The following is a 60948-nucleotide window of genomic DNA, read 5'->3' on the forward strand; positions in this document are numbered from 1 at the left end:
TCTTACAATAGCACGCAAAACGCATACAAATTAAAGATATCAACCAACGGTGCAGGAAAAACACTGGGAAACTGAAGGGGGCATTAAACTACTCCAAACACATTATTCTGACATGAATTACAAGAAATGAAAATATAAAGGTGACAATACTGGATACAACGCATCTCAATTTTGAATAATGTGATATTTGAGTGAGCAGTTAAACATTTTTTCAGCCTGCACTGTGCTAGATTCTAGTTTAACTGCTCCTTACTGCAGCAGACACCACTGGATAAAACTGAAGTGGAGCTCATCTGAAACCAATTTCTCCTGAAACCTTTGTTCTGGGCTTTGGTGAAACTTCTGAGGGAAAAGAACACAGTATGTATAACATGGGGGATTCAGTGATTTAAAAGAACAATGAACTAAACTGACAAAAGGCTCTATAATTTGATTTAAAGGGATGACGCTCCTGGGGGCATTCAGAAATGGAATCAACTGGCACAAAGAGCTTGCGTATGGATGAATGGTAGGATATTAAAGCCTACTGTCCCTCATTGCAGCAGTGAGATTCGTCCGTAGACATCTCTATGTCAGCTCTGCGACAAAGCTTAACATGGACCACATCCAAAAAGTCCAGGCATCCTAGGACTAGAGAAAGAGTAACACTGCAGCACCAGCAATACCACGTGAGAGCAGTGGTCTGGAAACTAGGTTTTGAAACAGAGAGTTTGCAGGTTCAATCTTGAGAAGGATGTAGTGTCAAGAACTATTATTTTCTCAGTAAACACCAAAATGTATAAAAGTATTTAGCTGTGAGCAATATAGGTTTGGTCATAACTAAAGCTGGGTATCTGTCATGAAAAATATTGGTCACAGTCACAGAGCAGTCAAGGTTATTTACATTAATTTATGAAATTAATAGAGAGCCCATGTCCAAGAGTGAGAAATCATTGAAATAACATCCGCAACTATAGTAACAGTGACAGAAAATATCCTTTAAGATAAAAATTATTATAATAATCTGCATGCAGCTGCTGCTAGGAAAAATACAGGCAAAATGCATGGATAAGTGGGTGCATTTAATCCCTGCAGTCTCAAATAAAGAGAATGCATTTTGCCTTTAACAACATTGTCAGAAACACAACATGCTCATATTTTATTACTAAAACAATAAAACAGGCTTACCATGGGTCAGTTTTTATTTCTTTAAAGTTTGTTTTGCCACAACATTGTGAGGTTTGAGTCTATGATGCAGCGACTGTTGTCATTAACAACTTTACTGTAACGGGGGAAGGAGCACTCAACATCAACTCTGCTGACAGGGGCCGTCAAACATGACTGCAACAAGCGACACAGATGGGAATGTTGACCCCAATGCATTCCATTATCTGTATACTGTAGGCTACATGATTGCACTTTGTTTCTCTAAGAATTTGGCATGGTGATTAAAATGCTTAGCCTTACACAAAGCAGGTAGGCTAGGTTACGGTTGACAGCTACCATCCAAAACTGCTGGAAAAAAAAAAAAAATCACAGAAAGCACTAAAAACGAGGAAAGTCATGAAACTGTCGAAAAATGGGAAATGTCCGTGACAAAACACTCAGCCATAGTTATAACCATCTGCTAATCGGCCAACCAATGTGATTTAATAAACTCAGAATCAGGTGATTTTGGATAAATACATTCTACAGCAGCATCTGGTACGTGATTGGGGAAGTGCAATGAAATGTTAAATTAAGATGAATATACGCATCATTAAGTATATGGAAGAATTTTAAAAATCGAATTTCATGAGTACTACGAAACAGTTTTTCCAACATGACTTTGTGCTCCAAATTAAATACAAACAATAGAAACCATATGCTATCATGAGAAATTCACCTGCAAAACTTTCCCCCACGTTTCATCCTCATATGGACGCTGTATTATGAATCTGTTTCTAGTCAAATCCTCTCTGAGATATTGCGTAGATAATCCAGCCATGCTTCAAGCTTCACATCCTGTTTTGATCTTGTGCATCTCTGTTTTAATCTGTTATGAGATTCATCTGCTTGTCCATGTTTATCATCATGCAGGGTGTGCTAAGCCCACAGCCACCCTAAGCTCCATCCATAGCAGGGGCCGCTTAGCCAGAGGGAGGGGGTGGCGGTCCAGTTGATTAAGGATTGTTCAGGATGGAGAGCACTCCATGACGTCCCCCCTCCCTCTGTGCAGGCCGGGGCACATGAAGATCTACCCCCTTGGGACAAGCAGATAATGAAAGCATAGCAAATCCAGCGCTGTAGAGCAGACAGTGGCAGCCATACAGGAAATTACACTGCCACGCTTTCCACGGAGAGCAGGGTCACTCCCAATTCAAAGAGTCAGGAAGGGGGCTGTGGAACTGACGACTGGATCTACAGTTATTCCCAGCCGAGAGAATGATCTATACAATATAGTACAAGCCGGACATGGCAGCAACAAAGGAGCGGGAGGGTGGGGCCTGCTGTGATGACAGTGATCGCGTGGGGTCATGACCCCATGACATCAGATTAGATCATGCTGCTGTTCAAAGGGGGAGGGGGCAACCCTTATTGAGATGGGAAATGATGCAATATACATTGTAAATATGTGGCCTTTTTAAAAAAAAAAATTGTATTTAAAAAATAATAATAATAAACCCGTGAGAGAAATTGCAATAACAATGCAACATTTTCAATGCACTCTTCAACAATTACTGAGCAGCCCTTAAGGCCAATGCAATGGAATTGTGTACACCTGCCTGTCAATCATGCTTTAAGTTCCATTCATTCAGTTCCCCTATAAAGGCATTAGGTCACCCAACTGAAAGCATGTATAACACTGATACACATTCCATTCCAACTACACTTGCAGAACTACCTGAAAAATTGAAGCCCTTCAGATATATCCACTGTCACAGTGAATGGGCAAACTCCCATCTCCAGTGAGCTACCTACAAAAAGCTGCTCTGCATATACTGAAGCCATAATTTACTGTAAGTTATGGTTCAAAGTTATATCCACTGTTACAGCAAATGGGCAAACTCACACCTCTAGTGAGCTACCAATGAAAAGATGCTGTGTATATACTGAAGCCACAATTTACTGTAAGTTATGATTCGAGGTTTACTGCAGAGGCGTGGGAGAATTATTCAGCAAAGAAGAAAAACAAAACAAAAACTAGACGGAAATGAAAGTGGTACTGCTGTCATCGTTTATCACACTGTTTTTCTCAAGCTGGGCTCCTCAAGGAACTTAAATGCAAATCCTGTGGAGGAATGGTTTGCGGTGTGGGCAGGCCTGTGCGTTTTAATGAAGCAAGTCATGGCAGGTTATCATAATTTGTATAATTAACTTGCAGCTCAGTGTCCATACTGTAGTCAAAAACTACAGAAATTCACCTATACAACAGAACTACAGATTAAGGCCTGCTCACGCCATTAAAAATTAAATAACATCATGATTTCCCTTTCTGAATTCAATTTTCTAATCAAAAATGATGGGATAATTACTATCAGACGAACAGGGATCACTGAACTGCTAATGTACAAACTATGATGCCTGTAACCTGAGGTCCTATAGATACATAAATGGAAATTTGTGAGGCACTACTTTTAAATGTATCCAAGTGCATACTACATTCAAGAACATTTAAAGATATTCAGCAGATCATGTACAAAATTTCTTACAGCAAACACTGTAGGAAAACAGAAGCAAGTCACTGGATGGTTGGCCAACCCACCATAGCAACCAGGTTACAAACGTGCTTGCGTACAAAGCAGTGCAAGACGTGGAAAGGCACCAGGTCTCTTGTGCCGTGCCTGCATCGAGGTTCAGCTTTCAATTTCCCTGTGCTCCACAAGCCCGGCAGACACAACACGTGCAGCACACTCGGGTTTTAAACCGAGACTTACTGTAAGAGCAGATCTTTTAAGAACAGCCCCGTGTTGACAGCCCAAACAGCCCCAACCAAACAGGTTTTTCTGCGGGTATAAAAATCTCACAAACCTAAACCCGCCATGTCAGCTGTTTCCTCCTCTCCATCATCGCCTCTCTCTTCTCCCACTTCCTGCTTTATTGGGTAATGTCCTCGGGGGGGAAATCGGAGAATTGCTGCAGCGCTGTCTTGTTGCGACGCCTTCCTTACACTGGTTATTCCTGTACCATGGAGTTGGCCTCATTTGTAATTTAAATGTGCATTAAAAACTAAATGTGTTTAATCAGCAAACTACAGACTTATTTTGCCACCATTTTCTCAAAGCAAGGAGAAGGCACAGTGCCTTTAGGCTGTCACTGTACCAGTCAAGCACAGTAATGAAAAAGGTCATTGTGAGCTAATGTGCAAACAAAGCCATCTAATGTTATGAACATAAATTCAGATCTTCTAAAAACGGCTGTTCCCTGGTGCTCGGGCACCACACCACACCCACAGACAGTTTAAAGGCCTGTGGGCCTGATAAACACTCCTAAGACCCACAGGCCAGCCTCTCAGTGCCAACCGATTAACAAAAGTCAGTGTGGCTCCCAGATATCGCTTTTCATCCGGGCTTCAATTGAAGAGCGGCACAGCCTTCTCTGTATCTGTGGAGCCCGAGCCCCCCGCCCCCACAGGAGAGTCTGCAGCCTGCCCACACAGATAATCTTCCTGAGCGCCCTGAAAACTCAAAAGTGACACAATTAGCACACATCTGGCACGAAGCGGCAGTCACCGACGCCTTCCGACAGAGCAGAGCGTGTGGGGAAGCGGCGGCAATTGGTCAGATCTGGGTCTGGCAGAGGGGCCAGCGCAGGTGGCACACAGACTGAGGGGGGCGGGGGGGGACAGCGATGACGTGGTGTCTGCAGACTATGTGCCCTCTCTAACACGACGCACCTGGCAACCCAGACGAGGCCGAAAGCCTCTCCGTCATGAACCAGAAACATGAACCCCAAAACATTCATTATAGCAGGAGTTGGAGTTAAATGTTTATATGAGTTAAATTTTATATATCCGTGTGTATTTTTACAAACAAAACTAATCAGTAGTATCCATACATTCTAATTAGTGACTAACACTGTAGTTTAGATAGGAGGGGCCTGGACAGGTAAGGGAGTTCTACCAAAGCTCTCTCTCAGATGCAATAAATCGAACCTCATTAACCTTATCTGGGAGACCAGTGACACATAATCATACCAAAACTGAAAGTAATCTCGTGAACGTGACATGAATGTTAGAAATGCTCAGGCGGAGTGCCCTTCTGCAGAACTTTGAACACACAGCTTGTTGTGTAAACGGTCTCCCCTTCTGCAGAATAAAGAACCCTGATTATTTACAGTTCCTGCCTCGTTCCTTTCTCTACCAACTCTCGGAGTCTTACACAAGCGAGGGGAGCACATCTTTAGGGATCGACGCTTGACAGCTCGCCGACTGATGTTTCTATTTATTTTCACAAATTTGAACCAGTGTTTTCCAGGCGCGGAGACTTGCAGAATGACCCTAAACAAATTTCCAGTTAGGGGAAGAAAAACGCCTCAACTCAAATGACAGTGAAATGAAGCCTTTTTGGAGGCGTGTGGCACGACTGTAAGACTTAACGACAGCAAACGAGAAAATGCAAATATGCAAAGCAGATCACTTTCCTCTGCTGACTCCAGCGCAAAGTAGCCATGGTTGAACAAAAACTTCTAGGAGCTTCTAATCTGCATTCAAATATTTTTGTACAAGAGGAGCACCAAATTTGGCCATCTGGGCTCACCATCAGCCACTGATGAAACTGCTAGAGATTGCAGCACTCCGGGCATCTGAGTCATTTATGTCACAGAGTCATTTATGACATTGAACACTCACAAGCACACAAGTTCAATGAGACAACTGTAAGAATATAATAGAGAACTGTGTTTCGAACTTTCATTACGTCATGTTCACAGCATGCACATATCCGTGTTGTCCAGATTCTATGTGGTAGAATCTGGACAACTTAATCTTAATAATAAAATAATGAATTTATATTTTCTTGAAGTTATCGTTATTAAAACACAATAGTAGTTCATTTATATTCTTATACATAAAAGACTAATGACAGATAGAGATTCATGACACTTTTATTACCTGGTTTTCAGTCTCAACAACAGTTGTCTCGCAAACTCATAAATACAACCACATAAGTAAAATTTACGGCTTGGCTTGTACATGGCACACATGCTTCTTATTTTGTAGAAAAAAAGGGGGCATCCCTAATGTTCACCACACCTGCTCTACAAAGAAAAACACATTCGAAGTTCACTGTACTGAAACAGAGATACGGAGGCTGCCTCAGTGAGACACTGGGATCACTTCACATTTGCACCTGCGGGACTCAATGAAGCAGAGTTCCCTTTGCCCACTGCCCCAGAACACCACACACGCAGCACCTCTGAGCCATGTGAACTGCTATCAGCTGGCCTGTGTGAGCCAGAGAGGTAGATCACAGGGGTGTGGACATGGCTTTTAAGCCTCTGATGCCTGGACCAGCAAAGAAGAGCATCATCTAAACCCTTCCCTTCTCCACAGACGAAGAGAGACCGATGTCACACAGATGCTGTCTTTCCCTTTCAGTCTCCTTTTCTCTCTCTCTCTCTCTCTCTCTTTCCCCTTCAATCTCCTTTTTCTCTCCCTATCTCTCTTTCCCCTCACGTGAAAGCAGAAAGCACTTACTTGGTCTCCATGGCTACCCTGGTCCGCTCTCGCGGTGAACGACAGACGGGGGAGGGAGGTAAGTTGTTCGCGGGCGCCCTGTCAGAGCGTCGTTTAGCCGCCGCGCGTGCGAGGCTCCAGTGTCGGGTTACAGAAACACAAACAGACTCGGCAGCGCTAGTCCTGGGAGAGGGGGAGGGGCCCTATCGTCAGGGGAGCGGCGGCGGCCAATCGGACGGCTGCTCCAAGCTTGTGGGCAGTTCCGTGTGTCCCTTTGCCGCCGTCCAGGGCTGGAGGCTAGCAGCACAGCACAGCACAGAAGCAGCAGCGACTCTAGATAAGGGTGGGGGTTGGCGGGGGGGTTGTGTCTGTGACGAAGGTCTGGCTGAGGACAGGCTCTGTGCACACAGATGCACCTTCATACACACTTATGCACACTCATGCACACTTATCCACAATTACGCACACTTATGCACACACTGACCCTCACTATACACATTCACCCTGCGCAAAACTGGATGGCAATGCTTAGAACCAGACAAACCTGCGTCACAGGAACTTCTGGGCCTCTTTTAAACCTAAATCCAACCTATGATCTCATCAGTTACCGATGCATTCAAAATTTTAAGCAACCACAAAGAAATATTTTGCAATTAAAAAAAGCAAAAATGAATGTGCGTTCCTGCACTTCTGCATCACGCCCCTGGTTGATGTATCAATACACAGCAGTACGGCAGCGAGAGAAAACAAATCTACAGAAAAATTACTATAAAAATATATGGAAATTTTATTTTAATAGGACCATCTGGCAGCTGACTGCAGCAATCTCATGGGTCATTAGTCATTATTATACATTAAGTTTTTAAAGCCTATTTGGCCCAGGAAAGCTTAATTTCTCTGAATTATGACCATTATTCCAAGAAAAAGGCAGTAACAGTGTAATACAGTATCACTCCCCTAGTAAAAATGTGGGTTCATGGGTAGGCCTAACAGCTGGAGAAGAAACGACTCAACGGCTAGCATCATTATAAAAATGACGTACAAAAAAATATGAAATAATGCACCCATACAGTACGTATTAAACCACAAACTGAAAAACTGCTTCAACCTCAGAGAAAACCAGGGCGAAGTACAGGTCTGTCACGTAAGTAGCAGCAGATGCTTGGCTGAAGAGTTGAGTCCCATAAGAGTTTATCACAAGTTCCTCTCAGCAAGCGGTTGGGTGCCGGTGGGATTCTCGCAGCCAGACGCCCTGCAGGGCTGTCACACAGACAGCAGCTGACTCCTCTGCGCTCACTGGCCCTCTCTTCGTCACACGGGTCTTAGCTATCGAGCGAGCGCAGCTATCGTCCAGGAAACAGACCGTAACCAGTTATCAACCAGGAAACAGGTCACAACCAGCGTTCAACCAGGAAACGGACCATGACCACTGAGGCTCAGCACAAACACGGTTGGTTATTCAGCACAGTTGGTTATTCAGTCTACTTTGTCCTTGGCTTGCGACGTATGAATTTGCACTTGTTACTTTTGTCACTAACACAATGTTTTGCTTGTGACCACCAACCTCATCATGTGAGGAAAAAGTAACACTTGCAGTTAACACAGTAACACTGTTTGATAAACTGCAGTCAAAAGATTAAATACCCATGACCACCAATACCCCTCCCCTTCATGCAAGTTCATATTTAGACTCAATTGTCAGTTCAGCAATTTGGGAAAGGCCTAGAGGGAACTGATTAAGATCTGTACACTTCAAACTTAGTCACCAACTGGGAATCCTTTCATTATCTGTCCTAGATTTGAAGGTTTGCCAGAGAAATACTTGAATATTTCACTAAGCTCATCAAAGCTCCCACAGATATAACTGAAGACATGCTGCAATCAGTACACAAGCCTAAAAGCTTGGTCCTTTTACGAATTAAGGGGGCACTCGCAAATAAAGCAGTTTCTTGTTTTGTGGTAAGGAGCCCCAAGGAGAATACTGTAAACACTGCTATGTTGCCATGTGACCTTGGGAATAATGAACAGGAAATGGTAAGATGCCAGGGGACAATTTTTTACAGTCCAGATATTGCTCCCACAAATCATCTGTGGCCTTAAAGAGATGTGACCTCTGTGTCTCTCTGTCTGAACTTCCTGTAGTGTGGTCTCCCTCACAGAGTAATGAGATGGTGCTAATAATCACTGAAGTCTAGCAGAGCTTTAACCTGGGCAAAGGGAAAACAGATTGGCTATTTTTCAGAGATTAAGCAAGATTGATAACATGCGCTTTACTGCAAAAGCTTAGCTGCAATAGGTAACTAGCTATGTTAAAAATTAAGTACATTGAGTGCACATGTCTGAAACTCTTTTGATATGTTGCTTTAAAATGCATGTTGTTTGCTGGGTATATCAAAAACACAATCAGGAATTATACAGGGGGAAAAAAACAAAAACTAACCTAATAATAAGGGGAAGAACATCAGCTAAAAGCTGACTGCATCTAGGGTTGCCACCTTCAATGAAGAAAAATAAGAAATATCTCCACCCCCAGGTCAGCAATCTGGAGGGATAGGTTTGAAAGGTTACTGTATAAGGGCAGACAACAGCTGACAACAATTGCGTCTCTGTCACATACAGACAAACCGGGGCGTAGCTAGGAATTCTGGGCCCCCTGAAAGAATATTGCTCTGGGCCACCCTTTTTTAATAAAACAAACTGAATGTTTTTAGCTGCAGACCCCTGGAATCGCCACCACCTTTCAGCCCACTAGCGATGGCTCCACTGACAAACACAAATACACACAGCAGAGCAGTGCTTGTAGCACTGCCTGCTACCACTCTGATTCTGCATCTCTTAATTTCATGTGAAACCGGTTTGATTGTATTCATGATTATGTCACTCTCGCTGTTGTGAAAGACATTATTTGTGAATGGAATTCTGAGTAGGTCAGGAAAATATGGAACAAACTGCATCCTGTATTGATTTTATCCTTCAATACAGGATGATTCCGTATCATAACAGATGGGCAGCAACTCTAACTGCATCACTTGTGACAAACTCAGGTTTGCAGATACAATGCAGATACATTTAAGTAAATACATTTACCACAACCATGACGGACAATGTAATAAGGCAGCCACCAAGAATCAAGACTATTGGACCAATGAGAAGCTTCGCCCTGTTTGGACCTGTGGTTCAGGATGGCCCATTTCCCATCAGACCCCTCTTCTCTGATCCAGCAATGAAAACTCTCATCCAGAGTACAGCTGTCCTTCACTCCCTCCTGTTGCATCAACACACAAACTGCATAATCAATAGCAACAGAGGAATCTCTTTCCCCTTTTATCGATAGCAATTCACCAAGAGGGGCTTCAAAGCATGGTAATATTATTTGTGGCTTTAAATGTGATTGTAAAATATGACTATAGGTTAAAAAATAATTACAATGTATATTCCCTTACTGTATATTGTTCAGTTATACTTCAGACAGGTGTCCTCCAGCCCTGGTCCTAGAGAGCCACAGGGCGGGCTGGCTTTTATTTTCCCCGTAAAATCAACCAATTCAACCCCAACAAAGCAAGTGCGGGGACATAATTGGGCAATCTCTCGCTAACTGCTCAATTAAGTGCTGAGTCACAACAAAAAACAGACTGTGTGCCTCTCCAGGACCAGGCGTGGGTAGCCCTGCTTTAACAAAATTTCAACCCCATTGCGCACATCCACACTGTGAACCAAAGATCTTTCTGCAGATGACGCACGCATACACCACACAAGCAAGCATAAGCCTCACAAATAAAGCATAATGGCCGGGGATGCACAAAGTCCTGAGACGTGTCACATCTTTCGGCCCCGCTCCCTCTCTCTCTCACCACCGCTGGCACTGAGAAGGATGGATGAGAGCTGGCATCAGTGAGCACCACTGCACAGGGCCTGCTGACAGCAAAAGAGACTTTAAGCCTGGTTTGCCCTTCAGTCATTAATCTGTCTGGTCTCCAAAAGGGCCTTTCTTTCTCTCTCTCTGTCTCTCTCTCTCTCACCCCCTCACTCACTCTCTCTTTCTTTCAACTTTCCATCTCCCACTGTCTATGGAGGGTGACAGTGCAGTTCTTCTCTTTAGTCTGGAAGGGTTTACTGTATGAGTCACAGTTGGACCCCATATCCTGTACAAAAGGACTTACAAAGCCTCAAATCATAGAAATAGCCCCATAAAAAACAATTCTGCCTAGGGCCTGGAAGCCGGTTTCCAAGTTTACTTGTATGTGGCAACAGAAACTATAACCAAATCAGTAATGATGATTATACAGTTTATTAGGAAGAGAGCCATGTTTGTGACCCTAAATTGTGTAACATCAAAAGAAACACCGTCTGACAAACAGGACAAGGGCAAAGCAATCAACTGGCAAAAGCTATTTGGCAAATGTTGCATAAATCCTGCTGGCAGCCCCAACAGACTCACCCCCCCCCCCCACCTCCCCCCCCCAAAATCAAAACAAATGGCAGTGCATTCAACCTCCGTGACCTCTTCTGGCATCACTTAAAATGATTAAAGGGGATTTTAGGAAGGACTCTTTGGAAAAGGCACACAACACAGCTGTTAGATCAGGGCCTGCTGGTACAAGGACAGTATAACGTGGACTTCAAACTTAGAGAAACTACGCAGAGGTTAAAAAGGTGAAGACAACACAACCCATTTATATCACAGAATTTATGTATATTTAAAAATAACAAAACAAAATGCAACATGTTTTCAGATAACTCAAGAGGCAAGCCAGGACACCTGAGAGCACCTCCAGTTTGTTCCTGTTCACCCCCTTGACCGGTCTGGGTTATCTTAAAGGGACAGGCACCCCAAATAATGCAGGTTAAAGAGGGTTCATTAATTCCCATTTCATAATTGCACAAATAAACAAATGATTCATTTTTGGTTATTTTTTAATTCCTGCAAACCCCTTTTATTGAATGGCTCATCCAAACTGTCACACTGAATTCCACGTGAAGCAGTTCTGTGCTCAGAACACAAACAGCACAGTGCTTCCAGTGAGCTATCACCATGAAATCTGGCAGCCCACTGTCCACCGTCGTTCTGTTCACAAACTGCAGCCAAAGGCTTTACCATTAACCTCCAGGTAGAAAATGACTATTCCAAAATTACAGACTGCATGGGTAAGACAGGAAGTGGCAGGCATGTAGGATGCAATGTACATCTCTGACTTGGAAAACCTTTTACCGCATCTGTCAAATAAAAGTTCGAATCACGTGAATGCCGTCAGGTTTATTTTACCACAGAAGTATGCCCTTATCATGTGAACGTCCCATTAAACTGCTCAGAAACAGACAATTTTAGTAAGGTTCTGTTAGTGGGAGAGCCTAAGGGAATGGGGAAAGTGTTCACGTGCCATTTCATGCCTGTTTTGGCCCCGATTCCCTCTGCGCACCACGGGTCGCACTGTGCATTCAGAAGCCTGGGTATCTCTGGGCCAATCACAGGTTCCTCTATCCCACCAAAATGAATTACGCCTTTTCTGGGGCTGACAGGGGGATAGGTATTAAACGGTGAACTCTGACCTTCCCATAGTAATGATTACCCTGACACATTGTGACAGCACTTTTGAAGCAAACTGTTGTGAAAATGTGTCTGTACTTTCCCCCTCACTCACAGTACGGATAAGATTTGCTCAGCGTATGACGGAAAGAAGCCTCAGCATGTACTCATTTAATGTGGCTTTTACACCCTGGATTTAATCTAAGTGTACTGTGGACTCACTTGATATTAAAATTTAAGGGAAGAAACATTTAAGTATCAGGACTGTCTAGTCTTGCATGTCTAATGTACACACATAAGCTTAGCTGGCTATTCCTTAAGTTGTGTTACATTTCATACATTTCATAGAACAATGTTAATGCTAACGTAGCAATGTTTGTGTTTGGAATGCACCCGCCTATCTCTGCAGTCCTTTAAAACCTGAATGAGTCTCAGAAATGTTCTGTATTCTATGACGCTTACACTACATGAACTCAAAAAGCAGAACATTCCCTGTTATCTGCATCTGTCTACACACACACAGATACACACACACAATGACAAACACACAAATGTATACACGAAGGCTCCCACTTACCTGAACTACAACTTCCTCAGGCTCAGCCATGTCATTCCCTTTTCTAATCTCCCTCCCCTGACTACTGATACAGCCTGACATCAAATTAAAAACCTTGGTACTTGCCTGTTGGGCAGCCAAAGGGGCCACTCTTTTTAATCTTCAAAAGATCATCAAACCCCTACCAGGCCTCTTCGTTATGCAACCACTGGGCACCCCGTCTGATTCAGGAACAGTTGGATGTATGATATAAAATAGTAGTGCTTTGCCTGCATACATTACCCAGGACTCCAAAATAATGATTTGATCATTTTCTACCCTTCATCTCTTTCTCCTGCACAGCATCTGAGAATCAAGCATATGTGCAGCTCTGCGCCACCTAGTGGTTACTGTACCATTAACAGCACATACCCTGCATTCGTGGTCCATTCTGTACCATTCAACAGGAAGCCCTGACAGGCTGGCTGTAATATGCCTACAACAGACATCCCCTCGAGCTACATAAACAGCCTCTAGATTTATGAAATAAACAGAAGGATAATTAAATTTTAAGCCTGTCATTTGTTACTATTCCTCTGTCCTTTCCGTTATTTCCCAGAAATCTCTCTTGACTAAATTTCCCCAGGATAATGGAAACATTTGAATGAACACTGGTTGAATGTTTGCTGGGGAAAAGGAAGCACCATATTATTTAATGCTTTACATGACTGGGATCATAGCTTTTGATCAAGAGCACTTTTTTCCTCAAACACAAATTTGTAAGACCTTGACATCCTCTGGTGGTAGAAACAGGTAATGCACCACTTCAGTGGTAAAACTGACTTTTCAAAGCTTTCATAACTCAAAAAAGCTTTGCTTATGAAGCAGAACATAGAAATACCGAACGCAACATAAATGCTCAGATTCTTGTGTCTGGTACCTGAATGCACTGAGTCAATGCTACGTAAACAGACTAGTCTCATAACCCAATGAAAAATGCCTCCACAAGTGAAATGCCACATTGGTAACCAACCATCCAGCACTAGCAATGTGACTGATCATTGAACCAAAGATCTCACAGAACAAAGATATGCAATACTGAAGCTTTGGTGGAGGTAAAAGGGTTCAGCAAATTCAGCATATCATGGTTAACACGCAAAAAAATAACCAATAACCATAGATAAACGTCCATGCAATGCAAAGTTAATATGCTTGGTTAAACCATGGCCACAGAAGCCACACTCTCATAACACAAATGCACGTATTCTGTAGTAATTAGCTCAGTGCTTCATGAATGCCCACCCAGAAAAGAATTCTCTGATTTCCTTCCATTAAGAGAGTTATCTAGAGGTCAGAGGTCATCTGGTGCCCATCTGGGTGCCCGGCTCACACAAGCACTGAACTGCACTTCAACGGTCACTCTTAACCCACCCGGCCCTCAGGCGGTACTGCACTGCACAATTCAACGTCCTCCCAAGGATGAGGTTTCAGAGGGAAGAGGCCTATTGTCTCTTGATCTCATGAGATATTTCATTTAAAAATAGAAGGTCCCAGGCTCCATTCCAAGAACTTTGCATAAGAGGTTTGGAGAAATTTGAGTGCCCTTCACAGATTTGTTTGTGCAATAATACGGCACGGAACAATGACTCGGCATGCTCGAAGAAACTCAACCAGATTATCCATAGATTTGTTTCCACAACTCATGTCAAGCTAGTTTCTCCAAAAAGGGTGATGATATTAGAGCAACTGTATTTGATTTTGGTTTTTTCGTGGAAGGTGCATTGTTGGGAATACTGGATGCTACTGCACATGCAGGCTTGTCTTCATTTGTCAGTGAGATGCCTGAATGCAATTTTCTATCTTATGGCAATTTTAATGGATGATAAACTATTTTATCTGAAACTCAGAAATCATGTTGCAGAAAGGCTTCCAGCTTTGGAAGATAAGGGGGTATCGTCTTGCTCTAGATTTCAGCAGCAGCAGTTCATCAAGTCTCATTTCTGATCCACTTCATCCATTTTTCCATGAAAATATAGCTGCCCAGAAACCTAGAACTACGTAATGAAATCAGTCTGTGTCCACGTGACACAGACGTAAGGACTAATGATTTGCAGCTGTTAAAGTCACACACAACATGCAAAAAAAAAAGATGCCTGTTATTCCATTCATAACCGATGGGGAGGGGTGATAGGATATGGTAGGATACATGGAATGATGACACACAGTGCTGTTTTGCAGTAGCTATCACGCTGAGAGCTAGTCACCATGCAGGATAGGGACAAGGCTTTCCTGTTCTTCCCTTGATTGGTAACCATATTGTGCTAAGAGCAGGCTAAAGCGGGCCATCAAACTTTTGTGTTAATAAAGGCTTAGGCCAATTATTTTGTGGAATACAGGTAAACCGTCCCGTTCACACTTCAGTTAAGCCTTCATCAGGCTCACTCTGTTCAAATGTCTTGCCATCCACTGCTGATGCTAGCGACGGGCAAGCGCGGTGGAGGAGGGGCGCCGACCGTGTAGGCACGGCGGGGCACCCTACGGCTGACGCATGCGCTACCGTCACTTAAGATGACCATCCCCTGTAATTCCATCGACGCTGCAACGACAAACCACTGTAGAGCTGCAGACGTCAACACGCTGGCAGTTTATGGCATTCTAATGGGGTGTGGCACGAACAATGGTTTAGCTTTCCATTGTGCACGAGGTCATAAACAGAACATATGAAGCAACAGTTATTCATACGTCATCGTGTATTACCATTGTAGGCATCTATAGCGTTCTGCATCCTATGAGATTTCCGAGCAGACAAGAACTAATATTAACCTTGAATGACCTGAAACACATGATAATCACATTGTACTAGGGGCTACATTTCGTTTTATTGATACACATTTAAGGAAAATATGACTCCCGTGCAAGCACTCGCTGTAGGCGATACTTATCAATGGCATCAAATCAGACTTCCGCTGTACAGCCAGTAGCCTATCGCCGCAAGCGTGTAGGCTACATGCGCGATCCCTCACGTGTATGAACCATATCCCTAGACCGTGTCTCTAATAGCTCCAGCTTCTTCATAATATTTGTAACCAACGAAGTTTTGTTTAAAAACATTTCCCTATCATAGCACTCTTCTTTCCTCTAATGTTGCCATATATTTAACAACTTCATATCGTAATTCGCTACATATATCCACAAGTCACCCAAATAGCCTTAATTTATTTTTTTTTAAATATATTTTATTAAAAACGTGTTTGTTTGTTTTTTCAGTAGATATTTCCTAAGAAAATTCGGAAATTAAAACCACAGGTTAAAATCTAAGAACGTCCGATGACTTCGTTGGAGTGGCCCTACCATCTCATTTTATAGCCTATTGTAGCCGTCGATTTAACACTGGTTTGAAAACGTGTTAACCTAACAAAATGCAGCGTTCGCCTGACCTATGGAAAAAAATAAAAACTATTATTGCATGTGTCAATGATAATATGTAGGTAATAAAATGCATAGCGTAACTGCAGCCTATAACTGACGAAATTAAAATGGAAGACAGCATGACCTACAGTTAATGCAACGTGATATTGACTTAATATCCACAAACTCTGCACAAAAACTGCGCTGATATACAAAAACAAATACGCTGAGGTCTAATACAACTTATTTAATTTATTTTATAAACTTTCTATGCCATATTAAAACATGTATAGCCTACATGTTTTACTATGGGACAAAAAGTTTATAAAAATAAAATTTAGTTGCCACGATCGGGGAGGCGATATTTAGCCTACCTAATGTTGCTTAAATATTTAAATAACATTCAGTTGTGCACGCGAATTACTCTATGCCAAGGGCACACCAGATCGCATTTATTTCTCTTGATAAGCAGTTAAAAACGAAAAAAGACAATTGTGGTCATTCTTACGGACAAACACCAGGTTTTGCGATCATCCTGTTTGTCGATAAACCACCATATCAGCGGAATTGCCGCGAAATTTCTTAACATTATTTCATGCATCCCATATGTACAGTGACCACCACGCATGACGCAGTCAGACGGAAACAGCCAAGTACTACAGTACATCCTAAATCAAAACAGTATTGGCTATAACGACGGTGAATGAGAAACACACGCATACTCACGTTCAGGAATTGCATTTGCGAATGAATCGGTACCCTCACTTCCAACTTCCAAAAAAATATGCGGTCGGTAAAATAAGGACACACTCCACCCGCCTCAGCTCATATGAATTCAATACAGACTGCCTAGGCAGCTCCCTCCTCTTTCTCAAATTCAGTGTGCATGTAATGCAGCTCTCGGTTTTGCTGCAGTTATTGCAGGAATTCTAATCTGCCCAGAGAGAGAGGAGTGGTTCCGACGGGATACAAATACATTATCTCAGACCAACTCTATCCATTCTCATTTCAAAGGGTGTATCCAACAAAAATGAAATAAAACATACGCATAATTTGGCAATCGATTGCACCAGTAGCTTATGCAGTTGACACCTTCTCTGATTCCCGCAGTTACATCTAATTATAGGAGCACATGCTCGGTTTAGGCTGTACTGAAAGTAACTTAAAAATGTGGTGTTAAGACATATGGATTAACACCGGTCATATTTTCCACTCTGTTAGCCCACCTGCATTTTACGCTGAAGTGGCTAAATTTCTTTATCCGAGGTTTTCTCACTCAGAAAACTGCACGGGCAACGTGACCTATATTAAAAGCCTCAGAAGACACGCCCTACTTCCCACAATTAACAATAAAACCGCTTCACTCAACCATAAAGTTCGGTATTGAGGAGAGGCAAGATTCTGTTACAAATAATCAGCTATTCGCTTTTTTGGGAAAGATAATTGCTTCCCATGTGAAATGGTCATACAAAAAAGTCCCTTCTCACTTGAAGTGTTTTCAAAGCCATACCTGTAAATAAGACGAACAGGTCAGATTGCTATATGTAGCTTACAGCAAATAAATAGAATATTCAGGTCATATACATACTGTAGGCACTGGCTCTTCCCCTGTTCATGATTTTTTTTTTTTTAATAAACTTTACAGTAGCCTAAATATAACTGCTGTTATAATTAAGTAAGGGCATTCCTTCGTACGTGTTCTCATTCAGAACCACGTGAACCTTCCTAAATTCTATGTCTCCCATTATTATTTTTTCCCAATTATTATTATGTTTTCGGAGGATGGAGAGCTTGTCCCCGTTTTAACCGTTCTTTCCTGCATCACCATGCGCATGAGCCATAAACATTTAAAGCGACAGTAGCCACCGCCTCATTCTCATTCCTTTCTACTCTTCTTCAGGCATCTGATTCTCAGCATGGCTCTGGTTTCCAAGGCAACCCGCCACACTCTTTTCTGTCCTGTGGGAGGCTGTCGCTATGGCAACTATACATTATGCATCAGTGGATGAAAGCCCCTTTCAGATGGGGGGGAGAGAAAAGTTATTTGCATTCCTTTTATTAATGGTGGAATTCTTTGATGCTGACAGTGTAAGGGGCACAGAAAGTTTCAGTCTGGGTGCGGCAGCCTAGCCTCCATATGAGTGCACCTCGCTAACAAAATACAATGTATGTGGACAGAATACTAAGGGTCTCCAATAAGGGATTAATAAGCATGCAGAGAACACAACGATGCAGAAGAGACGCTGCTCCAGACTCCTTACCCCCCCCCCCCCCCCACACAAAAAAAGAAAGATAATGGAAAAACCTTCTATGAGAATTACTGAAGCAGAAGAGGAACTGATACAAAGCAAGGAATGCTCACAATGAGCTCAGTATTGAGCAGAAACAGTGCAAAACGAAAATAATTCCTCTTCTCCTTAACGCAGGAGCTACTGTGGAGCACTGGTCCATAGACACAGAGAAGAGCACTGTTAGCCTGCTAGCCTGTTAGCCTGTGCACCTGCCATGCTCTCTGGGGATAAAAGGATTAGTGCTGCCTCCAGACTACATGGTGAATAATTAATAGGCCTTTATTGTCCTGCTCATGTGGTTTTGAATCATAAAAATATGATGATTTAACAATTTTGTAGAGGCACACATGTGACAGCGCAATATTCAGTCTTATAAAAGTAAAAGATACATGATAAATGTTCTCTGTGGGAACTGGGAGGATAGACAGAGGCACGTATACATGCACACACACACACACGCACATGCACACAGCCTCCCAGCTTATTGTACTGAAATTTAGCAGTCTACTACACAGGCAAGATTGAGCTCAACTAAAAAAAAAAAAAAAACTCTTATGTAGCTCCAATTCTTCAGGCTAAGGAACTGGTGAAAAAAATCACTGACTTCCACCTTTGACCAGATATATATAGGCAAATACAATACAGACTTACAACTTGTAAAATACAAAAATATGAGACTGCTTGCATTTTTCACTCAAGCCTTCTCTTCCAAGATTTCACCATTGGAGCAGGCAGCAGTGCAATGTAATGTTTGGCAAACTGGGTTGGCGACTCAGACGTTAAAGGTTCAACTCCAAGGAGTTGATGATTCATGACAGCCACTCTTTTGGTGTAGGTGCGGAGTAATTGTGGTGTCAGAGACAGCCTGCAAGTCCACCAGCGGATATTACGCCTTTCATCTGACAAGTGGTGTGAATTTAGGAGAGAATAATCCCATTTGAAGTTTTTGCAGTGTTGGCAGAATGGGAGACATGCCTGGTAGTAGATCCCGGCAGAAAAAAATTGTAAATTGCTGTACTGCTTTCGCTGAGATCAAAGCAACTGCTACTTCACAGATGTACATTTTTTCCAAGTGGTTTCAGTGGAAAATATAGAACAAAATCATTATTTATTTAAAATTTCCTCTTTTTTCCTCATATGTATGCGTGATACATACAATATAATTTACTGTCGTTCTAGTATGGAAAGAACATAATGCATAAACAATATTAGTGACTACAGTTACTATTAGTGATCAATGTATTTATAATATCTAAACTGTCTATCATGTCTATATCATTGTGTTCTTAATCAATTTTTAGGTTTCAATAATGTTTTCCCCCAGGAAGAGACCAAATTTCTTTTCTGCCCAAATACAGCACACTTTGTAAGCATTGGTTTAAATGACTAGTTTGTATTCGTATGTGTCCTTACCCCATTGTGATATTATCTTCTCTCTGCTCTCAAGTAGAGATGGGCTTTGTTCTTGGGACGGGCTGGTATAGAAGGGGGGATGTACGTACCCTTATCTCATCTCCAGAGGATCTGCAAATACAAAGCATGGCAACCGCTACAGTCACACAGAGAACATCAACGCAAGCCCAGTATATTGTGCTACATGCTGCTGTCATCAGAGATAAGAGACGCCCGTTCTGGGACACGCTAGTTTTAAAGCCTTCAGCCATAACTGCCTGAAAGAATACTTAACATACAAAATTAAAGTACGTGCAAATACTTTAAAATACGAAATTAAAGTATGAGCAAAGCATGTATTCAATGTCAACAAAATGCGTATTTTCTTGCACAGTAATTTTATTGTTCAAATGTTTTGAGAACACATATTTGAGAACACTTATAAGTGTGTCGAAACGATGTGAAGCAATGGTCAGGAGGGATGTGCAGTTATCATAGTGTCTCTACAATGCCAATTTGAACTGGACTGTTTCTTCTAACAATGTGCCACCACACACATAACCATGCTTGTTAGTTCAGCTCTAATGAGTCCAATATGGACCACGCCTGCTCACTCAGTGTAAAGTGTATCTATCAAAACTGATTAACACTGAACTTCTTGCTGCGCATGATTTTTAAAACACACTTTAGAGAAGCTTAAATATAATTGATGTTGTAATTCAGTACAGGCATTCCTTCATGGTCTCACTCAGGACCATGGGAACTCTCCCAAATTCCATGGCCCCCATGATTATTTTAGCTCTTTGTTGAGAAGATGGAGATCTTTAACCATTATTTCATTCACACAGTGAGGAACGTATCCCCAACCACCCACAACCCCCCTCTCCATGGTCAAGTGGGTGTGAGAGAGAAATTCTTATTGCAAGTTCAAAAATGTCAGCCAAAGCAGAAGCAGCACATTGGCAATAACACAAGAAATTAAAAGCATGTACAAAGGATATAACAATACTACTAGACCTACCCGTGCACTTAACCTTACTGTTCGATCAAACTAACTTGATTTTGCTGAACAACATCAACACACAAAGGTAGCCTTTGACAACTGAAATAAATCTGCCGGCAGGCCAATCAATAGCTGTGTACCATCCTCATAAATCTTTCTGTAGATCTGCATTTGATCCCCATTCCTTACAAAGAGGGTGTTAGGGTCCAAAAAATTCCTAGGCACAGATAACGCAGTACCTTACTGAATAATACTAATTATTCCGGACGCTTCTTTAATTATATTTACCATAAACTAAATCTTTAGCACATCCAGTGCCTGCAGGCATTGTCGAATTTGCTTTCTTTCTAGGCAACATTAACCACACATCACTGACATCAGAAGATTTAGAGCTAACGCCTCACTTCCCCCACAGAGAAAGTCTTAAATCTTAACCTTGAAACACCTGTGAACTATGGCCTACTGAAGGCAGGTTCTCAGAAGAAAGCAAACCCAATAATAGCTGTTTGGGGTTTATAAAGCAGCATTGCAGGGGCTATTCACTAAAGTAAAATAGAAACACTATCCCCGAGGTTTGTTTTCAGATCTATTTATTCGCTGGTTTGCTGCAGTAAACTGACACCCTGACAGTTTTCTCCGGATTTATTTAAAAGTTATATCAGTCTTCCAAGTTGCTTACTCAGTAAACATACTGGCCAAGAGCAGAGGCTGAACCTTATACAGTAGCCAGTACATCATTATGTTGAGTATGGGCTATGTCTTAAACTGAACTATACATGGGAGCCCGTGGTGGCAGGATGCAACTGTCTTTCTCCTGCCGGAGTAAGGTGGACAAATCTACTTCAGTAGCATGCCAGGTGGTCTGTAGTGAATTAGTCCAGCTATGCAAACAGGCTTTTTGGCTCTTAAGCTGCGAGGTGAATGCACTGGAGGATTGCATGTACACCAAGTGCAATGCTCTACACATTGATGTAGGTGGTACATCAGGAACCCAAGAGCATAATAAACTGTATTTCCCAATTCCAAACTAGAGAAGAAGAAAAAAAAATCAACATCTCAATATCCATTTTTAATAATGATATAATTAACTATAGAAATCTCCAGGGTTGACCAAGTTTTATAGAGCGACCCAAGGATCCTCTTTATATAACATATTTGTGCAACCTCCAGCGTGCTGTTGAGTACAATCCCATAATGCACTGCTCTTGGTGGAATAGGAATTCCCTGTGTTCTTATGTCAGCAATGCAAAGAGGCTCTCTCTCACCACAGATATGCTCCACGGTCATCTGTCTGGTAGCACAGGAGACAGCTACACAGCTAGCCTCTACTATAACAGGATTTTTTCTTCAGACCTGGAGTGACTTTAAGCCACAAGCCTAAATAAAAATGTTAGTGATTGCAGTGATTGTATCAATCATTAATTATGTTGTTCTAATTTCATGTGGGAAAAAAACATTTAAAAAGTAATCTGAATGATTGGTTTATGTTGTTTCTATTTTATTCTGTAAAAATATTTTACTTTTATTAAAATACGAATGATACTAGGACGTATATATATATACTGTGAAGAATTTATAGGCTATGATAAATCTTATAAATATGTAGCTGCCTATCCATCATTATATTCAGAAATGAAAGAAAAACAAATGCTGAAAAGACAGATGTTTTGGGAAATCTACTCAAAGCCGCACTTCGCACATTATTAACAAAAAGCACAGACGGTCACTGCAAACATGGCAACCAATCAAAGAGCTTTGGAAAGAAACCTCATAAATTTTGAATATGCCATAACTCATTTTCATAATCAAAAGAGTTACTGCACTCAATGGGATATACTTGAACCCAGTGCCTCTTGTTTTTCAGAACGCGGAACAAGACAGACCTGCAATGTGTTTAGACCCCATGTTTTCAATCATTTTAATTAAGAGATTGGGTGGAAGGAAAACCTTCACATACAGGAGTTCTTCAAGAACAGGGTTGAGAAACTCTGCTCATCTTGGTCCTATCCTTCGTGCTTAAATTATACAAATTGTAGCGGCGTGCTGGACAATCCAGTTTCAGGGAAAATTGAAGTGATCTATGAAAAACATAGTTTGCTCTTTGTGTATTTTATCAACAGAGCTGTTTTCATATACGATTCATCATTCCATAATGCATCTAGTAATAACAGTAATAAAGGTCTGAAGTGAGATGGAAACTCTGTCAGTTACTCTGGACCATCTGCATTGAGGTTCGCAAACCAGCCAGAGGCTTTGTACCCGGGGCGCCCACATTCATTAAAAATCAATGGCTCTTACCCACGCTCTCCCGGTTAGCCCTGGAGTGGTTCATTATAGATCGCTTGGTGCAGGCCTCCCGCTGCGTATCACCATCAGTACTGCGCCTGATCGGGTAATGCACTACGAGCCTGGCCTATTTCTCAGTGGCCGGAATTAAAACAGACTTCTCCACTCCGACGTGGAATTCGTTCCTCAGACATCTATAGTCTAAAAAAAGACCACACATTTTCTCTGATGTTGCGCTCTCACCGTTCTCCGCGGGACGTGAACACCCTATCCTTCGATTGCATCACTGACAGCCGTGGAGCAGCGGCTATCGGATACACAAAAACCACCTGTGGATCCTAGAGGAAGGGAGGATCGAGAGGGATTTCCGCATAATCTTAAGAACCCCGGTTTATCCACGGATGAGCCTGTTGTGCACCTCGGTTACCACGAGACAAAGTGAGTGGCATGATACCTCACCCTGCCCGCGAGCTTGTTGGTACTAAGGTTTTCAGGTGTAACTCCCAGGTGGTACTCTTGCATACATTTATGGCATTAGTTCAACGCATTTCTATGAAAGCTTTTTAAGGTGTTTTTTTTTTTTGTTTGTTTGTTTGTTTGTTTTTTTGGACAATACAGTGTTTCTAAACTCGGGTCATGTGGGTCCACTATTTGCCGCTTTTTGTCATAACCAATCTCTTGATCAGTTAAGGTTGATATTGTGTTCTACCCTAATTCAGTGGTTAAACTTATTTTAACACAATGGAAGTATAAATTCCATCCATTTTACACATAAACAGTAGTTTGAAGTTTCCGCACTGAGCAAATGGGACATAACTGATTTCACCTGCCAGTTTGTAATCGAATCAATTGAAAATGGAACCCCTTGCCATAAGAATTTTTTGCCATGTAGTAAATACAGCACAGTAAATAACAGCATCATTTGGTCTGGCTGATTGAAATTCCTGAGTGTGAATTAATGGCATTTATTTTTAAGGGCATACATAGCTATTTCTGGCATAACCTGGCTTTACTGGGGTTATTTGTCCTTCAGTAGAAGTAAATCGTAAATGGTAAATGGATTGCATTTATATAGCGCTTTTATCCAAAGCGCTTTACAATTGATGCCTCTCATTCATCAGAGCAGTTAGGGGTTAGGTGTATTGCTCAGGGAAGCTTCGACACGCCTAGTGTAATTACAAACAATTAGTAAACAATTAATGTCTAATTAAGAACAATTACAATACAGAGCTTGTTAGTATGGTTGGAACAAAAACCAGCATACATAGTGGGTCCGCCTGGTAGAGAAACACTCATGTACACTCAAAGTCAGTTCTACGTAGAGACCTGTGTTGGCTATGGGTTCTTATAAATGATCATGCATGAATCTTCTCTAATCCACCATCAAACTAATAATGGATTACCCTGCTTATTAAGAATGCCAGAGCTCAGTGTCCATGCTGGTACTTACTAGCCCTCAGAACGCCACTCAGTCACAGTCACTTCCTGATAGAAAATAAGCCTTAATAAATCCTTCAGATCATTATCCACAGGTCTCAATCTGGACTTCACCAGCAACTATCCAAACTGACAGACTCAAATGTGAAAAGAAACCTTCCATTTTCTTCCATTTTTTGAAGAACAAATTGAGGTAGTCTGGGTGATTAGGGTCCGCTCATGTTTGCAGTATGTTTTAGTGACTTTGTTTTAAGCTACACAGAACCTAGCACCAAAATCCCCACCAACCTGAGACATTAGCGCTGCTAATTCCCATATAGAGGAATGCTATATGTTCTGCTTAAAGAGAAAGATTATTTAAACATACATTGTATTTCATCAACTTTTGTAACATCCAGTATATATTTCTGAGTGTTGTCATTCTACACAATATACAGTTGCTTGACATATGATTTTGGGGGCTCTATTTGCGAGGATTGTTTTGCATAATGGAATTAGAGGGATTATACAGGATATCACACCTGGGTATAATGCACATGCTGTTATCATACCAATTTATACTGATTGATATGATTATTACCAAAAATATGTATTAAGTACAGAGTTTACTCCTCGCCTAGTCCTTGGTCCTCTCATCAGTGCTTGGAAAAGAACTGGGTAAATGTAGAATTGTTGTGATGTAGCTTCCTCTAGTGGTCACCGACACACATTGCTCATATGCTCCGTGAAGTGTGAAACAGAAAACATACTGTCGATTTAACTCTTGAACTGAAGAACATTCAAGTGATTTTTAAAACTGATTTTGATTTTAAATTTCCAGTTTTAAATTCCAGCAAATTGGCATTGTCATGGCAATTTGTACAAAGCATTTGGATTCACCAAGTAGAATGAGAAAATTTGACTTATGCATATCTCGGCGATACACTGTGGTGATGCTTCCCCCTAGTGGTGAAACTGCTTAAACTACCACTTTTCATTTGTGGACAATGTCATTTTTAAAAATGAGTTTGAAGCGCTGTAAAACATTTGAGAGGAATAATTTAGCATAAAAGTTTGGCTTTTTCAGCAGGGTAAACATGGGTTCACCATAGATTCACAGGACCATATTTGGCTTAAACACTTGAAACTGGGAATGACTCCTGCATTCCTGTCTCAAACTAGGAAATCGAATATCAAAGAAGCTCTGGAAACAATCACACAATTCATACTGTCACGTACAAGTTATGGTAGGAGTATCAGATCCCCACACACTGCATATTATACCTCTACAAGGATAGGATAAGGGAACAGCAAATGCATGCTGGAGTGCCTGCCAACAGACAGACACACACACACACACACACACACGATGTGCTGTGACACCATTTCAACATATTCTTAGCTTCAATAATAGTCAAAAGTACACAAAAAAGAATTTCATTAAAAGATACCTAAATACCTAAAAACAAATCTATAAAGTACATTCAAAATGGAGGTCGCTGTAAGTCGCTGTGTTCATGACACGGAAGTATTAACCAGGCAAAAAGAGGCAAGCAACCCATGTTAGACACAAAACATATACAAGCAAATACTTTCAAATATATACATTTGAAAGTCTGGCCATTCCCACGCATCTCCTCAGAAAGATACAAGGTGGGAAATCCTCTGACTGGTAGCTAGACAGGTCATGAGTGTGGAGGAGGATTTTTATGTAAAGCTATGACATCAGGACAATGCTGAGAGCAGGGGAACTGAGTCACTAGTGTGGAGGTGTTTGGTCAGTTTGGCGATGGCAGGAGAGGCCGGGCGGGTAGTCAGTCACTGATTTGCATGAGAAAGGGAGCTCTTTGCCTCATTAACCCTTTCACTCTAACTGTGAGGATGAATGCAGACAGCATGTTATATACATCACATAATTTTTCAGCTGAGAGGAAATGCAGCAGTGGACCAGCAAGTGACACAGGGAAAGTTTCTCAGACTACTTTTAATGAAAATATTACTATAAGAAGATTGTGTGTGAGTGTGTGTGTGTGTGCAGATGGTCAAAAATTACCACAGCAGACTAAAGCCTCCTCATTAAAAAATATTCTGCATGCTGTGGTACAGACAAATTATTTGCTTTTAAATGGCTGCCTCTCTGTTTTGGAAATCTTTCCCTCATCATCCAAGGTTGTTTAATACTCAAGGCATGAGCTGTTCGCTCTAAGAAACAAGATGATTTGAAAATAACATACAGCTTTTCTTTTTTATTGGCTGAAATGTTTCTGCCTCAAACTTAGGCAATTTTAATCTTACTGAGCTGACTCTCTAGCTAACTCTTCACATGTAGTCCAAAGCCAGTAAATTCAACCACAGACAAAATAATTTTTATTCCCAGATGTCTTAATATTTTATTTTCCACACGGCTCTAGGGATTCTCTCATCTGCAAACTACTTGTGATACAGCATGATGATTCTCGTGGAAACTTAAACTTTAAAGAAGGCCTTTGAAAGGCTGTGTATTTTGATAGAACACGTTTATAGGGCATGACTACACTAGCTAGTTGTAAACTGTTGACCGTAGTGTAGCTCTGTGCCAGACTGTACTAAAAAGCAAAAAACGCCGTCAACAACTCGTGTGCAGCAGCTTATGGTCCGGTCTTTACGCTAGTAAACAATGTCAGCTTGTAATACCACATATGTTGCTTTACATGTTGCCGTTCTTTGTAGTACAATCTGGCTTGATCTACACTTCATCGATCCAATAGGCGACAGAATAGGTTTTTAAACTATGTTTAATATGTCAAATTTTACTGTTGTAATACCGTTTTACATCCCATCGTATCCCATATTCGAAAGCTGCATTACGCATTCAGTCTGGTAGCAGTGAAAGCAACGCTTTCTCACCCCAACTCGTAGGTAAAAGACACTGCACCTGGCGAAATTTTATCGATGACTTTCGTCGTTTCTTGGACGACGCTAAGTTACTTAGAACTGGGGAGCGACAGCTTTCATTCTGTCTGTATATCTACTGAACACAGAAGATTTCATCGTCCAAAAGTGTCACTGCTCAAAATAAGAGATTAGGCCATATTTACTATTTCTCTAACTCTTTGGGCCATTCCCTGTGAAATTTGGTGCCCCTACTTGAAAGGTCCTAATACCAAGAAAATAAGGACCCCTTAATGAAGTCCGAATTATTGCCTCATTCAAATTTTAATTATTTAACGTTTTTGTTTGATTATCCTTGATTGTACTGTAAATGTTTTCTGATGCTAATGTTAAACTTGTTTTGCTCACTCAGTAGCCCATGAAGAAAAAAAGAAGAAATTATTCAAAAAATAAAAACGGCTGTCTTGTGATATGCCTGAGTATAAACTGAGTTTATATATATTCGGAATCGTGTTTATATATTCAGAATTCCACTTCTATATTCAGAATTCCACTTCTATATTCAGAATTCCACTTATATATTCCGAATTGAATTTGTATATTCAGAATTCCACTTATATATTCAAAATTGTGTTTATATATTCAGAATTCCACTTATATATTCAAAATTGTGTTTCCAGAAAAGTTATGCTGTGCCTGCAGCAGACCTGTTTGTCTGGAGATGGCAATTTTCCTTTTTAGTTTTTTAATCAAAAAGGGTTTTCTTTTTTTCCATAATACATTGGATGCTTGTAGAGCAAGTACCAAATGATATTGCAGGTTTAATTTATTTTAAGGTAAATCATATATGATTTATTGCCTCGGCTTTAAAGGAGCCACGGAGTACCACGCCTTTTTCAGCGGTTAGCATAAAATATTGAGACAGGCTGACAGTGCCCTGCGTTCAGAGCCTGCACTGCATGGCAGTGCATTACTCACTGCGGTGGCGAGAGGCTGTCTGAGAGACACCTGACACAGCTGAGGTCTCGCGCTGCAGCGGCGTGTTGCCATGGCACCCAGCCAGGAAGGACGAGCCAGTGGGAAGTATAGTTCGCGCAAAACGCCCCCGCTGCTGTCATCAGGCGCGACGTGAATAGGCCATCCGTCAAGGGGGGGTCCGTCCTGGACGAAAACACGAGGCAACACAAAAGAAAGGGGCAGGAAGTCTCTGCAGATAAACACAGGAATGAAAGGGCCCCACAGGGAGACATTGTGTCAGGACTCAGGGAAAGTGCTCGGTTGGACATGCCAGACATTTACCGTAAATCAATGTTGTAAATCAAGTGTGCTCACCTGCCCTTACAGGGGCAGTTCACTCGCTTGAGTACTAATCTATTCATCCAGATTCTTTCTCTGAGATTTGATAAGTTTTGAAGATATCAACTGTAGCTCACCATGATGCAACAGAACTCAAGGGACTCATATTTTTGTGGTGCTCAATGCACCAAAAATGTACATTAAATAAACTCAGCAGCAACATCTTTTTCCAAATATAATTCCACAGGTACTCACAAACATCCACAGAACATAATTTGTGCATGGTTTCTATGCAAACTACTAGTTCTACCGAAGTACACTAAGTGTGTAAATCCAAGAAAAGCCTAGTGCGTGCAAACTAGTATGAAACTTGTTTCAGAAATAAGGGGGGTACTTTGGGTCTTGGGCAGTTCCTTTTGGCCTCCACACTTTGTCTTGCTCCGATACAAGTGAATCTTGGTCTCATCTGCCCACAAGACCCTTCCAGAACTCTACAGGCTCTTTTAGGTACTTCTTAGCTAACTGAAATCTGGCCATCCTGTTTTTGGGGCTTGCATCTTCTGATCTTATTTTTTTTTTAAGTGAGAATTCTTTAGTCATCAACTGTAGAGGTCTTCCTTTGCAATTACTGAGCTCACCAGTCTCCTCTTAATGCTATTCCAAACAGTTTATTTTTTGGTAAGCCTAAGGTTTAGCCTATGTTTTTTTCTTCTTATTTCTCAGCCTCATAATGGCTTCTTTGACTTTTATTAGCACAACTCTGGTCGTCATGTTGACAAATGCCAATCACAGACTCCAAAGGCAATTAAAAGCCTATAATCAAGATCAGATATTGAAAGCTGTTATACCTGCACCATGGAAGCAATTGAACACTTCCTTACTAATTAGAAACAACTGTGAATCCAACTGTGAATCTAATTTTAAAAATGTATTTTCTTTAATTCCACATATTTACCATATGTTGCAGTATGTTTTGTTTCCATAAGGATGCCCCTGGGATTAAACAGAAGATAACTTTGTCCAGAGGACATTTTTATTTACATACCCAGTGATGAGAAAGATAAATTGCTGCCATTTTGATGAGGTTTGACAGGCCTTTTCCTGTACCAGAGGCAATGGAGGGAAAATTGGATCCTGGCTGCAATGACACAACATGCAAATGAGAAGGGCGATAGCGCTGCGTTTCCTCTACGAGCCTCACCTGGCTCCCGCCTATGCTGGCACACTCTCGCGTTTCAGCACAGTGTGTCACACAGCTCATTTGCATAATTTGCATTGCTACAGCGTTAGCGAACACTGATGGCCACACCCAGCCGAAATCCTCCAAAGCCCGGGCCATCCCACCTCTTATCATTCCTGCTGACCCAAAGAAAAATCTGTGTGTCAGCCTGGAAAGAGACAGCAAGCAGGTCCTAGACTTCCATCCTACACAGTGCCCACTCAGAAGCATGGTTTAATGTACTATTACTCTAGTACAGTTATTCTAGTGCTTGGGTATTCTGTCCATTTTTGGTTAAAAACCGCTTATTAGTACAATAATGCTCTTTGCCACATCCTTAAATGTCTCCTGTGAGGATTATTTAAAGAAAACTTATCTATCCTCCTACATTGTAGGCCTTTAAATAAATTTCATCTACACAACGCTCACTGATTCTACTTTTGAACAGACTGCTGGCATGCATTAACCTACTCTCTCATAGGGCAAACCACCAGTTATATGTATGGTAAATCCATGGAGCATAAACAGGGAGCCTGGCAGGTAAGAATGATGAACTGTTGTATGTCTGCATATTAATGTATAGATGGAAAAATAACATCAAGGTTAAGGATGGATTCGGAGTTGCATAAATAATTTAAGCACATTACACAAAGCTCATGCTGTTATAGTTCAGTACCTCAAGCTCAAACAGGGATCCAAAGTCTGGATGTCAAGTTTGATTACAAACACAATACAAATTATACATGCAAAAAGAATGCCCTCTCTATAGCAATCCATACGCCCATCCAGCAGATATCAATGCAGCGCATTGTACCAGGAGAAGCAGACATTCTACAGAGGGTCAGACAAAAGGGAAAAAGGATTCAATTGTATACAGTGGATGACATTCTGATACCATTAACAATGCAGACTCATCTTATGAACGAGACTATAGTTGCATTTTAGATACACCTTTATATACTATTTACAACATCCATGATTTAAATGGAAAAAGGAGTGCTCCAACACCACCAACTGTGCTGATCATCTCTGTTCCGCTGTTGAAGGAAAGTTGAAGTGACGTGGGTCCAATAAGGTGGCTTTAGCAAGGGTGTATTAGCAAAGGGAGAAATCTGTCTAAAACAGTTGCTTTCACTTTTCTGCAATGTATCAGGCAGGTTCATGCGGCCTAGACAGGTGGAAGTCCCTGTGTATTTTAGCCTATAATCGGAAAGAACTCCTACTTTGGTTTTGTCGGTTCTGTGCATCTTGATTTGGGTTTCAAATCTATGGCATGATTTTAGGCCTGCGATGTAAGCATTCATTCAGACATTGACAAAATACAGTGCATTTCAACTATACAATTTTAGAGGGCCACGTAGAAGAATTCTGTATAATCATTAGAAAGTAAAAGAGAACGACATGAAATTAATGAGAACCATTTATTCGTAGGCAAGTAACATAGGGAAGCATGTTTCAATGCCCCCACACAAAAAAAAAAAAAAAATACAACCATTCAATTGGTAGAACAAGCTTCAATTTATAGCAGGGAGCCAAAAATATTTCTTGCATGGCGCTCAGTGGTCTTTTTTCTGTACTAGAATCGATACGTTACCAGAGAGACAGTACAGGTAGATACACAAAACACTGACACACACACAAGGTGAGAAGCAGAGTGAGACTCTGTGACCGACGTCAGTGGGGGGTGGGGGAGGGAGCTGCAGGGGACCGGTCCGTAAGCCCGAACGCAGAGGGCAGCAAGGCGGCCTACACGCAGCTCCTGCGCCCCCCCCATCACCCCCGCCTCACCTGAACGGTCAGCTGATCTGCAGCGGTACAGCACATTCAGCGGTTACTATTTTACACATCATCACCTGTTACGTATTGGACGTCACATACAAGACAACAACGCGGGCAGATAAGCCCCGCCCCCTCTGGAGGCGGACTTGCCGTTTGTCCATAGTCTTCCTGGGAAAAACATGAAAAGACACTGGGGATTTATGAAAACATATTAATATACATTATTTTCACATGGTAGTGTGCACTGGATAGGAGCAAAATACAATCAGTAATTCATATTTGTAAATACCATCTTTTCAAAACTGCTACATTCTGGCATTACTGTCAAGGGCTTTCTTTATATAACCGTGGGTTACACTCAATGTTTTCAGTTAATTACAAATGGCATTGATTTTTTTTTATTACAGTTACTTTTTGAGATGCATTTAATTTTTTAAAATATTGTACTTCTTCACAAAAGCATATTACCAGTGTCAGGCAAAAACCTTGTATCTAAAAAAAACATACATTATGCTTTGATTTTGTGGCATTTTGAACCAAATTTATTAGTCATTGAGCTATGAAACTAGAGAGGGATGACAACATTAAATGTGTGATAAGTTGCAAAGTTTTTTTCCATGATACTGCCAATATCCCAGGCCTGGTGAATGCATGTGTTGCTTTTAATTACCTAAATTAAAAAGAAAATTCTTGACATGAATAAGATGTACTCCTCAGGAGTCAGTCAGAAGCTAGCTGTTCAAGAACATCACCACCGGAAGCTTGATAAGTCATCTCTCTGAAAGGCCATGATTCGGTTTGTAACTATACAACATGACTAGAAGCCGAAAATTATAAACAAAAATACAAGTCTATATTTTATTAAATTAATAACATTTTCATTCAGGGCTTTTTCTTTCAAATAGTCCTATCGTTGTTTGTACTCCGCACAACACCACCCACCCCCCCACCCACCCCATTTCACTTCCACGTGGGCTTAAGGGTTTTGCTGGAGCAGTCTTTAGAGTCTTTAGACTGCACCGACTTCTCGGAGAAGGTGCTGCTCTTTCTGGAACGTTCCTTCCCGGGGGGCGGGGTTTCGGCGCGCTGCCCACTGCGGCCGGAGGTGCGCACGCTCTGCACCCTCCGCAGCGAGCCCGGAAGCTTCTCCGCACCCTGGGCCACGTGCTGCTCACCAGCGGGGGGCGCCCTGCTCACCGCGTGCCTCAGGGAGCCGGTCCTGCCCAGGGAGGAGCTTTTGGACGGGGTGGAGGGGGTGGAGTCGGTGGAGGGGGCGGCGACCGGGTCTTTCTTGGTCCTGGAGGTGGAGGCCACGGTGTTGCGGGCGAAGCTGGGCAGGGCGCTGTGGGTGGGGGTCAGCGGGGCTCCGCCCTCAGAGGCCGCCGCCGCCTCCGCCTGCGCCAGAGCCCTCAGGGTGGAGCGACACATCTTCTCCTCCGGGGGGGCCTTGGGGACGTTCCTCAGGGGCTTGGCACTGGGCTTCCAGACGGACGGTTTGCGCGGGGTTTGGTCCCGTGCCCAACGGGAGACACCGCCGCCGCCGCCGCCTCCACAACAACCGCCTCCGCCAGCGCTCAGCCTCTGGGCCTTGCACTCCTCCGGGGGGAGGCTGGAGTGGCGGGCGGCGCGGGCCGTCCTCTCCCCCCTCCTGGCGGGGGCGCTCTGGTCCCGCAGCGGGCGCCTGGGCTCGGCGCTCTCGAAAGCGGGCGGCCTGTCGACCCGCCTGGCGCCGCTCCCGGGCCGGCTCAGCTTGGCCAGCGGGACCACCTTGCGCATGCTCTGGTTCTCCGCGGAGGCCCGCTGCCGGGGAGGGCGGCCGGCGGCGGCGACGGTCCGGCCCGCCGCGGGGTTCTTCGACGCCATCTTGGTTTTCGCATGCGCGGGTCGGGGGCCGTCGGCGGGGGCCGCTTCCGGTTTGTCCTCCGGGGCGTCGCAGCTGTCCGAGGCAGCCTCCTCTGCATCAGCCGATGACGGACAGACGCACACCGCCACATGGCTGGCAGAGTCTGGCTGCTCATCAGTGAATGTGGATTTCGACTCAGGCGGCTCATTGGTGGACTCTGACTGTGACGCGGAAGTCTCGCTGGCGGACCCGGATTCCAAGTTGTAAGAAAGAGAACCAGGGTCATTTTGGTTACTCCGACCATTGGCTTCCAGCGTCATGTGGCTCTCGACACCTTCCCTCCTGTTGGGAGAGTTGTCAATTTCAGAGAGGTCAAGGGTCACGGAGCAGTCAGTCTCTGTAAAATCCATGATGTAGAAAATGGGCTTCCTGTTGGAGACGGGCGTATCCAAGGGGAGGGGCGTGTCACAGGTCGTCGAGGAGACCGTGCTGGTGTCCTCCTCCTCCTCCTTCTGAGGGGAGCTCATTCTGTAATCCCAGGCAGACCTCGGGTCCCGCCCCCTCCCAGAACTCCCGCTGGGCGGGGGGGTGTCCAAAACCAGCGTCTTTGGAGGATCCCTGTCCCTCTCCAGATCTGTAACCACGACGATGCCCGGGTCGGCCAAGAGCGAGTCGTCGTCGTCGTTGTTGTTGACGGTCGTGAGGTGGTCGAAAGTCTGCAGCCCGGATACGAGGGCGCAGCGTTCCACGCTGACGTTCATTTGGCCGACGCCCGTCCCCGCCCCCCTCCGGAACGCGTGCCGGTAACGGCCGGCCCTGAACGCGAGGCCGCCCTCCGACACCGTGGTCAGCTCGTTATCGTTGACGCGCGGGTCCTCGTCCTCCTCTTCTTCGTCGTTGTTGTTGTTGCCGAAGTAGTCCGAGGGTCGGGCCAGGGGGCTGATGGGGTCGGTGTAGGACCCGGGCGAGGTCACCTGCCTCCCGCAGGACAGCGGGGCCTTGGGGCCCAGCTCGCGGTTGTCGTCCTGGGACAGCAGCCAGGCGGCGGTCCTGCGGTGGTGGGGGCGGCCGGAGCGGGGCAGGCTGCTGAAGCGGGCGGAGTCGTCGGCGCCGAACAGCTCCAGGTAGCTCTGCAGCTGGCGGTCGGCGGCGGTGGCGGAGGAGGTGCTGCGGGGGCGGCGGGCGCTCGCGGAGCGGCTCAGCGGGCGGTGGGGGCTGAGCGTGCGCTGCTGCAGGAAGTCCAGCAGCCCCTCCCGGTTCAGCGTCTCCACGTCGTTCTCGCTGCTGCTCCGCCCGAAGCCGCCGCCGCCACCCTGCTCCCGGCTCCACGCGCAGCGCTTCTCCTCCAGCTCCAGCAGGCGGCGCTGCCTCGCCGCCTCCTTCAGCTTACGCTCCGTGTTATCCTGACGGAGGAGAGGAGAGAAGAAGAGAGGAGCAGGGAGAGAAGAGGGAAGGGTTCAGATATCTGTCCAGACCTGGGTCAAATACATATTTTATACATATTTTTCCATTGAAATTACTACCTAAAATTATAACACCGACAGCAGACTGAATGACAAAATATGCGCTAGCTTGCTTTTGGCTTCATGCTAATATCACTAAATTCATGAAAATATAAGTTCTCAGCCCTCGAGGACAGTGAGTTGCTGATCCCTGATATACATTTAGGAGTGCGAGATAATATAATGATAATAATGAACAGGGGTGAAGAAAGTTTATTCTAAACCAGCCAGTAATCAGCAGGATTTCTTTTTTCTTTTGGATTCAGAAAGGTTCAGAAAGTATTGGTTGAGACTTTATGTATTTAAAACTGTCTGGTCCTGCTCTCCAATTTCCTCCTACAACCTTCACCACTTAATCTCACATGGTTCACTCCTAGACTTAACCCACAGAAGAGGTGTCTGTACCTTCACAGCCTTTTTGAACTTGAGGCAGAAGTCCTGGAATATCCGGAAGCAGTCGTCCAGCTTAAAGGCGTCTTTATCCTCGCATAAGAAGTCGATGAGGGCGTTTCCCTCGCTGCGCAGATCCAGCCTGCGCTTCTTCAGGTCCTGCAGCATCCGTATGGCGCTCTGCCGGGCAGGCGGGCGAGTGAGAGAGAGAGAGAGAGAGAGAGAGATAGAGAGAGAGTGAACGATATACCGAGCCACACGCGCTCGCACATGCTCGCACGTACGACAAATGTGCACACACAGCGCAGCACAATAGTCAGGCAACTGGGTTTACAGCCAGGGTTGCGGGTTTGATTCCCAGGTGGGGCACAGCCTTTATATCTTTGAGCAAGGCATTTAATCTTGAATCACTTCAGTAAATATCCTGTGGTATAAAATGGATTGTAAGTGAAAAGAATGGAAGCTTTCCAAGTCGCTCTGGATAAATGCCTAAAAACTAAATGGGCCATGCAGTATCCTTATTTATAGGTAGAACAGAGGGGTTACTTGTAGAGACTATAACACTATGTAACCCATGCAGCAGGGACACCACCTTCCTAATAATATTGCCTGGCATAAGCACTACCCAAATATGTACATATAACCAGTAAAACCTGCCCTGTCATTTCGCACGCAAGAGCATAATAAAACTACAAATTAAACAAAGTGTTATTGACTTTTTGTGTAAACTTTAACATGGCACATGGTGTTGTGAACGTAGGGTAGCAGATCGAGACTGTCAGAAAGGTTCTGCTGATTGACTGACGCCTGTCAGCTGGTGCAGGAGCTTTACCTGCAGGAACTGCTCCAGCTGCACCTGCAGCTCAGAGTCCCTCTGAATCTTCTCCTCCAGCGCCTTCGTCCGCACGTACAGTGACTGGAACTCCGTTTCGATGTTCTCCACCGATATCCTGAAGGAGAAGGCCAGCGGTCAGCTACGAGTGGAGCTGCCCGCCGGGCATTTGCATATCCGCGCCGGCAGGGGATCCTAACCGCGGGCGAGGGACGCCAGAGAAGTCCGGAGCGAGCTCGGCTCAGGAGCATCTGCTCTGCCGCAGTGACCTCGCGCCGCCCGGAGATGCTAAGTGACATCGCTGCGTTTTGGACAAGGCTAAGGAGAGCCTGTCAGCACCTGTCCGCAGCTCTCTGCGGGTGACATCACCCAGCTGCAGCGCTACATGAAAGGTCATACATGGCTAAAGTCGGAAAAGTACAATTCCGTGGGCGAACAGAAACAGAAGCAAAAACTAGTTGGTAACTGGTATTAATTTGTTTTAGATGTTTATACTGACTGAGCGCACATCATTGCTGTGTATCAGTGGCTGCTGAATTAAACTAGCTGCTGCACGTTTTCAAAAATGTTAAATAAATCCCAGAAATTTTATATAACCAGGAGTGTAGGCTGCACAAAAGATAGCCTGGATATTGCAGGTTTGGTCTTGGTTTATATAATCAGCCGACTCTGCTTCTCACTGCTATGGGCTCTGAGTCAGTCAGGTTACTTCCTCAAACTGTAGGCTGGGTTAAAGTTTGTCGGGGGGGTCAGGGTAGTGCTGCAAATTGTGAAGGCAGAAGAGTTCAATAATAACTCAATGAAAATGAAAGAGTTCTTTCGCGCTCAAAGATGAAAGGTGACACACTGTCTGGTGTCCAGACGAAAGTGACACAAGTTTTGGGCGGGAGAATTTACCGGACTGCGCTCTGCACATGCGGCAGCTTCTCAGGAAATTTCAGCAGACTCTCATCCTTCTTCTGTGCCTCCTGCACAGGAAAAATAAGTCACATCAGGGGAAAAGTTCATTAACCCCCTGCAAAATCGCTGGGTGTCACATAGAGAGATGGTCTCTCACACGCTTAGTGGATGACCCTGTGGTGAGTGGGTCTGACTGGACTACATATCCCAGCATGCCTGACTCACCAAGGCCACAAAGTGGAGGAGGTTCATCCCAGGCTTGTTGGCCTTGGTGTCAGCCAAAGAGAGGAGAGATGACAGCTTGAAGCCCACGGCGTTGCCTGCATAGCCACCCTGCAAGGACACAAGGGATAAGCCAGTGGTGTTATGCTGATGCTAATATGGCCTATGCACCAATGAGAGTGAGTGAGTGAGTGAGTGAGAGAGTGAGAGGGTGAGAGAGAGAGACTCACTGAGTTCATAATGTTTCCAGCCTGCAGGACCAAGTGCAAGACGGCGTGTAGCTCCTCACAGGTCATTAGCTCTGCAGGAGGTCAATGCAAATTCAATCAAGCCGCGCAAAACAGCGACATCACTCCCCCTCAAAATTACATTACCCTCATTCTTCTTCCTCAAATTACAGCTAATGCCGATTCCTTTGCAGGATGTTGCTGATGTCATTTAGAACGAAGATATCGTTCCCATCATCACAATGCTAATTATGGTGCTAGCCTAGGAGAATAACTCTGAGACCAGGCCTGGATTCATAGAGCATCTCTGAATAGGGGTGCTGATCTAGGATCAGTTTTTCCTTTTAGCATATACTGGATAAGGTTCAGGTTTAGACAGACGATACCTGATCCTACAACAGCTCTCCTCTGAGATGCATTATGACTATGGGCCGTGACTGTATATCATTGAGGACCACAGCTAGAAGACAAACATCATAGCTCATTAAAATTCCTGGCAGGGCACCTAAATATCTTCACTATTTACAGAAGTACCACAGTAGTAATTCTGTCCCTCAATCCATAAATATCGTGTGGAATCACATATCCAGAGAAGTCTGTTCAGTGTGTTAAAATAATTACACAGTGCAAGTTTCACCAGAAAGAGCTCGTATTTACTCATCATGGGGGGAAAGAAAATCATGAATCGGGAAAACCTCATGGAGTAAGATTCATATTTTCCAGTATTTATTCGTGGGTAGAATCAAAATGTGCCAAGGCTAAGTAAGATGATATAGCAGTAAGATGAAATAATGACAAAATTCTGTAAGGTTAAGAATGTCATGCATCTCACCAAGTATAACAAGTATAACATAAGAGTAAGATCAACAAGCGTAAGATAAAGAAATTCCAAGATATAATACTAATTATTCTAAAAACAATACGAACAGCTTAGGCTGCAAAATATGCAAAGCATACAGGAAATATGTTATGTTATTTTTCAGTAAACTTTACTGTAATTCAGTTACTTGTGTTGGCTCAGACTTCCTCATAGAAGCACATAATGTGCTGAACACCACATTGATGCAGACTGCAGCACTCTGCTCAAACAGAGACACGGTTCTGAGCCTAAACCAGACTCTGACCGGTCCCGGTCTTGTTACGCATCACATTCACATGCGGAAGATCTGGGTCGCCTGCTATTGGTGCACCGGGAGGAGGGGCGGGGTTTCGTTACCTTTAGTTGCATTGCGGATGACATCAATCTCATTGCTCATGACGGAACAGGAAGGAGAGAACTCCTCTTTCAGCACCATGGCTTCAATACGAACCTCAAAACTAATGAGACACATACACCCTTAAATGCACACGCACGCACGCTCCAATTAACATCCCATAATGATATAAGAATAATCCCAAAACTGAAAAAAACATGCAGTTAAAGCAAGAGCGTTCTTACCTGGGGACCTGGATCAGAAGGTACATGAAGGAGTCCACAAGAGTCAGTTTGTTGGCATTGCCCTTGAATGCTCGCAGTTTCTTCAGCTGAGAAGGGGACATGGCGATGATTAAATTTGGCCCATCACGCTCGGTCAACCCCACACGCCCTCAGGCCTCTCCCTCCCTCCTCCCGACACACTCACGCCCCCCCCCACCCCCCAAAAGATCTTAAAACCCGGCTCGGTGGCATGCAATTTTCCAGCCAATAGGTTTCCGTTTATCCCTGTGGGCACGAACTGTAGAGCTACTGTGTGACGCACCGAGCAACCGCTTATTACACAAAGCACAATGCGCTCTATTACCGAAGGAACCCGCACTGCAAGGTACCATCCCAAATCCATTTCAACATCTATACTGGATCTCTGGAACTCTAGAACTCAAACCCCGATTAGCACAAAGTACGTATTAGTCTGTACGTTTATCCCAGTTACAGGTGTTAATAACATAATGCTGAATTGCGTGCATCTGCTGCAACATAGTTTAAACTAGGTCAACTACCAAAACAGTAACAGTAAACAGTAAGTCTTCCCTTGATACTTATGTTTAATTTCCACTGGGGAACCAGCAAGTTTTCCATCTACAAAAAAAGGGCCAGCCTTGATTTGTTTGGGCATATCTTCTAGGATTAAATTGCTTTACAGAGAAATGTGCTTTGTCATGTTTCCTGTGCAAATCCATTTAAGAGCACATAAAATTCAAAATGGCAGATATCAAAATATTGTTTCATTGACATTATACTAATTCCACACTACATTGACAACTGCATGTCACTTAGATTTTCAGTTACTTCTCAACATTCATTCACCTTGAGAAATGTGTATATTAAATATAAACCAGAAAACTTGCAAAGTCACAATTTTCAAATTTAATTTAGTCTACTGAAAAAATAAATAAAAGTTTGACATATTCAACCAAGAATACCATAGATTTATCATTTTAATTAATTTCACATTAATGAGGTCAACAGAGAGGTTAAACTGGGCAAGTCAATGCTATTTATACATATGTCGTATCCTTGTAGCCTCTTTCTCAACGAATATAACCGTGACTAGAGGGTGTGAAAATGCTTTTCTTTTTTTGCACCCGTATCTCTCACCTCCTCAGATTCGGGCAGGAGCCTCAGCAGCTCTCTGAGCGGTCCGGAGCCGTACGGCGTGCTGTTGCCAGAGCGGATGTCCTCGGTGATGGACTGGTTCGACCTACGGCACAGTAAAATTCACCGGAGTGAAGCACCGCACTCACTCTTAAAACCCTCCGCCCCCCCGTAAATCCTGCCACTCTGGCAACCGGTGTCTGAGTCAGGTACCTGAGCCGGGTCCAGATTTATTAGGAGTAACTAAAAGAAGGTAAAGCACTTTAAAATGCCACTACAGACACCAAAGGGATCCTGGTCTTATATAGGAGTTGTGCTCATTCATGGATAACCTGTACAGTTACTCTTGTCACATAGGAAGTACATTCTTAACCAAGATTAGGGGGAAAAGGAGTCCCAAAAGAACACCGATAAAACAGGACACATTCTATTTCTGTCTCCCTAGACGAACACCACTTATCTGATGCAGTATTTTGGACCAGTTAGGTACTGTGGAATGCTATTTAATTCACATACCTTACATTTAGACACTGGGAAAACAATACATTTTAATATAGTCATAAATGCACAAACAATGGCTGAAACAAAATTAAAAATGACATTGACTCACATGCTGCATACATTGTTATGGAAAGTTCTAGCATATGCAAATTCTCAATGTGCCAAGCTGCACCAAAATACATATATGCCATGCAAATGTTCATGAACAAGTCACAATTCATCTCCTCAATGCAGTAAAAGATTTTTGAGATGATTTTAGTTTCTTCCAGACCAACTGTGTAATCAGCAGTTTAAAAAATGAATGTTTTTCCATAGTGTTTCCCGGATACAATCTTTGCATGTGGAAATTTTGCGACAGTAAATCCATATAGCCATATGAGCAATATGATCTCTGATTTCTAATGATAATCAATGAAAGGCTGGAGAAATATGGGCAGGGTCAATCCAACACATGCCAAAAAAAATCCAATAAAATCAAGCCAATCCAAACTCAGTTCCGCCCCTTACCAAATTTTTGTCTGGTTATGTGACAACATTCTTAACGAGCTGGAACTGAGTGGCACAAAAGGGAGAAAGGGCCTCGTGCTACACGTTACCAGATGTGACAACCAAGAGATTTGGTGTATATCGATTACTTCTTCCTGATTCCACAAAATAATAAATAATTTAGGCTGGGGGACTGTCTAGGCACATTTAGCAGATCTGGCTGACATGTAATATGATAAGCAGCCACAGCACTGTGGAAGGAAACATGGATTCTCGCTTCTCCGCTGATCGATGTTAAATGCCTCGGTCACTGGAATTGCTGCCACAGTGTCCCGTGAGAAACCACAAGGTTATGGGATTGCGCAATTGTCTTGGGCACAAGAGATTAAAAAGGCACAGCCAGTCACAAGCCGTTTCAGGCACAAACTGCAAGGACGGACAGCGAAGAACAACACGTCATGAAGCACAGGCGGACATATGACTGATTCCATTAATAACCTTCGGGTCAAAAGTGCAAAGGCACCCAATCTATCTTTATGAGATTAAATTTAGTCCACATACACCTAAATGAAACAGGAGAGGAATGTGTAACCTTCTACTGGATTTATCGAAAAGCAATGTGGTTTCTAACTGCCTTTAAGAAAGTCACCACTCAGCTAAAGGGCATTCACAAAAATAGTCTAAGAATGTGCTCTGCTATGTAAATAGTCGTGTTTTTCCTCATAGAGCTGTTCTTATTCTATCCAGCTATTGGTTTATGAGGGTCTCCTCATTAACATCAAAGTATACAACAACACACAGCACAGCCTCTTAGGGGTCTGTCCTTTCTATATCCACTCATTCACAGATGGAATTGACATTTCAAATAGAGACCATTGATTTTCAACAAAAGAAATAGAGTGGGTTGCCTGGCCATACAATTTGAACCCACAGGAGCAGGGGCATTAATTAAATATGCCCTTTTTATTTGTTTAAGAATTAATGAGGGGGAGGGCATATTGACTACCAAAAACTAGAATTTGAATTCATTGTCTGAGCAAGATTTATGCAGAAAATTCCACTGGACTTTCATTTTACAGACAGCTCACAGCTTGACTAGAGGAGTGGGAGGAAGGCAGACAGTTGAAAAACACTCATACAGCCTCTTAAAACAATACAGAGCCCGTCTGTGCCGAGGAAAAGCCATTATAATCAACCACTGATTAATACTGCACAAAAAGTCATTGCAATACATTCTTTCCATTTGCTTGGTCAACTCTACTTTCATTACAGAAAGAGTGCATGCCTGGGGAGGACTTAACATTTTTTCTCCATTATCTCATCTGCATACATTCTAATGTTAGATTGAAGAAATTCGAGATGGGGGGGGGGGGGGGGGGGGGGTATTTCATGGCCCTTAAATGGCTCATTTACCAAACCAAATCTGTACAGAAATGAAAACATATTAAAACGCTTTAGTGTCAAATCTCTCAAACACTGTTTGCCACGCTTAGCTCAGTGCTTCATTTCTCGCTGTAATTGCAAGTCATACTTATAAACAATCTAACCGCTTCTCCTCGCAGTAAAACCCATCATACCGAGGTGACACGGCGAAGCGTTGTGATGGCTAAGTAAGGCAGCCCACAAGCACTTAAGTTTCATCCACAAGCCGCGCGGCTGCGTCACCGCTAATTCCCTTTTTCTCAGACGGCTTCATCAGCATGTTTGTGCGTCGCAGCAGCACACCGCCGGGGGACCAATTAGCATCGCCACAGCGCTCTGCTACAGAGAGAGAGATTCAGCTGCGGATGACAGCGAGGGCCACAGATTTGGAATCCAGGTTAGGCCGTCTGCAGGGATTCGTCCTCCCTAATAATGGCTCTCCACAATGCCGGGAACTCAGAATGACTGATCCAGGATCTGTTTACATATCCGCCCACCCTGACCAAATCCCAACCCCTGGCCACTTCATGAGACATGAACACTCATCCGAGTAAACACAGGCTGACTTCCTGGAGTTCTGCCATGCGGCTTTCACATGACCAAGATCTAATAGATCAGGCCCCATATTCATAATGCATCTTGGAAGACTGCTGATCCTGGATCAGGCTTCCCCTGTCCATATTCTTACCTTAATCACTTTTGGCTAAAAGGCTAAACTGATCCTAGATCAGCACCTGCACTCTTTATGTAGGACTCAACCTTACAGTTAACAGGTGAATCCCAGGAGACATGAGCACCCACAGGGCTCAGTACGCACACAGGAGAGTAGGTCAAACAAGTGTTGGGGAAAACACGGCAGACCTCCCCGCGGGCCGTGTTTACCGTCAGCACCTGTGACGACGGGGGTGACGAGCATCGCATGCGTGCCACACGCGCGACCTTTTCCCTCACAGAGGCGGCTGCCGCTGACAGCAGGGCTTTGAAACGCACCTCGAACCCGCCACGCCGCCCTCTCTTCAGCAGGCAGGAACAAGCAGGCCCAACCCCCCTACGCAGCCTTTTCTTCACAACAACATCTGAAGAGGAGCTGGCTTACTTTTTGAACTGCTTGAGGAAGATTCCCACGTTCATCCCTCTCTTGGAGTCCAGGATGCTGATCTGAAAGGACAATTACAACAAAAGCACAGAGTTACGCGTCACGGGAAGCTTGCCTAGTGCGTACGGATGTGGCTTTTGGTGTCTGTGTGTACTCTGCTGCTATAGTTCTTATAGGAGCATTCAGGCATGACCCACAGTATAAACAGACCAGATTAGGGTGGAGGGAATAATTAAACAGCGCAGGTGTGACAGAACGACAGATGGTGGAATTTTCCAGAGAGCAGTATGCCAAAACCCTTTATACGGCTCAAGACCCACCCGGACAGCGGTCTCCAGACCAACGGTACTCTCAAGATTAGCTAAACATCCGAAACTTATGAGCAGTTCTTTCCAGGCCAAACAAAATGGTGAATAGGCAGTATCCAGTGTCCGGTTATGCAGAACACGAGCACCCTGACAACCTTTGTATGAACTGCGTAGTCTGTGACATAATCCTGCGCGCGGGAGAACTGCGGGAGGGTGGGAGCTGAAATTCCACACGGCCCCCCGCACGCGTGCGCAAGACTCCGGCCGGCGCTGCAGGAGCCGCGCGGCGCTCTCGTGTTCCCTAATTACAGGTGTGCGCCTCCGGTACGCGCTGTGCTAGCCATCGCCGCTCTCCGGGCAGATTACCAGGGTTACAGAGGGATGGAGGCTTAGCCCGCCGTGGAGCTAGGCTAGTACCACGGCGCAGCACAGGGCTAACATGAGCATGCTGTTTACCATCATGCCAGCCATTTTGCAGAGCAAACTACAAGAAGTTTCAGGGTAGAGGAGAACATCAGAACTACATTGCCCAAAGTAAGACTGACCAGTCAAACAAACAGGGTATGGAATTAGGGGTTGCATATAAAACTACCCATTATCATTTGGTTAAAAGCACCAGTGCTGTGGTGCATGGATGAGACCCAGTGCCGACTGTGTCTGGTTGCTCCATAAGCTAACATAGCTAACACATATCACTGTGTCACTCAGGGTATGGAAGGGTACAGTCAGTTAGGGATTCAAATCTCACTGCTCTCCAGCAACCCCAGCTGGCCAATTGAGCACCCCAGGACTATATGCCAAAGCTGCATATGAAAAGTCTTCTTCCGAGGCAAATCTATGCAAGCTTGGCTGCAGTTTGCAGTGAGAAAAGAAGCTGGCAGGAGACAGCACGCGTTTCAGAGGAAAACCGCAGATGTCTCTGCTCTCCTGAATCAGCAGTGGCTCGCACATCGATGCAGCTGCGGTTGCAGATAGTTAGACGTTACAAATTAGGGTGGGAATCGGCCATGTTGAGCCCCGCATAGCGCCAATATTAAAAAATAAATAAATGAAACTACGCTTTATCGAGGTCCTTATCGATGCAGAAATGCAACTCAATGCCTCCACTGCTTTTTCCTGAGCAAGCAGAAAACACAGATTCTCACACTCTACATTTCTCAACCAGAGGCAGAGGCTTTTGTACTCTGACAGCTCGCAGCAGGATAGAATTTTAAGCAATAAAGAGAAATACTATTAGCCCCAAAGACACGTCTGAAAATCAATACTTCTTTATTACTCAGTTGGAAAAAAAAACGTTCCAGCTCCACTCCTTGAATACCGTTGTTTACCCTTGAACCCGTGCAAGCCCTGAAACTCACCTCTTCCCTGGTTTCCTTGTTGGACCCTCTCCCGGTCAGGCTGCCGCTGGACGCTCTGCCGCCTGTGGGGGTCGCCGAGCGCGCCTCCTCCTGCTGCCCGAAGAGCTCCTCCACGGTGCGCACGTCGATCTGGTACTGCTGCTGCCGCACGGCCATGGTCCAGATGTTGGGCTTCCCCCTCACCTTCTCCTCCGGGATGGTCTTCCAGAAGAAGCTGCGGACCCTCCTCTTCTTCCGGGGGCCGTGGACGGGGTTCCCCATGCCCGGGGGAGGGGGCGGCGGGGGCGGGGGGGCGCTCGGAGGCGGCGGCGGGGGACGCTCGGGGGTGGGGCTGTCGCCAGGGACGGTCGAAACAGGGGGCGGAGCCGTCGAGTCGGCGAGGAGGTGCTTGCCCCCGCAGCCCTCCCTCTCGTTGACCAGCGACATGCTATTCATAACGTGCATCACAGCAGCCGCAAGGGCTGGCAGAGCGGGGGGGAGGGGCTAGGGGAGGAGCCAAGAGTTTCTTCACGGTGCGATCCTCAGGCTGGTGGGGCCGGCCCCTCTTCATCTCCGAGTGACGCCCCAGGCCAGGCCAGGCAGAGGAGGCCCTCCACACGCTGGCCGACGAGATGCGATCAGCAGGACAGGGCAGTGCTGCAAGCAGGCAGGAACATAAAGCAAAGTGGTTACCACGCGTTATTAAATTCTGGAAAAGGCCGTCGAAGTGGACCCAACATAAAAGACAAGCCACAGGAGAGACGACCCTACACTCAGTGTTTTCCTTTGAAGCCACTGAATCCGTGTAGCAGTGTGTGTGACACATCCGCTGAAGAAACCCGCGCTGGTTACCGAGGGAACGTGCTCTGTTAGGACGTCAAATTGGACTCTGGTCACAGCCATCACACTTCACACAGGCATACTAGATCTTAAATACTTTGAAATGAAAATTCTCTGACAGCAATTGATGCCAATTAACGATTACCCTGCATTCTTCACAGCATTACAGCAATACAAGAAAACTTTCTGGTTATCGTTACTTTCCTGCACATAGCACAATGGGAGATTAAACAGATTTCTAAATGTTATTCTCACAAAGTGTGCTTTTCGTATCTTTTAGCCAACCAAGTTTCTCAAATTCCCTTAGTAACATTTCTTAATTAAATCCATTTCAAAACTAAGCTCAAACTGTTCCTTTATTAAACATTCCCTAAGTTTCATGATCTAACCACCAAATCAAGTATGGGTCATCTGTTCAAACAGACTATTGGATCTGCGTGTGGATGACATCATCCAAATGCTTAAAATGAAATAAGTACCAGTTCTCAATCCTGACAAAGCAACAAATATTTATATTGCCTCTGACCACAATCCACACTGAAAAATAATAAATAATAAAATCATTTTAGAAAAACTATTCCCAGAAAGAATGAGACAATAATGAATTCAGATTCATTTATATTCTATGGACATGCAGACAGTACTTTTCACTTTGAAGCTGCCACAAGCCCTTCTGATCAGATTCCTCAGCTATAATAATCACTCAAAGAAACGGGGCTATTGGGGGGACTGGAGGTTTCCTTTACTCCTCTTTCAAGTCCTTCTGGCATACAGTGATTAACAAGTCTCCTTTGATGGCAAACTGTCACCCACGACTACGGTCTGCGGGTCCTGGGTCAGGTGATATCCACCCTCTGTCCAAACAACGGAAACCAATATCCTGCTCCATCAGGAACACGCCCCTGCCCCGGGGGCTACCGTGACAGTCACATGACCCCCGCTGACGTCCCGCTCACCTGATCCCACGCCTCTTTACTTATTCAACAGCCGGTGCATTAGCCGCAGGCCGCCTCGGGTTCTGGGTTGACCGTAACCGAGGGAGATTGGAGGGATGGGGGGGGGCTATCATGTCTAATTCATGCGCAGGAAGTGGATCAGTTTTCGGAAACAGGGCCCCACCTCGGACCTGGTACAGCAGAAGCGCTGTGGGGCCCGTAGTGGAGCGGAGAGTGTTAAACCCACTCTCCCCTCCTCTCCCCTCCCCTCCCCTCCCCTCCCCTCCTGTGCCTCGTGCTCGTCTTTGCTGCAATGTCAGCCGCAGCTCGCTCGTTCCGCACGCACACAGGAGACTCCCAGCATGCTCCCAGCTCAGGGAGGACACAGCGCGCGGCTCTGCTCCTGTACTCCGTTGCCCTGCTCCCCTACGCCAAGAGGCCCAGGTCTTATGCGTGAAGGCACTGATACAAACGCTAAACCACCTGATTCAACTGATGATCTTCAAAGACCTTCATTAATCAAATTGGGTGTTTCATTGGCTAGAAAAAAGGCCCGTGTGGCTCCAGCCCTCCTATTAAAAGATGGAGGACCCCTGTTCCAAATCTACACGCCTCACTCCCGAACACAACTGTTCATGTCACTATCACACAATACAGAAGCTTACTTCAAGTACAAAGATATACATCATTTTATTGCTTTGATCTTTACATGGGCAGTGGAAATAAACTTAAAAGCAAAAATAGTAAAAAGAAAATGCTGCTGGGGGTTTTATGACACGTTGATTATATGATTATACATGAATATCATATATCATTATTTCATTGCCATCTAGCATACAGGTACAGTAAGCACAGGAACAATCAAACTGACTGACAGGAACAAGCGCAACAGTAGATGCATTTGTAACAGTAATCGTAGTGAAACAAGTGGAGACAAGACCACTAAGACCCGCTCTGAAAGATTTTATTACTTTTTAAAGTGCTGCAAGACAAAATCTTTTTTTCAGATCACTTTTGGGCAGAATTTTCACATTGTAAATATCAATTATTTATGGTTCCAGGTATATTAGAGCGTATGGGAATTCACCTGGTGCACATCGGTGGGACATGAGCACCAGGTGGAGGCTATAACCCGGGGGCAGAGTTATTGTCTTGAATAGAGGTTTCAGGTCTAGATGTCATTCTCTGGTCTGCTGCACAAAGGGGTCTATTGGAGGGGCAGACATTAAGGGTCTACCTGCTGTCACTGCTGTAAAGGCCTAGCCAGGCAGCTACGCCTTGGGGGTGGGGGGTGGGGGTGTTCAGGAAGGGGCCTCCAGACTTCCTGCAGGAGGGTTATTCTTGTGTCTGTGTGCTGTGAATGGTGGCACATTACCCTACCCCACCCCACCCCTGTCGCCCCCCCCCCCGCCGCCGCCCTGCCCAGATAATTATTGCCCCCTAACCCCCTACCCCCTCTTCCCACCAAACCGGTTCCCGCCCTTACCGAGGGCACGGGCACTTCCTGTTTCGCCGGCGGCCGGAGCAGTAATCCGCGCTCTGCGGGTTTTAGTGCTCGTTAACCTGCCCACTGCTGGGCCTCCATTCACACGACTGTGAGGGATTAGCCTAGCCCCGCTCCCGTCACACTGTGTGAGAAAGCGCTTTCTGCCCCTCGCCAGGCGGCCGGCCTGCTTTTGTTGCCCTTACTGGGGGGTGCTTCCTGCACCTGACCTTGATTCTGGCGGGCACCTCAGCGCTGTGACTCGCTGCGCGTTTCGCTTCCCGCTTACGGCGGCGGAAAACAAGCGCCGACTGACCTGGTGAAAACCAGCGCGGTGTTTGATATGGCAATAAACGCTCGATGACGCTGAACAGTCAATGTCCCACTTGGGGGGACCCCGTATAACTCCGCCCCCGTATGACATTCCTCATCTCGTGTGGACCGCATCACAGCCCTCACCCACCATTTTGTGAAAAAGAAAATGTTGCGCATCTACCAGCAGCAACAGTACATTCCTTCACATTAGAAATATCAACGGCCATTCGCCATTTCTATCACACCTATACACAAGTACCACATTTTAAAGAGGCAGTGAATTAATAAGAACCTTGCTAACAGTTAATCTCTTTAAGGGAATGCCATTAAAGTGAAATATAATGCTAAATTTCACTGATGAAGGTACCATGTGCCCTTTTTAACAAATAAAATAACTATGCAATGTACAGGTCATCCTGAACACAGATCAAGCAAAGCAAAAGGAACAAACACAACGAAACATTTTAAGATTTGAATATTTCACAGATTTTATTTTTACCAACCCAAGTAAAAAGAGCAAAGAGCAAATATTCAGGTGGGAATTGGGACCCAGGGGCCCTAGTGGCTGCCGGTCCTGTGTGTGACACCTCTGGCCTGCTTTACATCAAATTTGGTTAGTTACATAAGACAAGTTACACACTGTCACCTCTGAAGAAATAATTGTGGCTTAAATATCTCCCTAAAGGTTTGTCTTTGTCATACAATACACAGATTTAGTGACACGCAGATGCATCATCAGTTGAAAACAAACAGTCGGCATAGAGAAATAGACACCACCAATAAGAGAAGCACAATACAAGAAACGCTCAGTGAGACGGTTGAATTACATTGTCTGCACTTAGTGCCTTCAGACTTGTGTTCTGGGACAAATCCCACAGCTGCATTCCATTCACACCCCCTGCCTTCCTTCATCTCCCTCCACCTTCTGGTGTCCACGTTCGTTGGGGCTCTCTGTATTTATGCAACAGATGGACAAGCAGGGCGGGGGGGACAGGTACTGAGACGAAAGGGCCCAGGAGGTCAGGGACCAGCTGGAGAACTGGTGCGTCAGAAAACGTCAGGCGCGCGACCCCGTGCCTCTGCGGAAACGGCTCCTTCACCACTGCCCTTGGGCCTCTCTATCAGACAGACCCAGACAAAGGCACCTTTCACCACTTTTACCTTCGAAGAAATGACAGAAACAGCTCAGAAATAAGGGTGTAGGAGTAAATTTATAAATTGGAGATGCACCAGCCAATCAGCTTCAAGATTTTGTGCAAACAAGGTTTGTTATTATTTAACTTGCTCAATCATTTATTTGATCTGAAGTACAACTGCACAGGCACCCTTGGTGAGGTTTACTGTGGTTTGATACAGGAGTGAACCAGGATTGGTCCATCACAATTGGTATATACAGCTGAGTACAAAACAAAACCTGGGTCACTGGTTGGAACCAATGGCCTAATGGACATTGCCTTGCAGTATCATACACTACAGGACATCTTGGCAAGCTCCAAGACATCTTCAGACTGGATGCCAAAGTGTGCTGTACTTCTTAGTCCTGGAGATCTACCATCCTATAGGTTTAAATTTCAACCGTGATCCGGCACATCTGATTGTACTAATTAGCAGCTCAATGAGACCTCTAGCTGTTGAATGAGATGTGCTTCGTTAGGGTTGGAGTGGAAACCTAGAGGATGGTAGATGTCCAGGAACAGTGTTGGGTAGTCCTGCTTACATAACTGCGATATCTCCTCTGGCCTCCCTATGAAAGATTTTAGCAAAGCGAGATTATTTTATTGCCAATAGTTTTGCGTATGATGTGAAACATTATCTCGGAGGTCTGTTTGCAGATATTAGTCTACTGTTTTATACGGGGACAGACCCCCCCCCCATACCATATGTTACTACAGCCCAGAGCATGCAGCTCTGCCATTTTATGGCCAGATTACAAAATGGCCTGAATTACATGAACAAAGGACCTTTCAAGGATGAAAAGCTTTTAAAAATTCAGAAAATAAAAAGCTTATTGAATAAGCACAGATCAGGGACTAGAAGTTCAAATGAATTGTGATTAAATATTAAACTATCAGAGGAGTTAAGAAAACCAAAATTCACATGCTCACAGAAAGCATACAAAATAAATCCAAAGGTAGCCAGTTTGTATCTGTATTCTGTATCTCACCAAAGCGGGCCTGACTGCACCACAGCGATGTGCAAAGAATGACTTACAAAATGCTCTGTGAAGTACATGGACTATAATATTAAGACAGCACATAGGCTATATTGTGCACTACAAATGGGCTGGATTTGGGACATGCTTGTAATGAGTATTCCGTAAAAGGAAGCCGTATCGACATCATGTTTACGTTTGCTGTAATTCGTATGCGACTCTTCTATCGGATGCATCTCTGCGATTCCCGTATGGACATGACAGTACCGACGGCCATCCTCCATTGGAATTAAGTGTAAATAAAGCATATTCACAATTTATGGGGAAGCACACCAAATACGAAAAAGCAAAGAATTGGCACGGTGCTTCTGTGATGGAGACTCGCTTGGCCCGATGTGAATGAGCGGTACCAGCTGACTGTGACACGTCTTTTTATCACCGCGAGCTTCATAAAGCGGCCCCAAACAAAAGAATGGATATTGAGGTCTGAAAAATTCTCTTCACTTGCACACACAAAAAAATCCCAAAACGCTTACTGATGGCTGCATTAGAATCACAAATGAGGGCTATTCTGGATTCTGAATATACGCAGACCATCACTTCCTCCTGGGACCCAGATATCATGTAAAAATGGTGCAAAAGGTCCAAACGCTATACTATTTATAAAACACTGTATGGATTAATTATGTGTCGACTTATTGTTGACTTATCATAAAATGCATGGCTCTTTGACTAACCATTCTCTCACTAGCAGGAGGTATCCAGACACTGCACAGACAAAGACCAAAAGGCAAAGCCTAATCTACACTTGCTGTTCACACAGATAAAACCCTGCAGACCACACCCTGCACACTTTCTTCTGCGAGACAGCTCCCGTCAAACTACACACCAATAAGAACATCAGCAGGGCTTAAGCACTGGGTAAACCTAGCTAGCACAACAAACATCCCTTTAGGATCAAGTAGCCTGACAAACAATGTCACCGTCCAAACAGACATCATTCTCCTTCGAATCTCCTCCCTTCCCAAGCATTCAAGAACATGAGAGCACATGGTGACGAGAACAGGCCACTCATATAAGTGATCTGACACTTTAAAGGTTATAATTATGACAGATTGCTGACTAAAGTAAATTTAATTGTGCATAGAAAATGTGATTATATAAACTTAACAGCATCTAGTGAGCGGGTTCATTCACATTATGCTCCTATATATAATAATCTTAGTATGCAAAATTAAAGGACTCAGTCCTTAAGACACAGCCCAGATGCTATATGAATTCATAAACCTGGGGACTTGCAGAGAATGATAAATATTTAATTTAGTTACTAGTTTGTTTTTTTCCACTAATTTTGCCTGTTTGTGGTAGGGAACACAGGACAACACTATTTATTACTTTCCCTTTAACCATTAACTTAACATGTGAAGGTGGGTGAGAGTTTCATGATAATAGTGTCTGAGCTAGTGCAAGCACAACAGGCTGGACAGTTGCCAACAGGCTGCAAGGCAAGAACATTTTGTAATGAGAAGCATGAAGCTTGAAATGGTTTAATGAATAAGGCTCAGACTTCAAGTGCTTCTATTACCTGCAAGTCTTTACTAGCACTTCTAGTACAAAGAATTATGAATTATTGAAGACATTTTATTTAATGATAGTTAAATGGGCAATTAATTTCCTCCTGTTGCGTTTTTTGCAATAAATTCTTCATGGCATCTCCTTAGTAAGAGCAAAGTTCTATCCAAAAAAGAAAATGCTCTATAAAATAAATCACAATCCAATTTGGGTGGCTGATGACGCAATGAAGCCAGCGGAACTATAAATGTATGGTAGACCAACCAATCAATTGCTTCATTTCATTTTATCACATATTGGACTGTATCAGACCATTAGGAACTTACATGAGCCATGGACTGACTTTCACACTAAACTTTTAGGTTGAATAAGACTTGATTGGAAAACAAGGCTCAAATGACTGTCTGCATCTATTTAAATTATCTTCTATTTAAAATGATAACTGCGGTATTGTTTTCCCTTTAATTATTTAAAATGTAATTAACGCAGCACCTGCAACACAGAGCATGTGCCATATTTACCACCAACTGAAACAGCCGCTTCGCCCTTTAAAAGCCAGCCGAAGAATTCAAGAGCCTGTGGTCGCTTTGGACTCACTGGCAGCTGATTTCTAAAGAGAAGAAGGTGAGAATTGGTGCCGCATGCAAAACCCGTACACTTTGACGTGTGCTAGCGCCTACGCAGAGGCTTTAGCATTTGAATAATGGGCTCAGCGCGGCTGCAGCGTATAAATCAACACATGCATGCAGAGTTTTAATTTACTGCAGGTCCTCCGAAGCCATCGTCGGCACACCTGTGCACTGAGGCACCCTTCCAAAACTCAGGTAAAAACCCTTGGCATGCGTACAACAGTGCCTGCCTGTTTTAGTCAATTGCTGACCTGCAAAACCCCTACCCTTGTAGTGAGAAATTAAATTTTGAAGGAACAGCTGGCCAACCTGCTGTACAACAGTGAATAATGATACGTCACAAGGAGCAACAGTGTGTCTTTAAAGTTAAGAATTTTCAAAAATGGCCATTTATACCTCTTGAAATACACTTCTTTACTTATTTCATAAAACTTTAACAGTGGAAACTGGAGTCAAATGCATTAATGGCTATATATCGGTGGTACCATGTCTTAACACTGTACTTTATAAATCCTCAATCAACTCATGGGTGTTTCACCACTCACAAGATAAACCCTCTTAACATTGCTGTTTTACACAACTTTCACACAACGATTATGACACTAATCCCATATTTGTCCCCTTACAATGCTTACTTTCAAAGCCAGAGAGTCTTTCATAAAGCTCACTTGTAACCTACAACGTCTTACACAAGCACAGCACAACCAAGAGACCTGAGAAATCTCCCATCATGCCTTGATCTCCTAGGTCACAGATCCGCGCGTTATTTTTTCCCCAATAAGGAGCCCTTTTCCATGACTCACATGCTTTCTTCTGTTCACACTGAATCATCATCTGTTCCTGATAGGTATGATGATTCTGGGGCAGCAGCTGTAAAGAATAGCAGTCAGAGCTAAAGAGCTAAAAAAAAATTTTTTTTAATTGGATTGCAGGTTTGAATCCCAGCTGGGACACTATATTTCATTGAGCATGGTACATGACCAAAACTGTTTCAGTAAATATCTATCTGCATACGCGAGTAATGCACAATACTGTATTTAAGCTATGCCAGAAACAAGTTTATAATGGCATGCACTCCTGTCACCTCCTCAATAAGCCAGATAATGTCTGTGAACCTCCGATTCAATATTAATTTATATTTTAACATTTAAGCAGCCCTTGCAAGGCACCCAGCCATCTCCAAGGACACCAGAGTTATTTGGGAATTAGTTCCAACTGATTTGAATAAGGTAAACAGAATGGATGAGAATGCATCACTTTTCAGTGAACTGCATGGGGAACTGCAGTTTCACTTGGTGTTCCTAGGGGTGGGGGAGTTTGATTCATTGCACAGTCAAGTCTTGGGAGCCATAAAGCATATAAATACCAAACTTTCACATCACTGAACCACACAGCAGGGTAATGCACACTGAATCAGAAAGAGAACTAGTCCTTTCTAACCAGTACTTCTGGACAGAGTAACAGGTGAATTTCCTACTTGCCAGCACCTCTTCATACGAACCATGAAGAACAAAGGCCGTTTTTTTGCTTATCCAAATGTGGAGTTCTGACACTTAGATAACTAATAACGACCTAATTTCTCCGTCTCGTTCTCTGTACCAATCCTCTGGGTCATTAGGCAGGATAAAATTAATGAAACAAAGAGAGCCCACAGTTAGCTGTTCCCATGTTGGCATACAGATTATCCATGTTTGTTTCCAGGTTAGGCATCTACAACCATTTAGACTAAATCTGTGTTTCTAAGATGGATATGTTCATGGCGATTAATTGCAAGCAAAACTGAACATGCAAACAACTCTAGGACTTAATCTTAATTTTGGAGTCTTAATTAAATAGTTTATTTTCATTGTGTAACTTTCAACAAAAATTACTTTTCTGCATTCCAATGAATATTTTGAGGTTCTCTCGGTTACTCTCTACCTTGCCTTCATCTTTTTACAAATTATGGTCGTTTGCAAAAAAAACTCACTGAGACACCCCCATTCAATGTTGTTAGTGCTGAGCACAGCTGCAAGTACACTCCTGACAAATTCTGTGGAGCCGTACAGGAGGAGGAATTACATGAATGTAAAAGTACCGAGTCTGCACCAATCATTCACTTTTTAAGCCCTTACTTGAAAAGCTCTTCTGAAATGGGGGACAAGGGGAGCCCATTGGTGAAATGGACAATATGGGCTCATGCAACAACCCTGTAACTGATGGGAATTCAGTTAAATTTCTACCTTTGATGTCTCGATTCTTTTCCTCTCTGGACAAAGCTACCCCTAAAGGACCATTCTGAACATTCCACATTTGTCATTTTTTATGAATGTCCCAATCTTTATTTTTTATTATTAACAGCACTTAATGCATCTGTGCTGAGCTCCAGCACAGACCATTCCAGGAAGAATCAGGGTGACTCTCCCTTTATTAGATCAAGAAGAAGAGTAATGACACCATATAAAGTCTGTGAGACAAGATGGTCTTCTAAATGGAAAAAAAAGAAAATGCATTACATCTCAGGGGCTATTTATCCTGCTCTCTTTTGGCAGTACTGACGTTTGACCGAGTGAAATTAACTCAGGTGCACAGACAAGAGACAGTTTTGAAACGGTTCATTTTGTCGGTCCGTGGAGCAAACGGATGCGCATACAGGAACGTAACGACCTCCCATTTACCAATTTTCAGGTCGGTGCCACACTTTGGAGTTTTTCGGGACTGAGAAGAAAAGTTTCCACTGCACTTATTAACTTAAGAGCAGTTAGAAATGGAGCACCGCACCGTCACAAGATTCGTGTTACTGCAATACAACAAAGCCCCGGCAGGCAAAGGCCGAAGCAATTTATCTTAAAACGAGTGCCGCAGACGCAGCCCGTGGCAGGAGACCAATCAGCAAATTCACTCCACCTGCTTTGTTCGAATCCCCACAATGCATTTTGAGGATGCGTATTCTCTGAAACGACAGATATCCATTGCAAGTCCTTTCTGCAATCCCATGCAACAAACAAAAAAAAACAAAGTGGCAAAAAAGATGGATGTTGTCCCCCTCCCCCCCAGATGTGAGGTAGCATATCCTATATTCAATGATGACAAAAGCTGGTCCCACTATAGTATGCATATTAAATTCCATATATTAGGGGTATAAATAATTACAAGAGTTAAGACAGGCCCTAGTGAAATGCTGGAATATTCCAAAAAGTATAATTTTGTGTAAACGGACTGCATAAAACAAAATCAATAAAGACATTGAATGACTCTCTAATTTACGTGTACATCTGTGGTGATTTGCATGACGCCAACAAAATTACACTATTTCACTGGATGCAAAAAACATTCCATTATTTTAATAAAAACAATATGGCGAGTCATCTTGTTACGTGAAAGAATAATATTCAATAGCAGAAAACATTTTCATAGGGTCTTTGTGTCCACAACAACCCAACTCAAATACAATGCCCCTTCAAAAAATTGTTCTCTTTTTTATTGCAGGCTGAATTATTTTAATTTTATTCACTGAAGTACATCGGATTCAAAACATAGAAACACAAATAATTATGCTAACAGTTATGCACTTCAACAACACCTTCAGTTCCAAATGAAAGGGTAATTCCAGTTACCATAAAATAGTCCCTTGGCACTGGGGGGAGGAGGACAGCAACAAAGTTTGGTTTCCATAGTGATAAAGGGTATAACGTGTGAGTGTGTGTGTGTGTGTGTGTGGGGGGGGGGGGGTGGCGTTTGAAACACCTCATGATGTTTAGAAGTGCAACAACCACCTGCTGCCTGATCAGTACTCTCAAGAGGTGAATTATAATCTAGTGAAAATTAACAAGATGTGAAAAGTAAATTAAGTCATAGAACTAACCCAACCTAATGAGCAAGACAGTGAAAAGCCTCTGATTAAAAAAACTAAAAAAATAAAAAATGATTGGCCTGCTTGGCCTGTCCTCATGCCCATATGCTGGAAGATGCTCCATTGGTCAACTTTAGATTTTTTAAATCTGTGCAATATAACGACATCAACATCCTAAAAAACTTTAGACAAAGGTGACCCATTTTACTCTTCCCTTTTAGGAATATCCTCGAATGACTGGTTTCAGACACCACTGCCAAGTTCTTAATTTTATCTAAAATATAAAAGTCAAAAATACAACAAAACAAACGTGACCACTTTAATTTATGTTTTAAAAAATTCTGGACTGTTACCATCTCTCATTTTAAGATAGACTGCACCAATTGATCTTCAGGAGGAAAACCACCATAAATCGGTTTCCTTTTTCTACCACCATGTAGGCTATGTTTTTCAACATTACGAAGAACATTTTGAAAACAAGGCTGTGTGAAATGCATCACATGCAAAATAAACCTCCTCCATGAAGCCTAAGGGTGCAGATCACTTACTCTGAGCAACAAAGTAAATTTCATTGAGTTATCAGAAAATTGGCTTTGCTGTTAAGCTGCAAGCAACCCCACATTTAACCCTTGTTGATAATCCCTACGTCCCCTTTTCACCAGTCTCTCACGCAGATCAATCAAACGCCTCCAATGGCTTTAAGATGGCGTCAGGAAATTGAGTTTTCCCAGTAAGTCTTGGCTCCCATGGCAACGTGGCAATACCACCCTCCCCTTTAACCTGACCTGGGTACAACAACTTTCACAGAGCATTGTTCCCAACACTTGAATGGATTGCTTAAAATTTCTCTCAGCATGAGAAATGGCACAAAAAGGCCAAAGAAACAGCCTTCTGAGGATTGAGGTTAAACCTCCAGTCAGGCCTAGGCACAATGCTCTGCATGTACTTTGAGGTACAGGTCACTGGATCTCCTGGTTGAACAAAAAACTATTAAAAACCCAAATGTGTCTGTATGTGAAAACAGCACTAATTGAAATATCTTGCCTTTCCTCGTTAAAGAAAATAGATTTCATTACATGAAGCGCATTTCGACGGAACCATGACATCTGGGTTTATTGACTAAACTAAAAAGAAATTATTTAACGTTTTTGATAATTGGGGCAAGGCTGAACGGGAAAGCCGTTTTCTGACAACTGTCACATCTTGGGTTGCAATCAAGACAATATTCGGATTGATGCATTGTTAATGAAACAATTAGCCAACACCTTTAAGAATTCCCCAAACGATGTTTTTTTGCGCTAAATACCCGGTCGTGGGGTTGCGGAGCAATACAAAAAGGTATCAAGACGAGAAACAACACGTTGAAATACTATCAACAGAGTCCAAAAGTAGATCAATATAAGTATTGTAACAGATTACTCCTGAATGGGTTACGATCAATAAACAATCCAAACCAAAATTGTAACCCTCGTTCCCACTGAACGCAACTACATGAGACCAGAGCATTTCCCACAAACAACTTCGTCTTGTTAAATAGCTTACCACTTTAACTTGTGACGCCAGAGGGAACTACAGCGTCTCGTAGAAACTGACACTGATGCTTATATAGAAACGAGTTGGTGAAATGTAATTCAGTGCAAATATCCGTTTGCTATACTGAGACAATATTTATTTTAAACTTGACGCATTTCTTTTCGTAACTGATTCATTCAGATATAGGCTAACAATTATACTTTTTCACGGTATCACCATTTTCTTTATTTTATTAATACCAAGCTGAAACAGAATCCTAAGGTACGCTGCACAATTTGCAAATAAGTTCAATACCTTGTTTCCGTTTGACGCCGCGTCATAAAAACCATAAAACGATTTATGAGCTGCATACTGGAGAATAAAGCAATTGGAAGCGTACAATTTCACTCAGATGACTCAAATGATGTCATTTCAAACCCTTGACACAGCTGCAGTGCCGGACTACTGCAACTCGTCACACTTAAAAATAAAAACATAAACAATAATGAATCATATAAGCCAATGCATGACTTACCATTAAACAAACGGGTACCCAAACGCAAAAAGGTATTCCGAAATGTTCCTTGCCAAACGGTGGTGAGATATTAGCAAAATTCTGTGAGGAGCAGCTCGCTTGTCCTCTGCCTGCTAGCTGACAGTCGTCGCTGCGGCTTCAGAGACCTGCAGGAATTCTAGAGGCAACTGCACTAGTGCGTGCGCCTGCGCATACGTCAGGACGAACTGGCTCAGGTGAAGGCACTGCCCCACGAGCACGTGTCTCTCGAAATTGAATACTGTGTTAATAACAAAAACATTTCAATTAATACGGTACCATAATTGGCAGCCGCATAGCTCATCAACACACAATAGGATGTCAAATGGTCGTATACCCGCACCTACAGGAGCAGACCTACACTGGATAGGTGTACATTTATGTAATTCCGAATACTCTCCTTGCATTTATTTTATATAATAAATAAAAACCCAAACCGCATAATGCGCTTCAGTTAGTATACACGTTCGAATATGCTATGTTTTTTTCACGAGTTCATGCAGCAATACTGTATAGAACATAGTAATTGATTTTATTGACTATTATTAAATTATTAGATTGTGATGCTCAGAACATGTTAAGAAATATTCTTCCTGTCCTTGAACGGTGGCTGTCAATTCTAAGCGGAGAAAAGTTGCATTATTCCACATGTATTAACCATTTTCATTGGGCCACCTGTGCATGTGGCATGCCTGGAGATTGATGTACTACTAAAAGGGGTCAGTTCTGTACAGACATTTTACAGCACTCAAAGCCCCCATGACCAAGCCTTATCGCTGTAGTTTTGTGGTCTGACCACAATAACATGTCAAGAGGACTATACCAAGGAGAACTTCAAGAGACAAAACAACATAAACAGGCTCTAGTCCAGGGGTGGCCAACCCTGGGCCTGGAGAGCCGCCCACAGGGTCTGCTGGTTTTTGTTTTCACCTTAAATACAGCTACCACTTCTGACTGAAGAAACCAAGTGAGGTGAGTTAACTGCGTAATCAACTGCTATAATTGATCAATAAGTGCGGAGTAAAAAAATAAATAGCAGACCCTGTCAATCTTAAGGATTTATGTCACATATTTGGACTTTAAATCTTATTTCTGTTATGTTTTTGCTAAATAAGAGAAAAAAGATTTCGAGTGAGGTTTGCCAGTAGGGTACAATGATTTCACTTGTCAAGCATAAAGTAACTTAACACAAGCTAATATTTTTTACTTGAGAGAAAAAAATAAGATTTTAAGTCTCATTAAAAGACTAAAGACACCTGCAGTGGAGGAATACTGCACATGTATGGAGACAATAGTAGCAACACACCTCTCCTCCCCAGCCAACCATTCAAGGGTAAGAAAAGAGAGCATCTGCAGCAGAATTAGGTTGTCAGACAGTGTTTACTCTGAAAAGATTGGATTTCTGTCGGCCCCTCAAACCCTCTGCAGCCATGGCGCTGTAGGAAATATGAATGCGGACGAGGGTTTGGAGGGGAAAAAAACAGGCATGGGAATGACCCAGGTCACTGCTTTAAAATCAAATTAAACGCCACACGCTTGTCCCTGATGTGAGTCATGAGCACGTTAGCAAGTTCCCTCCAGAATCCCATCCTCACCTTTACCATTGTAGGTCCTTGACATATGTGTGTGCATATTTGTCAAAAGAAATGTGGGTTAGCCCTGGTTAAACACAAGAGCTTTACTGAGTCAGAGACTCAACAGATTGCCTCGGGATTATAAGCATTATGAATTTAACTGATTCTGCAGCAACTCTCTTTCAAATAATGGAAAAGCATGGCTTTGATATCAAAGTGCGAAGCCATGAATGACCTTCACTTCTGGGACAAAGTTTAA

The 60948-nt window shown here is 43.5% G+C and overlaps 2 protein-coding genes across 10 annotated transcripts in view; both read right to left on the bottom strand.

The window, feature by feature from the left end:
- The window catches only part of trim2a (tripartite motif containing 2a), a 45211-nt gene extending 21634 nt beyond the window's left edge, over positions 1-23577 (bottom strand). For 3 of the 7 annotated variants that reach the window (XR_010329963.1, XR_010329964.1, XM_064335300.1), the window contains exon 1: positions 6656-6908. The gene's annotated coding sequence lies outside the window, so the exon portion shown is untranslated. Of the gene's footprint in view, positions 1-3990; positions 4141-6655; positions 6909-16827; positions 17001-19805; positions 19917-23085 lie in introns of those variants that run through there. The other 4 variants (XM_064335302.1, XM_064335301.1, XM_064335303.1 and 1 more) reach the window with 4 other exon arrangements.
- A 7705-nt stretch (positions 23578-31282) lies between these two features.
- On the bottom strand, positions 31283-59294 carry LOC135254797 (FH2 domain-containing protein 1-like). Of its 3 annotated transcripts, none has more exons than XM_064335307.1 (12): positions 59098-59294; positions 45314-45949; positions 43648-43709; positions 40146-40248; positions 39009-39094; positions 38787-38887; positions 37574-37644; positions 37347-37454; positions 37119-37189; positions 36222-36339; positions 35405-35569; positions 31283-34900 (listed from the first exon to the last, which is right to left on the bottom strand). In XM_064335307.1, the coding sequence occupies exons 2-12, from the start codon at positions 45755-45757 to the stop codon at positions 32615-32617; spliced, it is 3615 nt and encodes a 1204-aa protein (XP_064191377.1). In that variant the 5' UTR covers positions 45758-45949; positions 59098-59294; the 3' UTR covers positions 31283-32614. The 3 variants fall into 3 exon arrangements, with proteins under 3 accessions (XP_064191377.1, XP_064191379.1, XP_064191378.1); XM_064335309.1 differs by lacking the exon at positions 59098-59294 and adding an exon at positions 58878-58988; XM_064335308.1 differs by lacking the exon at positions 59098-59294 and adding an exon at positions 58593-58791.
- Positions 59295-60948: the final 1654 nt, after the last annotated feature.

Source organism: Anguilla rostrata, chromosome 5, assembly GCF_018555375.3.
Source record: "Anguilla rostrata isolate EN2019 chromosome 5, ASM1855537v3, whole genome shotgun sequence".
NCBI lineage: Eukaryota > Metazoa > Chordata > Actinopteri > Anguilliformes > Anguillidae > Anguilla > Anguilla rostrata.

Excerpts from the sequence above, each read along its gene's own strand:
- LOC135254797 (XM_064335307.1), bottom strand. The coding sequence starts at position 45,757 with ATGCACGTTATGAATAGCATGTCGCTGGTCAACGAGAGGGAGGGCTGC. Across the intron at positions 38,888-39,008 it reads CTTCTGATCCAGGTCCCCAG|TTTTGAGGTTCGTATTGAAG; the intron begins GTAAGAACGCTC and ends GTGTCTCATTAG. Across the intron at positions 37,645-38,786 it reads CATCCGCAATGCAACTAAAG|AGCTAATGACCTGTGAGGAG; the intron begins GTAACGAAACCC and ends GACCTCCTGCAG.